At 40.9% G+C, this 72,089-nt stretch overlaps 1 protein-coding gene across 3 annotated transcripts; it reads left to right on the forward strand.

Annotated features, from left to right (window-relative positions):
* Positions 1 to 15,209: 15,209 nt before the first annotated feature.
* C1H11orf24 (chromosome 1 C11orf24 homolog) lies at positions 15,210 to 45,735 on the forward strand. 3 transcript variants are annotated; one of them, XM_034416763.3, is made up of 6 exons: positions 15,210 to 15,323; positions 17,877 to 17,970; positions 36,867 to 37,004; positions 39,218 to 39,454; positions 41,143 to 41,256; positions 43,759 to 45,735. In XM_034416763.3, exons 4-6 carry the CDS (start codon positions 39,298 to 39,300, stop codon positions 44,916 to 44,918), a joined length of 1,431 nt encoding a protein of 476 aa, XP_034272654.2. In that variant the 5' UTR covers positions 15,210 to 15,323; positions 17,877 to 17,970; positions 36,867 to 37,004; positions 39,218 to 39,297; the 3' UTR covers positions 44,919 to 45,735. The 3 variants fall into 3 exon arrangements, with proteins under 3 accessions (XP_034272654.2, XP_060543747.2, XP_087737073.1); XM_060687764.2 differs by lacking the exon at positions 36,867 to 37,004; XM_087880947.1 differs by lacking the exon at positions 17,877 to 17,970 and having other exon boundaries at positions 15,244 to 15,323.
* Positions 45,736 to 72,089: the final 26,354 nt, after the last annotated feature.

A 72,089-nucleotide genomic window follows, 5' to 3' on the forward strand; every position in this document is an offset into this window, starting at 1 on the left:
TTTTGCTTAGGCAACTTAGGTTGTTTTAGGTTCATCAAAAGTTGCAGTTAGCCAGAGTTCTTTCTGAGATCAAGTTGAGGAAATGCTTTCAATGTTTGTGTGTGTGTCTTTTTCTGTGGGTCAGTAGTCTGCATAGCTTCAAAAACTTTTTAGATTTTACTTATACACGAGTACATAAATGTCTATGTTTATTGTCACACTTCCCTATATCTTTTTTTCTTGTGGCTTTCCAAGGTATCTGTGCAACAGATTCTTACGGTGAGTTCCACTGAGCTAGTTTTAGTGTCTCAGCTCAAAACTTTGTCGTTTTTCTTGGTCTTTGAAGGTGTGCAGGAAGTGACACACAAGGTAACTACAATACTCTCCATAAGCAAGAAACAGGAAAAACATGTTTGGAACCAGCTGATGAGATTTGTATTTCACAAGGATTAGGATATGAGCGGGCAACTTGAGGCCTTCCAGAAGTTACAGAATTATATTTCTCAGCATTGCTAAGAAGTGTATCCAAAGTGAGGAGGAAGAAGAAGATAATAAATGCCAAAACAGTACATTTCATGCATTGCCCTGGACATTCAATATAACACACTAGTCTAATTTCTAGATCAGAAAGTGTCATTTGCATAGAATAATGTTGGCATGCTTGGAATAAAATGGGTCTTTGATGGTGCTGTGGCAGAAAGCAGTGTGAGCTAAAAAACACAATAAGGTTATTGTGGCATCTTCAGAACTAACAAAGCATGTCATTTGACATTATTTTTTGTAGCCTTCAGCCATTTCAGCAGAGGCAAGGAATACAATTCTGTGCTACAAGTATATACACTATAGAAAGATGGTGATGGATTATAAATTCTGACATCAGAAGCAAATGAAATGCAGAAAATACAGATCCGGACTAAGGTTTCCTTGCAGAGTTTTGCTGCAACTAAATAGACTACCTATCTGGAAAGAAAAGTAAATGTTCAAATATTTAAACAGAAACTTACAATGCTAGCCCATAAAGTAAGAATTATGAAACAAACACAATGCAATTGAATAGGACATATGCTGAATTTATGTACTGTAACATACTTCTCCACTATGGCTGGGAACGTTTTAGACTCCAACTCCCATACCACCAATCCAATATAATAAATTGTCAACAATGCTGGAAATGGCCACCTAGTTCTTATGAGGGGAAAAAACAATTTAAAACAAAAATCTCAAAGCTAAGTTTGCATCCCTTCACAATCTACACTCACATATCTCGGTGAGTGTCACTGCTATTACAGAATTCAATTATATTTAGTCCAGTCATTTCTTTGACACCAAGGGAAATCTTGTACATAGAAATATATGACTTGGTATCCTCTGGTACCTCTTAACCTATTAAGAGATGTATATAAGTAGTTCCTTCTCTTTTCTACCCTGTTTTCCCCGAAAATAAGACCTCCCCAGATAATAAACCCAATCAGGCTTTTGAGTGCATGCACTAAAATAAGCCCTCCCGAAAATAAGCCCACCCTGAAAATATTTAAGCACATGCGCAGCCAGTCCCCACCATTTCCTCGGGTTAGGGTTAGGGTTAGGGAGACAGAGGTGGAAATCAAGTAAGACAGCAAGAGGAGCCCCGTCTTGCTCCATGCACCCCAAAATAATAAGATCTCCCCCAAAATAAGGCCAAGTGCTTATTTCAGGGTTCAAAAAATAAAAGACGGGGGCTTATTTTCGGGGAAACATGGTACGTATTTTAGGAGTAGGGTTAACCAAAGAAATATTTCATCAGGATACAATACAATTCCATCCCTTAAATATTGTTTCCTTAGACTTCACTGTCACTAACAGTTAAGCTAGCAGAAACTACTGTATGTTTTATATATTTAAATGAAAGAAGCCCCATAGCATTATTATGGGTTCTAACCCAATTTGTTTTTCCAAAGTACTAAATAAGCTGAAAAGATATGAAATGGTTTTCTGCCAAGAAACCAGAGCTTCATCAAAATGCATACCGTGCTTCCCTGAAAATAAGACAGGGTCTTATTTTCTTTTGAACCCCGAATTAAGGGCTTGGCCTTATTATCGGGGGGGGGGGCTCTTATTATTTTGGGGGCGGAGGCAGCATCGGCATGAGCTTCATCATACAGGCACAGCTGGCATCCTGCTGCTTGCGGCTGTGCTGGTATGTTGAACTTCACGGCAGTGCTGCCGTTCGTGCTTGCAACAGCACAAGCCTTGCAGAGTCCTGCTCCATGAGGCGGTGGCAGGATGAGTCTCATAAAGATTCATTTCTGACAGGTGGGGTGGGGGAGAACCAAGACTTCTCCCCCCACCTCGCCGGGCATGGCAGGGCTCCTGCCTCTTGCTTAGCCACCCACACCCTTTAGGGATGCAATTTGGGGGTGGCAAGTGGGGCGGGCAAGAAACGGGACGCGTGTCTTACCTTTCAAACTCTGTCGCATTCCTCGCCATTGTGTCCAGGGAAACACATTGTAAAAAAAAACTTTGCAAGTTCAATCAAACTTCTCGAACTCGCGAGAAGTTTATATTTACAACGTGTTTCCCTGGAAACAATGGCAAGAAACGCCACAGAGCTGGAAAGATAAGATGCGCGTCTCACGGCCCAACCCGTCCAGTCCCACCCCAATGGCAACAGCAGCCTGGCTACTTCCCTTCCCCACCATCTCTTTATTGAGAGGGGTGGCAGGTGGGGTGGGGAAGAAGTGAGACACATGGAGCGAGACATGGCTCCCTTTGCTGTCTCTTCCCCCCCCCCGTCACTGGGCATGGCAGAGCTCCTGCCCCTTCCTTAGCCACCCGCCCCTTTTAGGAATGCAATTTGGGGGTGGCAAGTGGGGCGGGTGTCTTACCTTTCAAGCTCCATTGCTTTCCTTGCCATTGTGTCCAGGGAAACATATTGTAAAAAAAAAACCCTTCTCGTGAGTTCAATAAAGTTTTTTTTTTACAAAGTGTTTCCCTGGACACAACGGCGAGGAACTGCCATGCCTGGAAAAGAGGGGGGGGAGAAGAGACGGCAAGGGGAGCCACCTCTCGCTCCATGTGTCTCACTTCTCCCCCGCCCCACCTGTAAGAAATGAGTCTTTGTGAGACTCATTGTGCCACCACCGCCGCCTCGTGGAGCAGGATTCTGCAAGGCTTGTGCCGTTGCATGCACAAATGGCAGCACTGCTGCAAGGTTTGACATACCGGTGCAGCCGCGAGTGGCAGGATGCCTGTTGTGACCCAGGCTCACTTGTGACCCAGTTGATACTAAATGCAAAACAGTTCCAAAAAACAGATTTTATTAAAACAGCTGAGAATTAACTCATTCTCAGAGTATTCTAAATGAAATGAAAACAAAGTCCTTAAAACACCAGTCTTTAGTTTATCTCTGACCTTGGGATAATTAGGCAAACTGCCAAAGGCTTTTCTTGGCAACAGTTCAGGAACAGAAGAAATAATTACAGCCAAACAAGAAGCAATTCTCTCAATAGTTGTTTTCCGGCAAAGAGGCCAAGAGCCATTGTTGGCCTTTTAAGCCTTATGGGATGGGCCAATCATCTCTTGGCCCAACTCCCGAGTTGTCCTCTCTGCTTTAGCTGCTCCTGCCTTCTGGCAGCTCTTCTCATATGTGCACTAGGAACAGGCTTCTCCTGTTCCTCTGCCTCTCTACTGGCAGCCTCTGGAGGCTCCGAAGTCCGCACATCACTCCCTGATGGCCCTGGCCCCATCTCTGCCTCCGATGCAGAGCCCTCATCCAGGCCTTCCCCAGCCTCCAGGACTGGCCCATGTTCTTCCTCAGCCTCACTGCTGTCCGACTCCACTGCCAACTCCGCAGGCTGCTGGCAGACCACAACAATGCCAGCTGCCGGTATGATGAAGCTTGCAGCGGTACTGCCGTTCGTGTATGCAATGGCACAACAAGCCTTGCAGAGTCCTGCTCCACGAGGCGGCGGCGGCGGCAGGGTATGTCAGGGCAGCGGCGGCCAGCCACTCGGCCAGTGTGAAGAACAGGAAGGGAAGGGCATGTCCCCCCTTCCCCCCTGATCTCGCCTCCTTACCTCGTGTTGTTTGCGTGACAAGCAACCAGAGGAAATGGCGGGACCGGTTGTGCATGCGTATAAGTAGTTGGTGGAGGGCTTATTTTGGTTGGGGGCTTATTTTAACTCATGCGCTGAAAAGCCTGATTGGGCTTATTATCCACAGGGGTCTTAGTTTCAGGAAGACACAGTATATACCACAATTTTAAAGATCTTATTCTTTTCCTTTGATATCAGATATCAATGCATTTTTAACAGCTTAATTAACATACACTGAATTATTGGTTTGTTTGGAAAAAAATAGATTTGGATGAGTTTCACTAACGTTGTGTTAAGGAGAGAATTTATACACAAAATATTATCAGCTCGCTCAGAGCTAAAGATGTCAAGTACTGTAGCCCTAGAATGAGGGAAATGAATGGAAGGGAAGATGAAAATTATCTATTGCTTGCATACCAGCACACTTAAAGAGGGAAGGGAGAAGTGATGGGGAATGATCCTAGAGGAGCAAAGCACATCACTTTCAAAAGCTTTAAAACAGATGAAGTTGACTAACTAGCACATTACAGATTTCAGATTGTTTACTTCAAGTCATTCTTTCTAATTTATTTGTCAATATGTGCTTTGAAAAAACCATACATGTCAAACTGTACACTATGAGCAGTTGCCACAAATGAACTTTCCTTCTTCCAAAGAGAATCTCGCTTGTTCAGAACTCTCCCATCACTTTAAGATGCAAGAATACTGAATGGTGTATAGTGAAAAGCGGTAAAATAAGAATACAGCCAATTTACTAGATAAAGCTATGGTAAAAGTATCAGGAAAGAAACAAATTATCTGGTATAATCAGAGTAGAAGCATAGTAAAGATAAAAAGTTTCTTTGTCCAGTCGTGTCTGACTTCAGGGCACAGTACTCATTTTCTTGCCCGAGGGAGCCAGCATTGTCCGAAGACAATTCCCTGGTCATGTGGCCAGCATGGCTATAGCCAAAGATGCATGGAACACTGTTTCCTTCCCACCAAAGTGGTACCTATTAATCTACTTCAATTTGCCATGCTTTCGAACTGCTAGAGGGGCAGGAGCAGGGGCAAGTAATGGGTGCTCACCCCATTTGTGTGGAGCTCGGGTCTCGAACCTGGGCTGTCAGCTCCAGTTGAGAAGCTGAGCGTCTTTAAGCACTGAGCCATTCCGCCCCTGTAAATAGGCACATCAATAAAATGTACATGGTATAATAAGCTGTGAAGCCATTCAAAAATGTTACAATATTTTATATGCAGACATACAGTGAATTGCTGCTTTTTATCTAGGCATGAACATGTATACATATTTTTTTTTTCCAGAAAATGAAGCCGGAAAGCCTACTGTGTGGATTAACTTCTGAATCCTTATTGAATCATAGTATTTTTTGAACTAGTATATAGCTTTCATTTATTGGTTTGACATAGCCATACAGTACTGTAAATGTTTCAAAATCATCCAGAATTACGTCTGCTAAAACATCTCTTACACTGACTGACTTGTATATTAAAACCTCATGCTGACATTTACAAGCTGGAAGCTTCCCACCCTAACAGAAAACAAAGGCTGAGTCCTAGGAAAACAAAAGTCCTCTGTTGGCTATTTTACAGAGCACCACACGCCTCTGTGTTTGCTTCCCTGCCCCCAAGTGGAGACAGGGAGTGCTGGCAATGCTTTATACAATCATCAAGAGTGGCATGACACTTTCTGAAAGAAAAAAGCTGCTGCTGCTGCCGCCATTGAAAGACCACTCCACCTTGCCTTTTCCCCATGGAGCCTCTTTTGCTCAAGCCATTCCTGTGAACACCTTTGACCAGGTCCCTCCATCACTTTCCTGATGCAACTCTGGAACAGGTGGCATTCAAGGAGAATGGAAGATTGTTCAAAATCTAAAATGGCCACTGTACACACATACACATACAAAGCAGAAAAACTCATACATGTGTTGTCTTGAGCATTATCAATCAGATGGTGTTATCCTCCTATTTATAACAATGTAAACTGGGCATCTACACATTTGGTGTTTTGCATATGCTTTAAGGAAAGGTAAACATCCCAGTTCTGTCTTAAATTAAGCCAAATGCTGAAGGAAAGAAGGGAGGGAGGGAGGGAGATTGGTAGTGTCAATATGCTTAAAACCATACTTATTTTGTATATTTATTTTATTTGTTTTTCCTAAGAGCACTGAAGGAAATACCGGTATGTATTTTTTCATCTATGTCCAGCTTTTAGAAATCTTACTGAAACAATCCTGGTTCCTAAATTTTCATCTTAATAGTTTGTTCAAACTGTTTTTGTGGTAATAAAAACTAGAAATTTTCTAGGAACAAAAATGACCGTTAGGATGCCAAATTGTATTCTCAGTAATGCAAGTTGTTTTGTGTCTTCCCAAAATTGATAACTGTTAGCATTCAACCAAATTGAAATGTCCAATTACCACATAAATAGCATGATCCTTCAGATCACCAATTATCTTGCTGACTACTAGCAAACAACAGCTGTAAAGCTTTTGGAGGGAGGACAATTTCCAGACAGGAAGTGGATTGGAAGAAATTATAACTCTCTTGAGAGGCTGTTTGGCGCAGTGATTAAAAACACAGGGCTAGAAACCAGGACTCTCTGAATATGAGTCCCACTTAGGTGTGAAGTGAGGGGGGGCAGTCCTAGGAAAAAGACAATGGCAAGAAAACTAAAAAGACTTATCTTTTGGGTTGGCACACAAAAGAAAGAAAAACCTCTTAAATTCCACCTTCATGATCCAGACTAATTGGAATTGTCAAATATATAAATTTACATTAGTGGAGGAGGAGAGAATAATGTAAAGTACCTATTCAAAGATGCATTTGACACTGTATCTACTTTGATAATAGCAGCTGGTAAACAAAGCAACTAAAAGAAGGGCCTTTCCTACTTGCAGGGGAACAAACCTCTCTTGTCATTATGTTCTTTTTCCTATGTCTCCCTGGGGTTGCTTTCATCTCACCCCCAATCTATGAGTAAAATATCTTATATTATCCTTAGCTACACAGGTTTAAAGTGACATTTTCGACACCATCCAACAGCAGTCTCAAAGTGTGTCAAGTCTGTTAGGTTTTATCTTCCTTTATCTTGGAAGAGGAGTCTGCAGTAACAAGAAAGACAAGAGAGGTGGAGAAGGAACATCAATGAGAATAGCAAATTTCATGCTAGTATAGGTTTCTGCTGACTCAAGAATGAGCGGAAAACACTTCAACACTTCAACAATGGTGAAAGCCCTATAATAGCTTGGATTATTATTCCATTTAATAAATAGCATACGTCCTCTTGTCTCTAAAATCCTTCTATCTGCTATGTCTAAAGGCATTTAGATCCCAGCTTAATTACTGGCAAATTTAAGGCTTTCCACACTATCATTATTTTCATACACAAATCCCTCAAAAGGCAGTTTGAAGATAACCCATTATAAATGTTCTGGGGAAAGGAGTAGATTGCCTTAATCTACTTAATAGGGAAATAAAATTAATTGCCTTTTAGCCTTCCTTCAAGATTCATATTATTCATTTGTTCCATCATTTACAAGAAGAGAATAAAGCCCAGGAGTTCCTATGAAGAGGATCAAAATGGCCTGAAGCCCTGGAGCTGTGAGGATTGTGAGGAAAAAGTTCCGGCAAATGGAGAAATAGTCCATTTACAAGCTCCACAGTCTCCTGGTCTTTTTTAAGGGCTCATGTTGTTGCAGTTTCAAATACACTGCAGTTAATCCAGAAATAAATCAGTTCAGCTCTCGATCTCAAGCAGAACTGTGGAATCATAGAGAGCTGGAACTGTTTTTGAATTGGCCCCAAATCAATCTTACAACAAATTCTGTTTTTCTTATTCTGGGGGAAAAAAATCTACTCAGTCAAGTATTTCTATACAGCGATTTACCTCAGTCTCTTCATCATTCTAATGCCAAATGTAGAGAATTGAGCAGCTTTTAAAATTGGCAGAAATGCAGCACAGCAGCTATTCAAAAAACAGGAAAACTATATATAATATCCAAGCTCGATAAAGATCACAATCTACACAGGCTTCACATTTTGGGTAAGCAATTAAAAACAATAGAGAAAGGATGCAAGAGTAGAGGTCAATTTAAACCTATTTGGTGAGTGGAGGTGGAGGCACAGTTTTGAAATTCAAGTAAAAGATATACAGACAAGAGGTATTACTAAGTAATTAACCACTGCTGGCCCACTATATGCAGGAAGAGGGGGGAAAAACAGTGTTTTCATGTAACTGTCTTGTCTTTCTTGCTGCTTTTCTCGATCTTGGGGTGAAAAGCTACTTCAGCATGTGCTCTTCTTAACTTTCCAAGTATATGGCAGATAATTCTGAAAAATAAACCTGAATAAAATGGCTCCACCAGAGCTGTTCTAATCTGGAAAATCCAAACCACGGATTCTAAATGCTCCATTGTGAAGTTAACAAGCACACGCTGTGCTTGTTCTTTTGAATTCAGAAGCCCCCTATAATGCTAATTCCTTCAGACAGCCTGTCTCTCCATAAGAGCTTGCAGAAAGTAGTAATAGCTTCTCCACTTGCCTAGAAAGATTCTGAGAAAGCCAATTGAATAGCATGTGACACACCAAATCTACTAGAATATTCATAAGGCAACATAAATCAAATCACAACAGCCTCTACCTTAAGAACTACCTGTCACGTTCTTGCCTTCTTGAAACTGTAGCTGGCACAATGTAGAGCTTACCATAAGTAATACCAGTTACAAGGATTTGCAGCATTTGCCTTATTTTACTGCTGCTGGACACAAGAATCAACTTGGTGGCACCTTATTGCTAAGTAAATTAACTTAACTGAAATTAAGTTAGGAAGTTAAATATGATATTCATTGAAATGCCTTGAGCAAGACTTGATCTCTTCGTTTTGTTTCCCATACAACATAGTTGTAGGGAGAATATGAGATAACCCAACATACAGTTCCCTGGTGGAAGAATGGGATATAAAAGTTACAAATTAATAAAAAAAAAACCTTGGAAGCATTACTATACTAAAGCTTTAACTGAAAACACTTGCGCAGGAGCTCTTGGAACATTCCAGAATTAGCGCTGCATCTCTGGATTCACTTGCTATCATCTGTTTAATAGCTGAGCTCATTTCTTGGTTCAGATACAATGCAAAATGGAGGAAAAAAGCAATTTTTATGTGTAGTTCAGCAAAATTTGTGGGTGGATGTTTTTGCCCTTGGTAGGAACATCATTACTTGTCCCAGCTTCTGCCAACCTAGCAGTTCGAAAGCACGTAAAAAATGCAAGTACAAAAATAGGGACCACCTTTGATGGGAAGGTAACAGCGTTCCGTGCGCCTTTGGCATTTAGTCATGCTGGCCACATGACCACGGAGCTGTCTTTGGACAGTGCTGGCTCTTCAGTTTTGAAACAGAGATGAGCACCGCCCCCTAGAGTCGAGACCGACTAGCATGTATGTGCGAGAGGAACCTTTACCTTTTTAGGAACACTTGGATCACTGTCTTCCAGCTTCCAGGTTTCAGCTGACACTGAATTTGGTTCTAATTCTGAAAGGGAAACGATGCACCGAACCGAGCAAAACAGAACAGAGAAGAGACCTAGGAGGTCTTCTAGTCCAACCCTCTGCTCAAGCAAGAGACCCTGAATCATATCAGACAAATGGTTGTCCAATCTCTTCTTCAAAGCCTCCAGTATTGGAGTGTCCACAACTTCTGAAGGCAAGCCGTTCCACTGGTTAATTGTTCTCACTGTCAGGAATTTCTCTTTAGTTCTAGGTTGCTTCTCTTGCAATATTCCAAGAGTTGTCTTACCAAGGCATTATGAAACAGTATTAACATTTCACGTGATTTGGATAATATCCCTCTATTAATGCAGACTAGGATTGCATTGTGTTTTTTTGGCGGCTGCAGCACATTACTGGCTCATATTTAAATGACCATTCACTAGGACTCCAAGATCCCTCTCGCAGTTACTGCTGTTGAGCTAAATTTCACCTAATCTGTACCTGTACATGTGGTTTTTCTTGCCTTGTTGTAAAACCTTACTTTTCTCTCCACTGAATTTTATTTTGTAAAATAGGGCCCCGTGTTCAATTCTGTCGAGATCCATCTCAATCTTTTGTCTATCTTCTGGCTATTCCTGTCAGCTTGATGTCACTTGCAAATTTTGACCCTTCTATTCCCTCATCTAAATTGTTTATGAAGATATTGAAGAATACAGGGCCTAAAACAGAACCTTGGGATATCTCACTGCTTACTTCCCACCATGTAGATGTAGTTCCATTAAGGACTATACATTGAGTGTGGTTTGTCAGCCAGTTATAAATCCATCTAGAGGTGATACTATCCCACATTTTTCTAGTTTACCAAGAGGTAAGCTAGAAAAGTAAGCTTGTGGTCTACTTTGTCAAATGCCTTACTGAAATCCAAGTATACTACGTCCACAGCATTTTGCTGGTCCACTAATTTAGTCACTTTGTCAAAGAATGAAATAAGATTTGTTTGGCATGATCTGTTTTTGACAAACCCATGTTGTCTTCTGGTTATAACTTTGCTTCCTTCTAGGTCAGTGATGGAGAACCTCTTCAGCACCAAGTGCCCAAACCGGAATGTGTGTGCACGCATGCGCGCACCGGAGTGCCGGAAACCCGAAGACCAGGTGGCTGGTGCGCACATGCGCACTGGCCAGCTGATCTTCGGGTTTCCAGTGCTCTGGCAGTAGCAAAGACCAGCTGGCCGGCCACCTCTAGCATGCGTGCCATAGGTTTGCCATCACAGTTCTAGGTGTTTGCAGTTTTGTTGCTTATCTTTTCCAGGATCTTCCCAGGCATTGATGCCAGGCTGATTGGTCTATAGTTTCCTGAATCTGTTTTTCCCCCCTTTTTGGAAGATGGAAACCACACCATATCTTTTCCACTCCTCTGGTAGTTCCCCGGTGTTCCAAGTTCTTTGAAATACAAGGTTCAATGGTTCCAAGATGACATCTGCCAGCTCCTTCAGAACTCTGGGATGTAATCCATCAGGACCTGGTGATTTGAATTTGTCCAGAGTGGATAGGTTTTCTCTTACTATTTTCTTGCCTATTTTAATTAGCATTCCTAGTCTGTCTTTTACAGTTTTTGGTAGGTTGGGCATTTTTGTTTTGTTTTGTTTCCTACATCTCCTACTTTGTATCTGAGTTTTTCTTTCTTCCCATCACTTTCTACCTCTTTGTTTGATTGATGGTCTTGGCATTTATACTTCGTATTAGGTCCTAAAAATCCTAAAGATTGCTTGTTGATTGCTTGTTACCTTTAGAAATTTCCTCCAGAGCAATTGCTGAGATATTCTTGCATTTACCAGACAAATGCATATTATTATAATACCAAGCAGTTCAGAACTTTTTGAATCATGCTGTCTTACAACTATTATTGCACAATAGCATGTACAAGGAAGCCAGTTTGGTGTAGTGATTAAGGGACCAGGCGAGAAACCAGGAGACTGTGAGTTCAAGTCTCACCTTAGACATGAAAGCTAGCTGGATGACTTTGGGCCAGTCACTCGCTCTCAACCCAACCACGACACAGGGGGAAAAAGAGGAGGCGGAAGCAGTATTATATATGTTCGCTACATTGTGTTACTTATAAATAATAAAGGAGGGATAAAAATCTAATCAATAAATAAAATAAGGAAGCTGAAGTGAAATTGACAAGACTCTGTTGATCTGATCTTCAGCGGTGCGCCAGTCCATGATCAAGGAGCAGAGCTAAGCAATTTCTTCTTGCTCTTACATGTGAAGTGGAGAGGGGTGATAATGGAATTATAGTTACTGAAGCAGGGGCGAAATGCTCCCAGTTCGGACCGGATTGCCTGATCTGGTAGCGATGGCGGCGGGTGGTTCGAAGAACCGGTAGCAAAAATGCCTGGGCGCCCCCTCATGCCCAGCTGAGCCTCGTGATCATCAGAGGCTGTTTTTTTTACTTTTAAAAGCATTTTTTCTACAACCTCTTCGGCCAAAAAAATGCTTTTAAAAGTAAAAAAAAAAAAGCCTCTGATGATCGCGCGGCTCAACTGGGATCGTCAGAGTCTTTTAAAAGCATTTTTTTCTGCAACCTCTTCAGCCGAAGAGGTTGTAGAAAAAAAAATGCCTTTAAAAGCCTCTGGCGATCCCAGCTGAGTTGCCTGATCGTCAGAGGCTTTTAAAAGCAATTTTTTCTGCAACCTCTTAAGGTTGTAGAAAAAATGCTTTTAAAAGTAAAAAAAAAAAAAAGTTGGCCACGCCCACCCAGTCACATTACCCCCCCAAGCCACGCCCACAGAACCGGTAGTAACAAATTTTAAATTAAACTCCTGTACTGAAGTGTTGTCTTTTTTTAGTCTATTTATCTTTTTTATTGCAGTAGCTTACAAATATTGACAAATAAACAAAGAATTAATAAACATTTGCCATCTTGTTTCTAATACATGCCTGGTATCAGACATTGTTTTAAAACTTCTACTCTTGTGACTTTGGAAGATCTGGGGAAAATGTTTGGCTGAAAGATTAATGACACAATATCATGCTGCCTTCACAGTTCTCAATGGAATTTTTGGTATAGAAGAAATGTTAGTTTAATAACCTGTCAAGCTTTAACACACACACACACATCCCATAAATGTGGAGGACCAAAGGATTAATTTACCACAAAGTCTCCATTTAAGAATCCTTAAAAGAAAGGGTTTTTTTTTAAATTGATATTTTTATTGCCAGGTTTCACAAAACCTTCACATTTGTTGGTTGTGGTTTAAGATTAGATGGGATTATTTGATCCTAAAATAAATTGAGGTCTTTATTAACACTTCAAAGAATGGTTGCAGGAATTGGGTAGGTCTAATTTAATGAATTAATTAATGGATGCGGTGGCTCAGTGGCTAAGACACTGAGTTTGTCAATCAAAAGGTCGGCAGTTCAGCAGTTCAAATCCCTTGTGTCGTGTAATGGGGTGAGCTCCTGTTACTTGTCCCAACTTCTGCCAACCTAGCAATTCGAAAGCACGTAAAAAATGCAAGTAGAAAAATAGGGACTACCTTTGGTAGGAAGGTAACAGCGTTCTGTGCACCTTTGACATTTAGTCATGCCGGCCACATGACCACGGAGAAGTCTTTGGATGGCGCTGGCTCTTCGGGTTTGAAACGGAGATGAGCACCGCCCCCTAGAGTCGGGAACGACTAGCACACATGTGCAAGGGAAAACTTTACCTGTTAAGTTGGGTGAATGAGGACGCAGCAAGCTAGAGAAGTTCGTGACAACAGCTCTTTATTGTATAGTGAGACTCCAGCAACTAACCCAGGGAGCCAGCTCCCTTTATATACCTTGCAGCTGTAGTGGTCAGCCAATCAGCTGAAGGTCAGTTAATTCGAACTTCCCGCCAAACAAACCTATTTACATAACAAACCTATTTACATAACATTACCTTTACCTTTAATTTAATGAAAAGGACTAAGGGTGACATGACAGAACTGCAGAAAAAACAATTACTACCAACCTGCCTTTCATTGAGGATCCGTATACTACACGAGTCAAAAAGAGGGCTGTGAAAATATTTACAGACCCCTCGCATCCTGGACATAAACTGTTTCAACTCCTATCCTCAAAACGATGCTATAGAGCACTGCACACCAGAGCAACTAGACACAAGAACAGTTTTTTCTCGAACGCCATCACTCTGCTAAACAAATAATTCTCTCAACACTGTCAAACTAGTTATTAAGTCTGCATTACTATTAATCTTCTTATTGTTCCTATCACCCATCTCCTCCCACTTATGACTGTATGACTGTAACCTTGTTGCTGGTATCCTTACAATTTATATTGATATTGTTTCCTGATTGCTTATTTGTACCCTATGACTATCATTAAGTGTTGTGCCTTATGATTCTTGATGAATGTATCTTTTCTTTTATGTACACTGAGAGTGTATGCACCAAGACAAATTCCTTGTGTGTCCAATCACACTTGGCCAATAAAGAATTCTATTCTATTCTATTCTATTCTATTCTATTCTATTCTATTCTATTCTATTCTATTCTATTCTATTCTATTCTATTCCAATGTTACAATATCTAAGGGGCTGCTACAAAGAAGAGGGGTAAACATATTCTCCTAAGCATCTGAAGCAGGGGTGGGTTCTACTTACCTTTTCTACCGGTTCGCAATGGGAGCACACGTGTGTGCTTGCTTTGCACGCGCTTCTGTGCATAAGCTTCTGCGCATGCGCAGATCGTCAATTATGACGTCTGGGCGGTGGGTGGAGCTTCTTGCCACTTTTACTACTGGTTCTAAAGAACCGGACAGAACCGGGAGCAACCCACCACTGATCTGAAGGCAGAAGCAGCATTGGATGGAAACTAATCAAGGAAAGATCCAACCTAGAACTAAGAAATTTTCTTATAGTTAGAACAATGAATCAGTGGAACGCCTTGCCTCCAAAAGTTATCAGTGCTCCAACACTGGATATTTTTAAAAAGAGACTGGACAACCATTTTTCTGAAATTGTATAGGCCAGGGTTTCCTGCTTGAGCAGAAGCTGGACTAGAACACCTCTATGGTCCCTTCCAACTCTTGTTATTCTGTTATCTCTGTTCATCTGGTGTGCCAGGTCCCATCAATTGCAGAATGTCATCACGTGAGAACCATGAAGCATACCTACTCTGTTGCAATTCCTGCCCTCTGGAATAATCTCCTCCTAAGAGGTTTTTATGGCTCCACCTTGATGTAAGACTAAAACATTTGAAGACCTGGTTGTTCTCCCAGGTATTGGGGACTGGGTGACTGTGCAGCCTCCTTTTGTTCTTTTGCCTGTCTAGTTTTATCTTTAGTCTTGTTTTGAACAATTTTCCTGTCAGTTTTATATTGTTACACTGCACATCTATTTCCAGTCATCCATCCATCATCTATCATATAATTCATATGTAACATTGTGTATGTGTGTGTGTGTGTGTCCTTACGTCACACACTGCGACCGCTGAGACGAGGTTGTTCTTTCCCCCCCATCTGGGAAAGCCAAGGAGAAGCCCTAACTTCCGGGCTCCCATCGATGACGTTTTGTTTGAGAAGCGTGGAACGAGGGGCGGAGAGCCAGAGGGAGAGGCTGCGGAGGAAAGGCGGGTCTTTCTGCCAGATGGCGCCGATGCTGAATGGAATCCTGGGCGGAGCTTAAGAAGTCGAGGGGCGTGGCTTTGTGAAGGCATGTGCTGCGGTGCGGGGCAGCTGTGTTTCTTTCCATTTGCTTTCATAGCGCGCGTTCCTTCCCAGCGGGCCCGTCGGACGGAGGTGGGATGCGGCAGACTAACCTGGGGAGGGTGGACTACTTTGCTCGGTGCTTTCTCAGGCTTCCCTTCGGGGGACGCGGTGGGAGTCCCTGGCCTTGCTACCTGTTGGGACTGCTCTGGAGGTGCAGGAAGCGGGCGGGAGGGGGGGTTCTTGCGGCTCCTCTGACTTGGGAGTGCGATTTGTGCTTCCTTAAGGACAAAACCAATGCTGAGGTTTCTAAACATTTTGCAGGGAGCTTTGCCTGACTCTTGAGTTAGTGCCTTCCTTCTCCGCTGGCGAAATACCGCAGGCGCCGCGCTGGCCAATTTCTTACCACTCCCCGTCGGCGAGGGATGAGTTGTGACTGGAGTTTGCACAGTTTCATCGTGCGCTGGCAAAGGGCGGGATCTTAAGTTTGGCTTGGCAGGGGCTTCGCCGCTGTTTCGCTTTTTCTAGCCCCGATAAATAGACCGGCCGCTTCTACTTTTTCCCTCTCCCATCCTCCCCCTTAAAATCTAAAGACAAAAGTAGATCTTAAGGCGGCTTTCCCCAGCCTGATGTGCCCCAGATGTATTGGACTATATTCCCCATATTCTCCAGGGCACTGAAGGCAGGACGGCGAGGCTGGGAAGATAGCAAGATCCTAACGATTGGAGTGATCGCCTGGAGCTGCTTCGCTGTTCTCACATTCCGCCTCGAGTGTGTCACTGCAATTCTAAAAGTAGCATTTTAAATCGCGGCTCTGCCTGTTCCTGATGGGATGCTGTTTTATCAAACTGCTTTGATACTATTATATACAGTGCCAATAATAGCACATGGGGGAAGTGTTATTAATTGAAATAAGAAATCTGAGAAAAGAAAATCACTTGCATCCAGTGTGATCTAGGATGAAACAGCAGAGCAAGACAGACATAAAGAATGCACCCCTGGATAATCCCAGTGCTCTTGCCCAAATCAGAAGCCTTTCCCCTTACAATTCAGGAGTTGTTTCAGTCGTAATTATGTACTAGAAATCATTCAGAAAATACTGTTGAGAAAACATCCTGACGTTGAGAAATGAATGAGCTATAGTGTGCTGTTTAATAATTTGATACTGGATGCGTTGGCTTCTTTTCCTGGTGCGTTTTGCTTTAAATGTTCTATTTAAAAAAACAGTATACCTAGCAAACCATGCAGAAATGTATTGACATTTATATAACCGTGAGTAATGTATAGATAGGCATGCAGACTTAAAATTTCTATACTAGTTCAGAGCAGATTAACAAAAGCTTAACTTCTCCTGACTCCTGTACATTGTGGTCTGTTTGAATTAAATTCATCCACTTTTTGTCCATGCTTTGTTGCATCATTTCCTTGAAGTTATGGCACTTTTAGCTAAGGTCCATTTAGTTATTTTACATGTAGTTATTTTGCTATCAGGAGCATGAACTCTGAAGAAGATGTTTCTATAGCCTTCTGATGCTGCACTAAAGCCCCTTTGCAATGTATATTAAAGTTCTGAAAAATAAAGGTGTGATACAAATTTAATAAATATTTTTTTGTCTGTATTGGTCATCTAAAAGTAGCATTAAATTCTGCATTGATACTAATGCTTATCCTGGTCATCTAACAGTACAGAGTATCTTCCAGTATTTTTACATGCTGAAGTATAATCTAAATAGACCCTCCTCCCCCAATTTTTTCTTTGATTGTTGCAGTTGGAAAAGGCTGTTGAGACTTGAAATTCCTGCAAGATACTTATATTTGTTTGATGCATTTTTTTATGCATTGTGCTGATAACCAGCTCAGATTGCTTATCTACTTAGAAAATGTTTGAACTGGTAGTAACTGCTGACATAAGCTATCCATTCAGCTATCTAAATTGCAGTACAGATTGAATCTATATAAAGAATGACCCTTGGGCTCATGTCAAATCTGTATGTAGCATAGCAAAGCAAGTGTTCCTGTGTTAACTGGGCACAAAGAGCATACAATTGTATCTTTAAGATGGGCTGTTATGATCTGCCTGTTTTATAATTTGGGCCAGTTCTTAACTAAATCCTGGCTGTTTCAGTTTTACAATCCAAGAACAAGACATTTTGGTTGCCTCTAGAAAAATTTCTGAGTATTAGATCAGCTATGATTTTCTTAAGAGTACATGGGTTTGTCTGAATTATTTAGTCATATATAGTATTTGCTATTCAATTGTGGCATGCTTGAGGCCAGATTCCATGTGTTGGATCAGTAGTATGTAATGTTAATATGTTAAGTCATCCTGCATTTCTAAGATGCCATTTTGTAAGGGACTCTACTGTAGATTCTTAATATTCTAAAGGTGCCCATGAGCTATCAAAGCCATGGATTTCTTTTGTCCTGTCTGAAAGGCACAAAAATCATGGTGTTTTTTTTTCTTGAGATAACTATTCTGTATAGCAATAACATAAAGTCCTTTTCTTAAAAACTGATAAATAGTCTTAATGTTTTCTTTCTACTTTTTATTTCAGGCTTTAAAATATTCAGGAATTCTATCAGGCATCCAAAACATCATGTTGTTGCTTGTGATTAATTCTTTGCTTTTTGCTTCTTTTTATCCAGTCTTGGTCTCACAAGGACTGAGCAGCTGATTGTATAACTTTTGAAGACATGCTGTCCCCATTACCTTCTCTTTGCTGAGAGTATGTGTTACAAGGTAAGGAAGAAGGGAGAGCTTCCCCTTCCTTTAGTATAGTATCTTCCTAATACTGCATTTAAAGTCAAAAACATTGGCTTTGAAGACACATTCAAATATTTAACTACCATATTTTTCGGAGTATAAGACGCACTCCCCCCCCCAAAATGGGTGAAAATTTCGATGCGTCTTATAGACCGAATACGGGCCTATTTTTCGCCTCCTGAACCTTCTGCTTGTTGCGTTTTCGGCCATCCCAGCCCCCAGAAGCACTCTGTAAGCCAAAAATGGGCGCATTTTTTATGAAAACAGGCCTGTTTTTGTTTTTTTAAAAAAATTTGATTTATATGCCGCCCTTCTCCGGAGACTCAGGGCGGCTTACAAAGGGTTAAGCAATAGCCTTCATACTTTTGTATATTTATACAAAGTCAGCTTATTGCTCCCATAATCTGGGTCCTCATTTTGGTGAAAACATGCCAGTTTTTGGCCTGTAGAATGCTTCTGGGGGCTGGGGAGGGCGAAAACGCGACATACAGAAACCAAAAACTATTTCTTTTCTTGTTTTCCTCCTGTAAATCTAGATGTGTCTTATAGTCTGGTGCGTCTTATAGTCCGAAAAATACAGTATTTAAAATATTTAAATTTCAACCCATCAATGAATCCCAGAACAAATGCAATAATAATCTGCAGGTGGAACTTGAATAATGGCCATGACACTTCACTGAATGTGACTATGGAACTATAGAATTTAGTAAAAAGGATTCTTTTTTTCCCCCCTAATTGGAAATTTTTAAGGCTCACTTAAAATTAGGTCAGGGTAAGGGCCATTCAAACTGTTCCAAGAACAAGGTGGTTATGTGTGTAATTCTTTTTATTCACTATCAACGATATTTTAGGGATTCTCTGAGAATTTTTTGAGAATAAATAAAACCCTTTTAATATACAAGTAGTCCTCAACTTACAACCACAATTAAGCCCAAAATTTCCATTGCTAAGCGAGGCAGTTGTTGAGTGAGTTGCATCTCATTTTACAACCTTTTTTGGCAGTTGTTAAGGGAATTGTGCAGTTGTTAAGCAAATCTGGCTTCCCCCATTGACTTTGCTGGTCAGAAGCCGGCTGGAAAAGTTCCAAGGAGTGATCTCATGACCCTGGGACAGTGCAACTGTCAGAAATACATGCCAGTTGCCAAATGCCCGAATTGTGATCATTTAACCATGGGGATGCTGCAACGGTTGTAAGTGCGAAAAACTGTTATAAGTCGCTTTTTTCAGTGCCGTTATAACTATGAACGATCACAAAATGAATGGCTGTAAATCGAGGGTTACCTGCAGGCCCCTTTCTTGCTCTATTGTTATAGTAGTTTAATGGGGGGTATTTGAAAGCTAGTTGAAAAGCCAACAAGCCTTTCTTGCATGAAGAACTACGTTGTGCCTAACTCATGGTTTCATGGTTACTTTTTCTTCATGGAACAGAATCAGAAATAAAGAGAGTACAGTGATAGTGTGACTAACAACAGGCTTTTTATTGTTAATATTATTATCCTAGAGAAATTTGGTTTTTCTCTGTACTTCCATTCAAAACAGTTTCTCTCCTCCCACACACATCTGGTGTTTGTAGCTGTGAGGCCTGTTTTTCAGAAGCCAGTTTATTTTTGTATTGAGATATTTGAGAGAGCCTTGCTGAAAATCAGTGCTAAGAAAGTAGCAATAGCACTTAGATTTATATACCGCTTCACAGTGCTTTATAGCCTTTTCTAAGCGGTTTACAGAGTCAGCATATTGCCCCCCAAAATCTGGGTCCTCATTTTACCAACCTCGGAAGGATGGAAGGCTGAGTCAACCTTTATGATTCTTTATCGGATTATTTAAAGTGGTTTTAAACATAAGGGAGCAGGGAGAAATGTTGAAAGGTGTATTGTATATTTTGGTTGCATAATTTACAGTTCAGTCCAACAGTGAAGTTCAGTTTACAATAGTTTTGCAAAATACAATCTTTTTCTTTATTTTTTTGTATATAAAAATTATGACTAGTCATAATTTAACAGAATACTATGGTGGACTGTGTTAGAGGGAGTAGAAGCTGATAGAAAAATTAAGGTATTTGCAAGAAAAGGTGTGAGAAAATGTGGCTAGAGAGGAGCTGCTTGTTGCAATTTGTAGAGGATACAAGGAATGGTCTTGGAGGACCAAAGAGTGGCTGCCCAGACAACAATCAGACAAGAGTGGCTTAAGTCCATTTTAACAAATTAATTTGAGAAAACACCTCAGCCAGGCCCCTTCCTAATTCACGTGAAGATAAAATGAGGGAGGAAGAAAGCACATTCAAGATTCTTTTACTATCACTGGTCTAATAAAAGTAGTTTTAGATTTTTATGGCATTGATTTCTTAGTCTGGTGTATCCATTAGAACTGACAAGTATTCCATTCCGCTAAGGCACATTAAAGGTTCTTTCAGAGCATTTTTTCCAAAATCATATTAAAACATTTGATGCATTGCCATAAGAATAAGGAAAACGTTGTGGCCTCCAAAAGCTAACACACCCTTTTTTCAAATATATAAACATAAAACATTTTTGTTAGAAAGTTAATGTCTGTAACAATACTTCCTCTAGTTTGTTTGCATTTTGGTGTGCAAGACTAGAGAAATACAGTGGTAGTTCCTCTTCAGAGGGCCAGAAATTATGCTATTCACAAAATAAAGTAATATAAAGTAAAATTATATTATTCACAAAATAAAGTAATATCTTTATTTTCTGATGACTTCAGGTTAGGAATATGCCTTATAAAATACTGTGAGAAATAGTTTTAAAAGGTGAGAGTTTTATCTTTCTTAGGTTCTCTTATTTTAGTGCTTTGAGATTGTTGCTTCAGTGCTTTTTCTTAGCTTTCCTTATACAGAAGCTCCCTGATTGATCTGAGCCCAATTCTTATCCCACCTGTTTAGATTGGATCACTATATCATTTGTCTTAGCAAATTGGGCTTCCATCTGGTACAATAAGGAAGCATCTGGAAGCAATAAGGGATGAAATTCTGAGCAAGACGTTATTTTTCATGAGGCCATATTTGTATGCAAAGCACTTCACTGGAATGAAAAAAAAGTGCAGTGGGTGAATACTCTGAAGTAAACTCCTACTTTGCATTGCATAAGATTATTGGGTCCCTTCCTTTCATTAGTGTAGATTCCTGCATCACCCAGCCATTTATATCTGAACTGTGTGAGACTTCAGAAACTTTGATTAATCAGTGTGAATTGTGCTTCAAGACAACCATTTATCTATGCATGTGTGTTTATTTCTTCTGGAAATGTTCAACCATGTTTAAGAGTACCTTTGGGCTATACCTGAGACAATTCTCGGAGTATCTCAGGACCTTATTTATCATCTCCATCTCCTTTCCAGTTACCAATGGTTTTTGACACATTCCATATTTATAACATTTCCCTGATATGCCACATAACTTTAGAGGATATTGGATCAAACTACTTTATAAGGTGGGAATTGCAGTGATAATAAATCCAGCAGCGGTTGCCGTGTTGGAGTGTCTGGGCCACACAACATAGCAATTCTGTGAGTAAGCATAAGATCCATAGTTAATTAATGATTGCTTCTCCAATACTCCTACCCAGTATTGTTTTGGTAACTGTCTAGTCATTCAGCTGTGATTCACATTAACGATGCAACTCTGATCTTGGTGGAGCTTAAAGTGATTGGATGTCTAGGCATGCCAGCTCTCTTCTCTGCCTGGCTATGGAATGTCACTTCCCATCCCCCACCCCCACATGGTTGTCTTTTTTGTTGATGAAAATTAGCAGGGGGGGGGCGATTTGTATTTCTTGTATGTAAGTTAATGTGGAATTATACATACCCCATTACAAATCTGATATAACTCATTAATGAGGAATCCTTGGTGCTCCCTGAGTTTGCTTGTTTTCTTGCAAATGTTTCATTATCCTAACTAGGTAACATCATCAGTGCTAGTAAGAGGTGTTGTTTACTATCAGTTTATATGCTGGTGTCTATGTACTGAGAGCAAATAGCACTCTTTACTAGCACTGATGATGTTATCTAGTTAGGGTAATAAAACATTTGCAAGAAAGCAAGCAAACTCAGAGAGCACCAAGGACCCTCATTTCAACCCTGAGCTATAAATATTATCCTTTATTGATATCATTATCTATTATAATACAGCTCTGGAATTTATTAGTGTTAGGTTTCCCTCCCATCTCCCCTCCCCTTCTTTTAAAGTAGATTTCCAGAGACTGAAAACCCTCAGTAAAGATAAATTTGCTTGGTTTCTGTTTTTGTTTTTTGTTCTGATACAGGTTCAATAGCTCCACTAGCAACTGGAAATGCATTTGCATTTTGCAAATGCTGCTACAGTAAAAAAAAATTGGTTGTTGTTTCAGTGTGGATTTCTGCAGTAGCGGTTGATTTTGTAAAGAAGGTAGCTCAAATGTTGAAACTTAAATTTAGCAGGGAATTTAAACCTGGAAAAGTTTGAAATCAAGCGCGTGATTTCTAGGAACGTTATTCAGGCTTGCTGGCTGGAATAATTACTTGTTCAGAAAGAAGAAAGATTGTAGTGAAGAAAATAAGTTGTTTCACATCCTGCATATTCAATAGGGCACCACTGACAGCGCTAGTTCTTGGTATGCCACAATGAATTGCATGTGTTCAAATATATGCTGATGTATTGGATTTTACCCACATGTCAATGGAGTCCTTTATTTCTTGAAAGAGACAAGGTTCAGTGGAGGCTTTTCTCTGCAATAAAGGAGCAACGGAGAACATTCTTGCATGGTTTGCAATATTTCTTGGCAACTTCTTCCATACTATTCTGGAAAGCATAGCTCAGTGCACATCTCAGAAGACTGTCTCATTTTCTCCAAGCAGGAGTTTCCTGTGATCTGACTGCTGTTTATAGGAACTCCAGATGTAATGTTATTGGGCCTTACTGTTAGAGTTGAGAGCTTAGATACTTCCCTGTCTAAGTGTAGTGTTGTGTTTTGGACTATAACTTGCATAATTCCCAGCCAGCATGGTCAGCTTGTTACTCTTCTTGTAAGAAGAATTACAAGACATGCTGCCCAATGCATCTCAGAGGCACCAGATAGAGAAGGCTCATAGATGCCTCATGTCTTGAGTAATTATGTTAATGTCACTAGACCAAAAGGAAATTAGTGGGATCTTCATACTGATTCTATCAAGCTGCCAAACACCAGAATTCACAGTGTTTTGAATTGGCTGCTATAAAGGAATGGAAGGATAGGCTATTACTTTTTAGCAAATATAGCCGGGAAAAGTCCACAATAAATACATGACACTTGATCTTGTGTAAACAGCCTACAAGCAAAGAGTTCAAAGTCCTTATCTGGAGGCTGTTCCTCTGAATCTTCGAAGTTTGTGTAAATCTTAATTGCAATGAATAAGATCAACTATCCAATATCTTTTGTCAGAAACCACAAGGTGATGTTTCTGAACCTCTGCTTAATATCAGCATAAATGCAGTCTAGAAAAGTATCTGTTATGTGATATTAATTCACATGTTCTTGATTCCAGTTTGGTTTGATAAGAAATGTTCTTTGTGCTCTCAAGCCAATTCTATTTTTTTCAACTTGCAAATGGCTAAACTTTCAAATATATTTTCTATTCACATGTAAACCTTTAATTGCAAGTAGTTGCCCCATTTGTAGTTCCCTTGAATAGTTAATTAAATGTGTATCTCTTATTTGGATTTTGTGACCTTTTGGTTTTAATATTTTGCTACACTACTTGTTTTTTTGTGACCTCTTACAGTAATTTCAAGCATTATAATATGATGCTTATATGTAACACTGGGGGACTTACCTAGATTCCCGAATGTCAAAAACCCGTGGCCTAGTCACGATTGTGTACTGAATTATCTTCTGTTTAAGCAAAAGTCAACTTGCATCTTTACTCCACTCCAATATTATAACTCAAGTCCATCCTCTGTGTTAACAAGCATTATTTGTAGATGAACACCTCATCCAGTTCCTTCCTGTTTCTGACACACACGAGTTGAGACTATTGGTGTATCACAAAAAGAGATTAAATTAAAAAGAGCATTTTTGGGACTTCCTGCATCATACTCTGTTTATGCATAACCATGAAAAATAAGCATGTATATTCATGTTAGGTTTTGGTTTTGTTTTGTTTTATGAACAATTACAATCAGCTTCGGTGTAAAGTATGTTGGAACGATGCTATATGCATGAGACTAGCACAATAAAGCCGTTTATATTTTATTAGTATATGACGAGGGCTTAACATAACATGTCTTTTTTTTATTGAGAAGCATCCAAATGTAAGTAGCCCTAGTCACCTCATGGCTTGACTATTGCAATACATTCTACATGGGGCTGCCCTTGAAGACTGTCCAGAATGCAGCAGTATGATTGGCATGTTTTATATGCCCATGTGACATCTTTGCTTTGTGAGCTGTGCTAGCTGTCCAGAGTCAACTGGAGTCAGGTGGTGTTCAATCAGAAAAAGAAAATTCTTAACTGTCTTTTCATTGGTAAAACCTCTTGCAGCGGAAATCCTTAATAAAAGGATTTTAAAGATAAAAGAGGTGGGGGGATGACTAGCAAGTACAGGTAGTAACCAACTTAGGGGCTTAGGGCTGGGGTACTTACGGGGCTGCCTTCTGCCACCAATTGCCTCCCACCGGCCAGTTCGCTCCCACAGAGAGGGCCTCCTCAGGGTGCCGTCGGCCAGACAATGTCGGCTGGCGACCCCCAGGGGGAGAGCCTTCTCTGTGGTGGCACCTACCCTCTGGAACAATCTACCCCCAGAGATACGAGTGATCCCAGACCTCCGGACTTTTCGTCGGGCCCTAAAAACCTATTTTTTTCAGTTAGCCGGGCTGTCCTGATTTTATGGTTGGTTTTAAAATTTGATACGGATTTTAATTGAAATGTTTTAAATTACGGGCCAAATTTATTTAATTATTTTAAACCTATTTTAACTTTTGTGTTTAAATGTTTTATCCTGGCTGCTCACCGCCCTGAGTCTGAAAGGAGAAGGGCGGTATAGAAATCTGAAAAATAAATAAATAAATAAATAAATAAATAAATAAATAAATAAATAAATAAATAAATAAATAAATAAACAAACGTGTTTAGCGACCACTCAGTTACAACAGTGATGATAAAGTACAGTAGTGACCAGTCCTCATGTTTGTGAAAAAATGAAATAAAACCATAAGCACAGTCATGGTTTCACTTAGTGACCAAGTTGCCAGGTCCCAATTGCAATTGCTAAATAAGAACTACTGTACCTGTAATAGAAAGGAAACACTAGACTCTCCAAGATGTAGAGGACCCGCTGAAGCTTATTCTTCCTAAACCTTGAGCATTCAGGGACTGGTTGAAAACAGATTCTTTGGAAATTAGCATGTCAAAGTAGTATGGAAGTAAGTAGATCTGGCAGCAAGAATTTGAGATTTCTTGTCCTGCTGTCACACCAACACACCAATAAGTGCTCCAATTTCAGTCTTTGAGCATATAAGCAACTTCTTGAGTAGTCTCTGGCTGCTGCTTTCTGAGTTAAAGCTCTCCAGTATGAGGAACCAGCTCTCTTCTCTGCCTAAGCAATGAGCTGAATCCTGGCTGGGAGTGGGAAATTTGTTTAAAACGTCTTGATAAGGGTAATCCCGCAGATGCTCTTTGTCATCCTCTGACATTTCCTTCAACCTTTTCTAGCCTCCACCTCCCTCTTCTTCTGAGCAGCTTTTATGCTCGGCAGGCATTGAGTCTGCAGGTACTCATGTTTTGCTGCTATGGCTTTTAACACTAGCAGGCTGGTGTTTTCCCTTCACCACAGACAGATACTTCTCCTAGATACTTCCTCCCCCCTCCCCCCCACACACATAAGAGATAAGATGGGCTTAATATCACACTATGCTGTAATCTTTGCTTTTGGCTTAGCAAACCCAACCCACAGATTTGAGGTTTATTTAATAAATCGTGATATGGCTGATCTTGTTCTTGAGAAAACCATATTGACTTGTAGTAGTTATATCACTTTCAATGAACCTACAGACTAAATTATTTATAACATGTTCTAAAATCTCCTAGATACTGATGTTTATCTGGTCTGTAATTCTGTGGATCCTTTCATTTGCCTTATGTCGGTAGTCTTTCAATTCTCTGGCTCCTGTTTCCAGGATTTTCAAATATAACAGGTAGTCAGCAGCTTTAGCACCTGCAATTCTACCACTTCAAGGTGCTCACTGCTTTTCACCTGTTCTCAAAAAAGATTATCCAAATTAGAAATTAAGCAGATCCATTGACCTCATTGTCACCTAGTATTTTCACTAAACAGCTATTTTTATTTTTATTTTGGTTATCTTGCCACCTTAAGCTGATTCTTGGATTTAGAGTTTTGGGGTTTTGTTTGTTTATTTTCATTTGATTTAAACTGTTTGCAGTTGTAAGTTGAGGTGGCCTATAAGTTTGATTAGTAAATAACCATTGAGGAAATTAAAATTCCTAGTAACCATCATGTGAGCCCTGGTGGCACAGTGGTTAGAATGCAGTATTGCAGACTATCTGCCCACAGCCAGGAGTCGATTCTGACCGGCTCATCCTTCCATCCTTCTGGTTTTGGTAAAATGAAGATCCAAATTGTTGGGGGCGATATGTTGACTCTGTATACCACTTAGAGAGGGATGTAAAGCACTGTGGAGCGGTTTATAAGTTTAAGTGCTATTGCTATTACTAATTTCATGGTGTGTCACAATTCACTTGTGGAACACATCCATTTATCTTCTCTGTGCTAAGTGGTCAGTAATACATTCTAGCCACAGTACTGTTTTAAATGTCTTTTTCCATTTCTTTCACCTAAACGTTTTCCAGAAGACTTATATTTTTTTATTTATTTATATACAGGTGTGGGCCCTTTTAGCATACGGTGCAACACCTTTTTATTTTTTGTTTAAACAAATTAAATTTAAATTACCATAATTTAAATTATTATATTCTGTTCATGGATATCATCCTACCAAGTTTGTCTCGAAAATCATGTGAAGTTCTTTAGAAACTTGAGCTCATCCTTTTGATTGCTCTGTACATTTGTATAAAGATGCTGAAAACTGTAAGTTAATGTTCCATTCTTTTCCTGTTATAGGAGACAGTGTTATAATTCTTAACATTGATCATCTCAGTTTCTCACTCCATCAAAATTTAATTTTGAAGCTCTCTTGATTGTGAAGCTTGACATCTTTTGGATATATTTTCCTATCTTTGTGAGCAATGCCCTTCTCAAAAGCATAAACTGGTTCATCAGTTCCTGATCCTTCAGTTCTGATTCAGTCAGCACAACAGAACAATTATGTCTATCTCAGAGTTCTTCTGTATATCTTTTTTCATTAAGTTCTTTGTTTCAAAATTTAGTTTCCTTTGCAAAGTTTTGTAATAGGATACAGTTGCAGCTGTGCTTGGTTGCATCACTTATTCCCATGTGGATAGCAGTAAGACGCTGTTATCAAAGCATATGAGTGTTCTGTCATAACCCTAGTCCATGTTTCTCAGAGATAGTTTCACAGTCCAAAGGATTGGAATGACAAATAATCAGTCCATCATTACCACTTTCTAGTCTTGCTACAGGAAGTTGTCCTTCCTCTATTTTTCAAGGCATCAGTTGTACAATTTCTGCCCAGTGAAGTCTGTTGTAGGTCTTCCATTGACATTTGAAAGTCGGACTCCTCTATTAGGGCCAGGCAATTCTTCATTTTAGTAGTTCAGAGCATTTTTAAGTCTCTTGTCCCTGACAAATATTCCCTTTTTGCTCTTTGATTGGTTGTTCAAAAAACATGTTTCATGTGTGTTATATATTTTAATTTTTTAAATAAGATTTGCTTCCTAATATGCCCAATATACTAATAAGTAAATGCATTCAAAAAAGTGAAGAATAAATAATTAAAAACCAAAAGTTACATCTTGAAAATGTTGATTTGTCCTAACGTGGTTCTTGAAATACATTTGCATTTACCTTTTAGCAGTACAGTGAGAAAGTTGATGCTAAAATAACAGCTTGCTTAAGGTAATATCTTAATAACCCTCATTTTTCAACCATTTGTACCCCTGGAATAAATTAAAGCCACAGGAAAGCCACAAGACTTTTAGAGCATTTCAGCAGAAGCAAGGCAAGCCTGTAAATCATGCCTCAGAAAGAAAGAAAGAAAAATGAGAGGGGGGAGGGGAAACACACCTGTAATTGGGAGATCACTTTCTGCCTGAATGCAGATGTCAACTAGGGGTCCCTCGTGAGCTGAGCTTTGCGTTGTAGCTCTTTCAAGTTCCACAACAGGGTATGAAAAGCAAAGAATTTCTTCCCAGATGGATACTGTGCATTTTAATTTCACTTGTGCTTTTCAGTCTTGTTTAGGCCATGCAAGACAGTAGTCTGGTTTCAAAGTGGATTTTTATTCCTTGTTGGTGTTTATATTGATAGTTTTCCAGAACGCTGCTACTACACTCCAGCATTGGGAAAATCCTCTTATCTGACAGCAACTGAGAGAACTTTTTTTACTTATCTACCCACTCTGTGCTCTCTCCACGCCCCCTTTTGCACCCGAATCCCCAGTCTTTCTCTCAGTTGCTGACACACTGGGAGGATTTTCTCTGTGCTCTGAGTGTTGCGTTAGGCCTTTGGTTATTTTTGATTAGCCCCCTTTTTTTATTTTTCCCTTTTTTCGGTTCAGTTTAGATTTCTATCTTCTTTCTGGTGAGTCCCTCAGCTGCTCGTCGGTTTCGTGCCCAGGGAGCTGGGTCGTACCGGCTTTTGCGCTTCAGCGCCTGCTGCTGCCGGCTTCTGTCCCTGCGGGGCGGATCCGGTAAAACTATACTGTTGCCAGAGAGGTCGGGGCTAAGGAATAGCTCTCCGACTCTCGTGTGGAACAGCGAGCCGGAACGGAGGTGATTTCAGGAGCGGCTACCGGCTCGCTGCGCTGGGAGGCGTGACTCATCCAGCGACCGTCCCGTCAGGCTTCTGCGGGCGGCGCTGTGTCTGGCGGTGTTGATTTTCGGCCTCGAAGCACCGGCCGTAAGTGTGTGGCGTGGCTGTCGGGGCTCGCTACCCTCCCGCCGCTCCAAAACCGCTCTGATCTCCAGCCCTGGTTGGCGTCCGCGTCTGAGTGGCGCCAGGGGGGGGAAGCGCTCCGCCATCCTACGAAGCTCGGGCGGGCCGCCATTTCTAACTACGCCACCAACTTGCGGCCGCCATTTTGAGACATCAGGGCGGCCGCCATTTTGGAATCACCTCGCGGCAGCGCGGACCCTAATTAGAGGGCCGCAGCCTTTACTACGAGGTCTGGCTGGCTGAGTCTCTGTCCCGGTCTGGGCATTGACTCGGAGGCAGAAAGAAGGGGGGGGGAACATCGCCAGTCTATCGCTCACCCCTTTTTTTGCAGCCTTTTTGTACAAGGCTTGTCCTCTCTCCTGGGCAGAAACAGGGGTGCCCTTGGAATCAGCGTGGCAGGAGGGCCAGCACTGCTTGTTGGGGCATAGTACATTGCCCAGAGTGGTAGCCAGTCTATCAATTCAGCAATCAATTATCAATTAAGCAAGATTTCATCTAATCATTCAATTAATTAATCAAGCAAGCTGATAGCTATTAATTTCGTAATCAAAGCAGCCAGTCACCCAATCAATCAATTAATTATTCAAACAAACATCTCTCCAATCAATTAATCAATTAATCAAGCAATCAATCATTGATTCATTATCTATCACTACAAATCTATTTGTCAATTAATTTATAATTACTATTCAACTTGGGCATCCTCACCATGGCGGACTGCTCGTTCTCCTCAGACAGTGATCAGGAGGTTAGCCCTGTCAGATCTAAGTCCTGCAAGAAACAATCGGGCAAACGCTCTGCGTCTGGCGGTCACAAGTCCCGCCACTCTAAGACCTCCTCTGCCGCTGAGAAGGATGCTCTCAGGCGTCATAAGGCTTTGGAAAAAAGATGTGAGAAGGCCAAGCAGGCGTCAGCTTCTTTGGTCCGTGGTGATGCGGGATCCGCCCACCAGGCTGTTCCTGTTCCTGACCTTTCGGAGCGGAGAGCGGTCCAATCCGGTTCCTTGGCTTGGCAGAAGGGCGTGTCCCAGTCGATGCCTGATGTTTCCTCAGCGGGGTTGGAGGCCTTTCCGCCCCCTCGGCGCCAACCTTCGGCCACTTTCACGCCTACAGCAGCGGGACTCCGAGAAGCGGACAATCCTCCGCCTCCGTCTCAGTTCGACTTCCAGACGATGTTGTCAACAGCGTTGGCTTCTATTATGGCGGCCGGAGCACAGACAGCGGCCCAGACATCGGCGGCGGGGACTTCGGGCACGTTGGCCTCTTCAAGCTCTCGCAGGGCTCGTTCCCCCTCGCCTCGTGAGTCTGTTTCGTCTGAGGGCTCGGGCCATGACGAGGAGGGCCCCGACGACCTCGAATTCTCTGAGGATGAAGGTCTGGTACCTGACACTCCAGCCTTCACGGGCTTGTTTCGTCCCTCACTATTTAAGTCCCTCCTTCACAAGGCTCGTTTGACTACTAATCTGGGTTCGGTGGGAGCACAACCCCCGACTACCCCGTCTGAGACCGGTCCTCATGATGCCCTGTTTAAGCAAGTCAAGCAGGAAAAGGACTTTATTCCGTGCCCTCAACTGTTCGCGGATGTTCTGCAAGCGCCTTGGGCCCAACCAGGGTCGTCCACTGCACCAAGCAATTTAGATAAGAAGCTGTTCTGTGCGGCGTCCGAACTTGAAGCCATGTTGGACGTGCCCACTGTGGATGCACCGGTGGCGTCTCTCACTTCGCATTCGATGGTCTCATCCGATCCGCTGGAGGGGCTCAAATCGGAGGACAGGCGCACCGAATTGGCCTTTCGTAGGTCTCATCAAGCCGTGGCCTGGACTGTTAGAACTGCCACAGCTACTTCATTCTTCAATAGGGCCTCTTTGATCTGGTTGCGCCAACTTCAGGAACGACTCCCTCCAGAGGATACCCGCTTGCGCCACGATATTAACAAGATTATTGCAGCCACAGAGTATTCGGCAGATGCTTCGTTGAACTCTGTCAAGTTTGCATCGCGGGCGTTAGCGACTTCTGTCATATCGCGACGCCTTTTCTGGCTACGGCCGTGGAAAGCCGATGTGAAAACCAAGTGGAAGTTGGCGGCAGCCCCGTATAAAGCTCCGAACTTGTTTGGCACGGCATTGGAGCCGATTCTTGTGGAGGACAAAGACAAACGCAAAATTATGCCCTCGTCCTTTCGCAGACAAGACAGGCGTTACACCCCTTACACGCAACGTCAGCCATTTCGTTCCTACTCGGGGCAGGGAGGCCCCTCGACTTACCGGCAGTCGTTCCAGGCTCCAGACCGCTTCTCCGACAGACAACGTTTCAGAGAGCGTGGCAGATCACAGTCCTCCTCCAAGCGCCCCTATCGTGGATCCACTTCTAGGCCCTTCAGAAGGGGCAAATGACTCACCGACTCCGGGACCAGTGGGAGGACGTCTCTGGGCCTTTTGTCATCGGTGGGCCCGGTCCACTCCGGACGAGTGGGTGCGTCGTACTATTTCGGAGGGCCTCGCAATCGAATTCACGGATCGGCCCCCACGACGGTTCATCCGGTGCCCAGTTTCCCTGTCCACAGACTCTCGCAGCCTGATGGTGGAAGAGATAGCACACCTGCTGGAGATCCGTGCGATAGAACCGGTCCCGTTGGACCAGCAGGGGACCGGCTTCTATTCGATTCTATTTTTGGTTCCCAAAAGTTCGGGAGGGGTCAGAGGCATTCTCAACCTCAAAGAGTTGAATCGGGCGGTACGTTACCGTCGTTTCAAGATGCACTCTCTTCGGTCCATTCTGGCTTCTATTCGCCAAGGGGACCTGATGCAGTCGGTGGATTTGCGAGAGGCTTACCTGCATGTTCCAGTGCTTCCTTCGCATCGACAGTTTCTGCGATTCGAGTATGCGGGCAGGCATTACCAGTACTGTGCGATGCCGTTCGGTCTTTCCTCGGCTCCCAGGACTTTCACCAAGCTGGTGGCGGTAGTGGCCGCGTCTCTCAGTACCGTTCCAGTGAGGGTGTTATGTTACCTGGACGACATTCTGATCCTGTCCTCGTCCAGGGCACAAGCGGCGCAAGACAGAGACAGGGTGCTCTCGACGTTCCGAGAGCACGGATTCTCCATCAACTTGGACAAGAGCCAGCTCATCCCCACGACCGCGATCCTACACCTCGGGACCCTGATAGACTCCGAGAAGGGTCAGGTTTTCCTGTCTTCAGAGAGGGCGAAAGACATCAAATCGCTTGTGGGCCAAGTGCTGACCCGGAGGAGGGCTCCTCTGTTGACGCTGTCACGTTTGTTGGGGAAGATGGTCTCGTGCTTCCGCGTTGTTCCGTGGGCACGCAGACATTCTCGTCCACTGCAATGGCTTCTTCTTCCATTCCAGAGAACAGGCAGTTCCAACTCCACAAGGACGGTGTTCGTGCCTCCGCGAGTCAGACTGTCACTGGGTTGGTGGAAGTCGTCGGCCATCCTGCAAGGTTGCAGTTTCCTGGAACTAGACCGGGTCGTGATCACCACCGATGCCAGTCTCCATGGCTGGGGAGCCCACCTGGGTGCCCAGGTGGGCCAAGGACAATGGTCTCCAAAGGAACGTGCACAGAGCATCAACCTATTAGAACTTCGAGCCATTCGTCTCGCCCTTCTGCATTTCCAGTCGCTGGTTTGGGGTCGTCATGTCCTGATTCTCACGGACAATACATCTGCCAAAGCGCACATAAACCGGGAAGGGGGGACGAAGTCACAGACGCTGATGCTCGAGTCGACACGTCTGTTCAACTGGGCGGAGAGGAATCTGGAGTCCATCCTCGCAGACCACATTTCCGGGAAAGCCAACACACGAGCGGATTGGCTCAGCAGGGAAGTGATAGACCAGGCCGAATGGCAGCTGCTTCCCAGTCTATTTCAGGATATTTGTCTTCGCTTCGGACGGCCTCTGGTAGACTTGTTCGCCAGTCCGACCAACGCCCAGCTTTCCCGGTTCATCACTCGTTATCCGACCCCAGCGGCAGAAGACACAAACGCTCTGCGGTGTCGTTGGCCAGCGGGTCTACTGTATGCCTTCCCACCCGTCACACTGATTCAGCAGGTGGTTCGCAAGATGATAGCGGAGAGGGCGGAGATGTTACTGGTGGCTCCACATTGGCCCCGCAGGCCGTGGTTCGTGGATCTTGTGGAGTTTTCGGTGACAGACCCGTGGGTGATTCCTCCACATCGGATCGTGCTGTGTCAGGGGGCCATTCGTCATCCCGAGCCCCAGTGGCTGCAGTTGGCCGTCTGGCATTTGAGCGCGTCCTCTTGAAGAAAGGCCGTTTGCCGGATACGGTGATTGGTACGATTCAGTCGGCCCGTCGACCATCCACGACGAGGATCTACGAAGCCACGTGGAGGGCCTTTTGCCGTTGGTGTGCGACTACTCATGTGGATCCTACGTCTGCAACGGTTCAGGATGTCCTCATCTTTCTACAGGCGGGTTTGGAACGGGGTTTGTCTCCCGCCACTCTAAGGCGCCAGGTGGCGGCCCTGGCCACTGTGTTGTCCTGTCCACCGTACACTTCCTTGGCTCATCATCCGTGGGTGAAGGGGTTCCTTCATGGAGCTACGAACCTGAGACCGCCTACGGTTCATCGTTATCCCTCTTGGGATTTATCTTTAGTTTTGCAGGCTCTCACTTTGTCTCCGTTTGAGCCGCTGGGTTCCACTTCACTTAAGTTTCTGTCGTTCAAAGTTGCATTTCTCCTGGCGATCACGTCGGCTAGACGCATTTCTGAGCTCGCTGCCTTATCCGTCAGGAAAGACTTGTGCATTTTTCATGCTAACACTGTGGTCCTGAGGATGGATCCTGCCTTTTTGCCCAAAGTTAATTCGTGGTTTCACCGGGCGCAGGAATTAGTGCTTCCGGATTTCTGCCCGTCGCCGAGACATCACCGGGAGGTTCTTTGGCACACTCTGGATGTGCGCAGGGCGTTGAGACGTTACATGCGTAGGACGGCCGAGTTTCGGAAGACGGAAGCCCTATTTGTTTCGTTCCATCCTGCATCCATGGGTCAGAAAGTGTGGTCGACCACGATTGGTCGTTGGATTAAGGCCTGTATTGCTGCTGCTTATGAGAATCAGCGTCGTCCTGTTCCTGGGAACATTCTGCCTCATTCTACACGGAGTGCGGCTACTTCGGCAGCCTGGGCTACCCAGGCTTCTGTGTTGGACATCTGTAGGGCGGCTACTTGGACTTCTTTGTCGCCTTTCATAAGACATTACCGGATTGATGCCTATTATTCGGCTGAGGCGTCTTTTGGGCGACGAGTTTTGCAAGCAGTGGTGTCTGGGTCCTCTGAGTTGGATAGTGTTTTGCCCGACCCTGGAAGTTAGGCTTGGGTATGTCCCAATGCTGGAGTGTAGTAGCAGCGTTCTGGAAAATGGACATTGACTTACCTGAATGTCCTTTTTCGGAACGCTGCGTATACACTCCATTTCCCTCCCTTTCTTTGTATGTTGGCTTGTGGTGGTTTTGTGTTAATAAATTTTGTTGTGGTTTACATGTGGTGTCTTCGTTCAAGACTGGGGATTCGGGTGCAAAAGGGGGCGTGGAGAGAGCACAGAGTGGGTAGATAAGTAAAAAAAGTTCTCTCAGTTGCTGTCAGATAAGAGGATTTTCCCAATGCTGGAGTGTATACGCAGCGTTCTGAAAAAGGACATTCAGGTAAGTCAATGTCCATTTTATTGTCTAATTCTGCTTATTAGTGTCATTGTGCTTAGCGGTTCATTTTTCTTTATATTAAACTGAATTATTTCAGATATTCCAGACCAAGTCACATCACAAACTGAACTGTACCCCAGGATTTTTTGCTGGAAATTATCAAAGAGCAATGGAGCCTAGAAGCTTCTAGAATGTTTTGGTGAACAAAACAGTTTTGAAATGTGGAGGGTAAATAAAATCTCTCTACTAAGAGGAATGATCCAGTAGACCACGGGTGTCAAACTTGCGACGTCACGTCATCACTTGACGTATCATGACTTTTTTCCACTTTGCTAAACGGGGGGTGGGCATGGCCAGTGTGTGACGCATCTGGCCTGTGGGCCGCGAGTTTGACACCCCTGCAATAGACCACAGCTTTTGTACACAGATAGTATGCTTGATTTTGAGCTTGATTTGTGCTCTGGCCTAATAGATATCAGTCATCTAACATTCTGCTACAAGTGTGTTTATTACACTTTTTTCTGAGATAATCTTCCTTAGGGAAAGATGAGTTTTTCTCAGATGTTTTGTCTCCTGAACTTGGTTTCATAAAAAATAGATAATTTCTCAGATGTGCTTAATCAACTGGAATCGTTTTGATTCCTAGCCATTTTAGCTAGTGATTAGAAATTCTGGAAGTTGTGGCTTTAAAGTACTTCTTAAGGGCAACTGTTAGGGGAAAGCAATTTTAAGATGCAAACTTCGTGAGCTCTTTTTGTTGGCATGCATAAACTACATTTTATGAGGTTGGTTTATGAGTTTCTGTCACTAAATACATACAGTTTTGGTTTAACTATGCTAATTGAGAGTGGAAACTCAGTATTTAAGCAATGCAATCATAAGCCAAGCAATCATATTAACCTGTCCACATAGCAACAACACTTCCGGAAGTCCCAGTTGTCATCATTAAAAGAGGCCTGTGCAGGTTGGTAAGTGAGGATGTCATGTGACCATGACTTCTGACTTCCTACTGGCCTCTCCATTGACTTTGCTTGTGGGAAGCCTGCAGGAAAGGTCAGAAATCACAATAATCATTGCAGGGAAGCCGTGATATGTACGTATGAGGTCCAGTTACAACTACCACGTGTTTGGCAGCATTGCAGGTTCAAATGGTTGCTGAATGAGTGGTTGTTGCTGTGAATTAGAAGATTGCTGCTAAGGTTGAAACATTTTGGAAAGATATTCAGAAATATAGTTCTTAAGAATGAATTTCCACATTAATATACTGCATACTAGGCTCATCTCTATCACAATTTTTTATACTCCACATTCAAGCTTGAAATATTTTGTATTGCAATGAGATTTTAAACAAGGAGCCAAATTCTTACAGACCTGGCTGGTTTCCTTTTCAGTAGCGTATTTCCCCAAAAATAAGACCCTGTCTTATATTTTTTTGAACCCTGAAATAAGCGCTTGCCTTATTGCCATGCCCTGAAAAGCCTGATTGGGCTTATTATCAGAGGATGTCCTATTTTGGGGGAAACAGGGTACTACTTGGCATCCCAAAGGATCCTTTATCTTCCTTGTAGAGAAAAATTCTGCCTGTTCCTCAGCTCGAAGGTAAAATTATTTACCTGTTCTATGAGAGTATTTCTGTCATTGAAAATGCATAATGAATTCTATTGTGATTGCTGTTTTAAAAACTTCGGCCTAATGGGTTCTATAGTAGCAGATCTACTGGTAGACCTAAAGTAGTCTCTTTCATGATGTATTGTCTCAATTCTTTTTTAAAAGCCTCATTCTGGTGTAAGAGGCAGATGAAAATGCACACATATCCTAAAGCTTCGTGCATTTGAAGTCACTGGAATTTTACTGCATTTGCCACCTATAGATACAAATGCCAATTGTTGCTATTTCAAGCATCTTTTTTCTTCCAGGCATATTGCGCTATGCCAGTCCGCCAGATGTCAAGTACCAGAATAAAACATTTAGAAAGATTACCTTCCTTTTTTTATATTTTAAAAAAGAATGAAGCCTGTCAACGCTATAAATAGCTTGCTTTTGCCTTGTATAAAGTTTTTCAAATGGACTACGTCAAAGAGAGTTATTAAAGTTTCAGAGAGTATATTATTGCTTCTTGGTTCTGCTTATATTGTCTAGGTGCTAAGGAGGTGACTTTGGAGCTGCTTTTACGTTGTGAGATCATTCTGTCCTGCATGGCTAGCATCAAAATTCTTCTTGCAATAGTTCAGCCAACATAATTGAGTAGTGATTCAAATGCCTCCTAGCCCTGTGCTGGTAAGTATGAATTTCCAAAACAGTGGAATGAAAATTCTGAAAACATTTTGAATTTTATGTTTTCTTGCTGACTTAGCCAGGTGATTACATATTGCAATTGAAGAATTCAAGCCAACCAATTAAATTAGGATAATACCCTGTTTTCCCGAAAATAAGACATGCCCTGATCATAAGCCCAGTTGGGCTTTTGAGCACATGCGCTAAAATAAGCCCTCCCTGAAAATAAGCCCTCCCTGAAAATATTTAACCGCATGCGCAGCCGTTCCCCGCATTTCCGCTGGTTAGGGTTAGGGAGACAGAGCTGGAAATCAGGTAAGATGGCAAGAGGAGTCCTGTCTTGCTCCATTCGCCCCAAAATAATAAGACCTCCCCGAAAATAAGGCCAAGCGCTTATTTCGAGGTTCAAAAAAATATAAGACAGGGTCTTATTTTCAGAGAAACACAGTAGGCAATCTGAAAAGCATTACAAAGTGTTCTCTGTGACTATTGCTGTCAGTATAGGTAGTCCATGCCTTAAAACAGCTCATTTAATGACCATTCGAAGTTACAACAGCACTGAAAAAAGTGATTTATAACTGTTTTTCACACTTATGACGATGATCAGAATTCAGATGCTTCACAACTGACTCATATTTCTGACCATTGCATTGTCCCAGGGTCGTGTGATCTCCTTTTGTGACCTTCCAACAAGCAAAGTTAATGGAGAAACCAGATTCACTTAACAACTCTGTTACTAACTTAACAACTGTAGCAAGGAAGGTCGTAAAGTGGAGCAAAACTCACTTAACAAATTTCTCACTTAGCAACAGAGGTTTTGGGCTCATTTGTGGTTGTAAGTTGAGGACTACCTGTACATCAGAATAGTTATAATATTATTATCTATTTTCCAAAACATAATTTTAGCATGCAAAATCCAAACTGGGTAGGTCAATAGCATAAGATGCTTTGAGACATTGCTGGTTGCTTTATCTGAATGGAAACAATTTACACTTAAAATCATCTTAGATTTGTTGAGAATATTTTTGTTTATTTGTGTGTCATATTTATGAACTGCCCATTTCTCTCACGGAGGGACTCTGGATGCTGTACAGTAAAAATGATAAAGAAATGACTGGTAGGCTAAGTGGGCTTCTTAAATATAGGATTGTATTTTGGATAAGTAAAATGCTTGAAACAAGAGCAAATCATTACCTCTCAAGATAGCCTAATGTACAATTGTAAGGATTCTCTGCTGGTGGCAGGAATGCAGGTTCCCCACCCTTCTCCAAAAAACCCCCCCAAAAAACAAAAACTAAAATGCTGTTCAATATAACCAGTGGCTGTGGGTCATGAACTGCGTCCCATGGTATGAGATGGGATCTCTCCCTTGCAATTTCAGAATTGCTATAGTTCTTAGTTTTCCAACTAATTAATCAGTGTTCCTAACTATCTAGATATGCAACTTAATGAGAGAGAGAACAGGAAAGTGCCTAAGGATTTTCCACTGACTTTATTTCCTCCACACAAGTAATTTGTTCTTCCCCATACAATCTTCCTCACTCCCAGCTTTTATACAGCAGAGTTGAACAGCAGAGAGGGAGGAAGGGAGGAATTCAGAGCCACGGGCAAGCTGCAGACTTTGCAGTGTCATTGGTTGGAAACATAAAGAATGCAGGTAGTCCTCAATTTACAACTATAATGGAGCCTGGAATTCCTATCATATGTTATGATAGTTGTAAGTCGAGGTACCCGCATGATTGATTCAATTTTCTGAATTCAATTTTTTTTTTTTTTGGCAGCAGTTGTTAAGCGAACACTGCAGTTGTTAAATGAACCCATTGTCCACAAGTATTGGCAAGCAATATCATAAATTGTGACTGTGAGACACTGCATACAGCCATAAAATGTGGGCTGGTTGTTGAGTAATCACGTGACCATGGAGTGTTGGAACTTTGAATCTGGGTTGTAATATCTTTTGGGGGGGTCTGTTGGAACTTCAAACGGTTGCTAAATGACTGGTCGTAAGACAAGGACTACCTGCACTCTATAAATTTGAGCTGCCCGCTGCTGTTGAATCGGTTGCATCATTTGACTTACAGCATTTGCAGATATTTAACAGTTGTAAAAACCTTTTAAAAAAAAAACTAGAAAGGAAAGAAGCAAAACTGTTAAAGAAGCCTAAATATGCCACATTAAGTGTTTGAAAAATGCAATGTGTCTTTTTCATTTGGCAGATTGCGTCAGTCAATGTCCAAGAGTGGCTGGTAAATCTGGAAAACGATTTCCAAGTTCCCTTCCAAGTCCAGCCTTGAAGATGAGGACCGGGGTTGTATTTTCCCTGTTGCTTTCTTTATGTTTGTCTGATCATGGGAATTCCATTTTAAAAGAGAGTGGTGCTGAAATAGCACACATATACCCGCTCAGTAATGAAAAGCATTGTGAACAAGCTTGTAAAGGCTCAACAGATGCAGGTCAGTCTACCAATATTCATCTTAAATGTTTTTCTTGGGAGATGTCATGTCCTCGCCACTTTCCATTGTTGTAATTATGATTTCTATAAATGATAGCTAAATTATTTTACTGCATTAGTTAGATCGGAAGCAAGCCATTATTTTCCCAGGGAATGATGATTCTACAAGGGCTCAAATCTAGAACAGCTTGTGTGCATTCCATTAGTTTAAACAGTTGTTTTACATTGCTTAACCTGCTCTCTAACCAGATGTTTCAAACTTTGATAAAAGCTCATATCTTTCTGTCTCCCTTTCACCATATTTACCGTGTTTTGGGACCTGCAAAGCCCTTAAAATCAAAATTGACCTTAGGTTCAGAAATCATTCCATCCAATACTATGTAAAAGTAAGGACTTGAAGAGTTAAATCAAGCCTGACAAAGATCTAGCTTCTTTTTCCTCTTTCTACAAAGTCTTTGGGAAGAAGATGTTGACCCATTGTTAATTCCATGTCCCATATATTTCAGCCCAGTAGCCCACAGATAGACAATTGTCTTCTCACAATCTTATAGCAATTTTTAAAGTCACTCTTCATACCTTTAATTCTCCTTCTGTTCAAGTTCAGTTGCCCATAACCATTTGTTTTTTCTATGCCAAGATGTGTTCTTCTGCAGACAACTGTTCAGTCTAGTTAGTCCAGTGGTGAAATCCAAATTTGTTTACTACTGGTTCTGTGGACATGGCTTGGTGGGTGTGGCTTGGTGGGCGTGGCAAGGGAAGGGCATTGCAAAATCTCCATTCCCACCCTATTCCAGGGGAAGGATAATGCAAAATCCCCATTCCCTCCCCACTCCTGGGGGAAGGATATTGTAAGATCTCCATTCCCACCCCACTCTGGGGCCAGCCAGGGGTGGTATTTGCTGGTTCTCCGAGCTGCTCAAAATTTCCACTACCGGTTCTGCAGAACCTGTCAGAACCTGCTGAATTTCATCCCTGAGTTAGTCCAATGTTACCTGTTTCCACCAAGTTTTTCAAGTTTGTGGGTAAAAGATACTAGGAACATTTGCACAAAATAATATTTTGATTATTTTATCCCTGGCTGAAGTACAGAACAGACATGTCCTTTTGGCTATATTTTCTGTCTATTTTCCTCTCTTTAGTTAGATACCGGTAATCAGGGGGAAAATTAAATAGCTGTTCAGTGCCAGATCCCTTGCACTGTTTAACATGGAAAGCTTACTGAAATGTTTTAACTAATACTGCAGTGGACATTTTCCTGAATAGCATTTGCTTATAAATAAGTACAGTATATAGAATCTTAATCGTAAGGAAGATGTTTAGTGGATAAATACAGTGTGATATAAAATATTTCTGGGAGCTCCATTTTAATTCCAGTTCCAAGTGATTGCTGAAACAAAATGGTCACAAAAGATTTGTGGGGAGAAACAGATGAAAAACTGAAACAGAAATGGATGGTGGTCATTTAACTTTGCTAAAGTATAAATAAATCCTTGTTTCAGGAATTCAGCCCTCCTTACACTGGCCTTACTTTTGGCCTTATACATTTTGTGTCATGCCTGATCCTTTTCAGGCTGGCTGAGTAATTGGAACTGTATCTCAAAGCATCCGGGAGGAGCTAAGTTGTCTATTTGTTTTTCTATACATTGTTTGACTTACTCCAAATGATGTTATTTCTTTACGATTCACCAGATAATCCTTACTGCTGGTCGGTGCTGTATCAGAGCCACTGTGTCCTTCTCCGCTGTCCTCAACTAAGTGCATGTCAGAATACCAGCAGACAAGATATTAAAGAGCTAATGGGAGGTAATGTGGATTTAGCAGAATGTTTTTGGTTTTAAAAATAATTTATAACAAGCAAATGACAATTTCACAAGACTTATATATATACCATTTTATATATACTTTTATATATACCGTATTTTCCGGTGTATAAGATGACTTTTTAACACATGAAAATCTTCTCAAAAGTCGGGGGTCGTCTTATACGCCGGGTGTCGTTCTCCTGTAACCAGGCAGACAAGCCTGAAAGGCTCTGATGAGCCTTAAATGGCTCTGACGATCCAAGCTCTGACGATCTGCTAATCAGGCAACTCAGCTGGGATCGCCAGAGCCATGGAGAACGAAAAAACTTTTCCCCCTCCAGCTTGCTTACCTTAGCTGCTTGCCTTGCTTCGCTTGCCTGAATCCATTCCATCAGCAAGCCACTCCCTGCCTGCAATCAAGCAGGCAGGGAGTTGTGGACTTCAACTCCCAGAATTCCTCAGCCAGCAAAACAAAGCTGGCTGAGGAATTCTGGGAGTTGAAGTCTACAAGTCTTAAAGTTGCCAAGGTTGGAGACCCCTGTTCTATTGGGTAAGTTTTTTTCCCCTTTGGGATCTTTAAAAAAAATAGTTAATTGGGGTTTTTTTTAGTTGTTCTTTTTTAGACCTAGCCATTTAAAGTTTTAAATTTAGCTTTCAAATAAAAATAAAATAAAATAAAATAATGTTTGTGCAGCTTTCTGAGATTTAGTGTGTTTTTGTAGTATTTCACTCTAACTACACAAACACACAAAATCTCACAAAGCTGTATGTGGAATTTTGTGTGTGTAAAGTGTGAAAGTTGGGTTTTTGGGCTTTTTGTGGCTGTGTGAGGTTCCTGCTTGATGCAGGGGCCATTTTGGGTCTAGCACAGCTGCTTTTACATTGTGGGTGAGCCTGTTGTGTTGTGTTGTGTGTGTGTAAAGTGTGAAAGTTGTTTTTTGGGGGGGCTTTTTGTGGCTGTGTGAGGTTCCTGCTTGTTTCAGGGGCCATTTTGGGTCTAGCACAGCTGCTTTTACATTGTGGGTGAGCCAGTTGATGTTTTTTAATTTTTATTTGGTGTGCGTTGGAAGAGGGGTAGTCTTATACGACGAGTATAGCCCAAACCCTATATTTTAACAGAAAAATTTGGGGGTCGTCTTATACGCCCAGTCGTCTTATACGCCGGAAAATACGGTACCATTCATATATTTTTGGAGTTTAAAAGTAGCTCCAGCAGAGCCTGCCACTCACATACATACCCCAGGCCGGGCCACCAAGATTGAAAGGTTGGGGACCACCGCTCTACACCACGCTCTCTGTTCTAAGTGTGAGACCATTGAGCTAGGGAAATAACCTTGTAACTGCCCATGTGTTTCTAATGGTGAGTACTGCATAGGTTTTTTTGATCCTCAAAAGATTTCCTGCGTTTTAGCAACTCCATTAGATGGAATGGATTCCTGAAGACAATAGTGGTATAGATCTTTTTCCCCCCTTCTGTTTAAGCACATTCCTCCCCAGTCTGTTCTTTTAAAATGTCTTTCTCTCAAATATTTAAATGAACTGAATTATGATTTTCACATTTATATGCTTAAAGCATGAAGAGCCGAAAGAAAAGCAACTGGTATCCCCAGAATTAGTCCCCATGAAGTATCTAAGATATCCCTTTGTTCCAAACCCTCAGTAAAGGTATTTGAAAAAATACACTAGGAACTACACAGGCATTGGCTCCAAAGGGACATCTGGTGTGTTTCAGAAGTGTTTTGCAAACAGGGAGGGCACAACCATATTTGTGGGGCGAACTCCCAAAATACTATTATTATTAAACTTGTATGCCATCCAACTCTCAAACAAGTCAACATGAGGACTTTTAAAGTTCTATTGCCCTGTGCTGTGCCTAGGGCAAGAATCAGCTGATTGTTCCTGTTCATTGTTTGCCTTCAAATTAATGACCTTTTGAATGTTCTGCCAGCTAGATGTGGATGAAAACAACAAATTTTAGAGTAGCAGCTGCTTGCATACACCTGACTTTTTTATCAAAGCTATCTGCTTTTGTAGATGCAGAATAGCCCTTGCTACCTGTTTAGGTAAAAAAGATGATTTACATGGCCAATTATTAAAAATATCTCCGGAATTTATCTCCTTAATAAATAGTATTATATGTAATATATATATTAAAATATATACTTCTTTCTTATTTACAATAATTGCTCCTGAGCAGATTCTAACATTAAAATTTCTAAAATATATTTAAAAAAAACAAAAATGATATAAGAAATAATACAAAAAAATAGAAAGCTACCTGAACCTATAGGCATAGAATGCAATCAATTCAAAAGTGCTGTGCACAAATTCATACATCCAGACAGATAAGTAGGTGTGTGGTGGCTGGGATTTTCATTCACAGTAAGCAAATTGGGGACGAGTCAGTTATCTTTTATGTACCATTCTTGAATCTTGTCTGTTGAAACTTGTCCATGAACATTTTTGTTGGTTCTGATTATGGGTCTGGTTTTTGCTTTTTAAGAATTTGTGACTCGTAAAAGAAGAGAACATGATGCACCCCATGAGATAAATGATACAGGAAATGTGAATAAAGAGTTAGAGGTGCTGAAGAGTTCCAAATCAGTTCAGAAACCCACAGAAGTGCCTCTTTTAATAATATCAAGGACTATAATGGGAGTTCCTGCAGTAAACTCCACAAACAATGCCAGTTTGGCAAAACAAAATACTTCCAGTTTGAGAACAACCACTGCCAGCCTTGTGAACACTAATGTCTCCCAAGACGTTGCAGGATCAACAGCCATAATCAATATTAGTAATAGCACAACTAAAATCCAGAATACTTATACCGGTAGCATCCTAAATAACACTCTAAGTATTCCAAGCAACCGTCCTTGGGTAACTCCCACGAAAGGAGTAGACAGTACTACTGACATTGCAAGTACTACAAAAGCAAAAGGGACACTAGAGAGTAAATTAATATCAGGCGTACCGGAGAAAACAATATCAACAGAACTGCTTACCAGGACTATGACAACCACTGCTTTGACTACAATAGCAACTTATCCATTGCTTCCCACAACTCTCCAAAAGCTGCATAGAAGTAGCATTCCTGCACCAGTTAACATTGGAAATGGTTCTCAGTTAGCGCTAAACTCATCTACAGTTGCATCCACCCTCGCGGCGTCAGCATCAACAGCCAAAAGCATGTTTCATACAGTTGCAAGTACAACCATGGCAGCAACTTCTACAGTAACAATAAAGTCAGCTGAATTCACAACAGTTACAACAGACAGGATAAAGCCTACTTCAGATAAGGTAATCCCCCCTCTGTTGACTAAAGCTGCTGACATTACCACTTCACAGCAAATATTGTCTGCTAGTCAACCAGTGAAGGGGACAACCTCTGTACAACCCTTGTCAGTGGTCCCAAGTACAAATCCAAAAATGTTATCCAAACCAACAAGTACAATACAAAGCAAAACCCAGAAAGATCTAGATAGAGAAAATAGCTTTCGACAAGTAGACGTCAGTTTGCTTTTAGCAGTGCTTCTCTTTGGTGTTCTCTTTTTTGTAACAATTGTCATCTTATTTGCCATACAAGCCTATGACAGCTACAAAAAGAAAGACTACACTCAAGTGGACTACCTGATCAATGGGATGTATGCAGATTCAGAGATGTGATGAAATATATGTAGAATCTGATGTGAAAGCAATAGAAATGAAAAGAAATATCGTATCCATGCGCACAAATAGAAATCCGAATCTATATCTGAATGAACATGACTTGATTGGGACAAGTAGAAAGGTAACGGTGGCTTGTCGTTCAGTCCCCTGTTTTGCCTATAAGACCACCTGAAAGTGCTTCCAAATTACTTTCTGTGCAATGAAGGAGAAATGCCATGTATCATGCTTTTAAAGTACTTTTTTTAAAAAAACCCTCATAGTTAAAGGGTGCCATTAATGTATTATTTCTCAAGCCACAGTATTGCTTCTGTACTGCTAGTTTTGTCTGCTAATGCCAAGTGGAGTTGATGTGGCGAGTCTTCCCAGGTGGTGTCTTCCAGATTCCTAAGGTTGTTTTTCATCCCCTGTTTACAACAAATGGAGAAAAGGTGTTTTGTTTTTTTACATGCCAATTTTCCAGAAAATTCTAGCTGGCATGAAGGATATTAGCTGTTAATGCAAACAAACGGCCAAGGATTAGCAGCATTAGCATAATGGAACAGCACAAAAGAGTGCCAAAATCTTTTGGGACCCTTTCCTTAGGTATGATACGCTTCATTTAGGTACATTTAAAAACCTTCCTAGAACTGCTAAGCACTCTCATTGCTTTGTCCTGGGGAGCAGCATTTGTTGTAAGGTTAGAAAATCTAATGGTTAAAAATGTATTTACCATAGTCTGTTTAATGCTATGCTATTTCCAGTCATGTTGATTCTGCACCTTTTATATGATTTTATTTTTGTATCCATTCACTTAAAAATTGAGGCCTGAAGTCAATGTCAAGCTTTGTTGGCTTTGTTTCTTCCCTCCTAGATGTCTATTTCTCACAAGCATTTTTATAACATGAATTCACATGGCAATTCTATTATTTTTCTCCAAAGCTCTCAATATCTTTTTCAGCTTGATCAAAGCATTCGCAGTCATTTCCTTTCGGTAATTTTTCCAAACTCAAAATCTCTTGGTTCCGGTGTTTTATATATGACTTCTTATATGACAGTATATTAGTTTGTATTTTAATAATACTTGTAAAGATGGACCCGTGAGGAGGCTTAGAACTCCTTTAAAACCTCCATCCATCTCTTGATCCATTCAGAAAGAAAACATTGCCCCTCTTTTGATGATCTTTTATATTTTGCTGTACACATTTACATCTTCAATTGCCAAAGATAATGGAATAATCAAGCCTTAAAAAGCTACTTTAGTGAGGAAATTAGCTAGACAGAATTTGCTTAAAACATCTACCAGGAATCTCTAAAGAAGCACGCAACAATTATCTAGGTTGCATAAATCCAATAGCAATTGTTCAGATGTTTGCTGTCTATTTAGGGGAGCTTAGCATTTCCTGATTAGCTTGAAATCAGTTCACACATGATTTGAATTTTCCAAAATCCTAAAATTTGTCTGTAAAATTCCAGAGGTGTAGAGTGACCTGTTAAAGCATAAGAGTTTTGAAAACATTAAAGTTACACTTAAATCCACAAGAAAGGAGAGGCGGCTGAAAACCTTGTAGTGTACATTGGTTATCCCCAACAGGACAGAAAGAAGGGTGGCGGATACTACATTCTCAATAAGCTTAAGAAAAAGGCAGGAAGAGGAAAGATGAAAGAGCCACTGCCATCTTTTTAAGTTTCTTTGCGGGTGACCCCCTCTGTGCACCAAATTTAGGGGAAACCTCCCATCTCTGTGCTTAATTTGTATTTTCAAATGTTTCTTGCATCTCTAGAAATGAGCCAATAGGGTATGCTGTTGAGCCGTTCATGAAACACAATTCCATCTTTGGACTGTGTCAGAGGACTTCCAAATCTGAGCTCCCACCCCCACCCCTTGCCCATTTCTCTTGTGCTGCTGCTCTTATTTACCAGTATTTAGCCAAGACTTCTCTTCTACCACCATAAATCTTTATAAATTATGTTTGAATTAGACATACCCTACCGTTGCAGTGAGAGGATCCAACATCCTGCTGACCCCAATTAAAGTGAAGTAAACTATTTAGATAGGAATGTACAGCTATTTTAAAAAGACATAAATGGCAAGTGTTTACATACATGCTTTGCTCAGTATCAAAAACAGATCTACAAAGCTGGGACAGGCAGAATTATAAAAATATAATTATATGTTCCCACCTTCCCAAGCCAAGAGAGAGTGCTTAAGGATCAGGGAGACTCTGGTTCAACTTGACCTTCAGCCACAGAAACTCACAGAGTGACTTTGAGATGGTCATTCTCTTTCAGTCCAGGCTATTATCTGTTAAAATGAAGCCAGATCACAATATGAGACACCTTTGAGCTTCTGGAGGAAAGGTGCCATATAAATTAACAACTAAGTTGACATTTTAAATTTGTGTTAACAATTCACGGTCTGTAGAAGGATAACCCTGGGTTCCAAGAAACTTGCAATCTGAACTTCAACATGCAGAAAAACTGGAGGCAGGAATAAACATGAGAAGAATATGCAGCTGTTTGGCTCACATGTTCCAAAGCTTGTTCAGAGACAGAGTTATTTATACATAGGCCAGCCAATAACAAAATTCTGATAAAATGAAGTAGGTTAAATGTTTCACAATAAAATTAAAATGCAAATTAAAATACAAGAACAAAAGAGGACAGCAGGCACCACGGGGAACCAAGGAAAGAGAGAAATCCCAAGTGCCAAGAAAGAGGAGAAGAATTTCAGGCGCCAATTCATTTAAGCCCAGCATATTTTAGAAATGTTGTTTTTCAGGGTCACTTTTGGAAAATAATAAACTAATTGACTAGCTCTTGGAATTCCTCAGCCCTCCCTTATTAAAACAAAAGGGAAAAAAAGAAAGATTAAATCAATAAAGCTAAAACAGAGTTTACATATTGGAACAGGTATCAAAAAAAAAAAAAGAAAATATTTTGCCCTGTATCAGAAAACATGGGTGCCTGGCAACCTTCTCTAAGGGAAGGGTCTTTCCCCACTTGGATTAAAATGCAAGACAAATCTTTTCCTGCGTGCCCCTGTGATGTTGCCTTCATCCTGCCACTAACCTTAACTGTCCTGGTATTACAGAGATGATTCTTCTCTTAAACCGATAACAACCTGTGTCAGTCTCAAAGCCTGCACATAATGCCTGCCAGATGTCAGCAATGAAATCAACCTGGCATTTCAGGCTGGTGTGGGCAGAGGCTGTCCTGGCAATCTCTGGCCTTTCCCTTTTAGTGGCAATCTTCTTTGTAAAGCTGAAAGTCCAACTCTTTCAGATCAGGCTCTTCTAGCAAAAGCCAAACTATTGAACCAATGCATTGGTTTAGTGCATACTGCACAGCTCAAATCAGGACGGCATCATGTCATGGCAAGCCAGAACAGAGGCTGTAGAAGCCAGATAGGGATCGGGCAATGCATAGAGTGAATTTAATGCCAGCATAATTGTCTCCAGAACAGGAAGATAGCACTTTGAGCCACGAGGAAAAGTCAAAACAAGGGTTTCTGGTTCAGAAGATATGCCTTTGGGGCTATATGATCATTCAGAGATAGTCATAGGCATAGTCCAAGGGCAGAAACTGATCAAGCTCAGACTGGAAGCTAGAAGCGACAAGAAAACAGTATTGTGTTCATGTTTTACTTAGCCACACAAGGCCTATTTTGTTCATGTTTCCTTCAGAATCTTCTTGGAAAGTACTGTAAAATAGCTGTCTTTTTCTAGAAAGAGAGATAGGCAAGGCTGAAAATGAAGTCTGTTCACAGCTACAGCTATGAAATTAAAGAGAAATATACCTTCTGTCCACTACATCCTCAACAAAATATGTGATTTTTATTTTTTGTATTCAAAAAAGATAAAAACATTTGGGTCAAATTGATGGTCCTGCCCTTTACAGGGACATGTCAGATTGTTTTCTTGGCAAGGTATACTCCTTTCCAGGATGAGTTTTTGACTTCCAGTTCTACCTCACATTCTTAGAATTTCCTGGTGATCTCCTATCCTAATCTGACCCTACTTAGCTTTTTCAAGATACTCAAGGTCAGGTATGTGCTGCTGTCTATATTTGCAGGCCATTTATACATCAAAATTATTCTCAGTGGTGCTTATAAGAGAGGGACTCCCTAAATTTTAAACAGAAATTTTAACTTTTTCTTGTAAATAAATTCATCCATTGCCTGACAGAACTTATTCTTTGGAAACATGGCCATGATTGCAGTCTTCTAGTCCCACCTTAGCCTGAAAACTGTCTGGGTGTGACTTTGGGCCAGTCACTCTCAGCTCAACTCATCTCACAAGGTGGTGGTTATGGAAAAAAATAAGACAAGGACAGAGTATTAGGTATGTCCGATACCTTGAGTTAGTTATAAAAATAATAAAGGCAGGACACACATACACACAAACACATAAATATTCTGAGTGGAAGTTAAACAATAAATTGGTAGAAGGTAATCTCAAATCATATTTCTCTTGTTTCCAGAAAACAGTATGGATGTGGATGTGTAATCACTGGGAACCAAATGGAAATTTTACACTTTAAAAAAGGACTGCAGACTATTTAGATAAAAGATATAGACTTTCCACCTATAGAGCTTTCTCTCGGGTTTCATCTCTCAATATACTTGTTAAATAAAGCCCTCTTGCCCTGTGGAGTCACAGTCTTGTGGTTTACTGCTGGGAAAGGAAGAACTACCCATCTTGCTTGCTTTACTTCTTCCCCATCCCCTGCAAGAAATAGGATTAATAAAATATCCATTAGTTCCAGTAGAGGATTTGTGAGGTTTAATTATCACGGGAGGAGGGGAGTTCACAGTTAAGGAGAGAAGAATTAATCCTCCTACAAATGTACTGTAGTCTGCGAAAGATTCCGGGGGACTAAGGTAGGGTAAGGCACTTCAAACTGGGTTTAGCAAAAATAAAATATCTGAGAAATAAAACTTGTTTGCAGTTTTTTAAACCAGTTCTACTTTGGAATGCTTTTCAAAGAAGCCCAATTCAGATGTCTATGCAAGGGAAACAGCACCTGACTGACCTTGATGGAATAAAGGTGGGCCTGCTTGGTACTTTGATGGGAGGCTTCAGGGCTGTGGATAGGAATGAGAAGTAAAATAGGCAATACACACACACACACACACACACACACACACACACACACACACACACACACGGGCAATGGCAAAATATTTCCACACTGCTGTGAAGGAAACTATGCGAATGTGTTCCTGATATTACTAAGTTGACCTTTATAAGATGCTTAACAGTGTACAAATGATCATATCAGACTTGTGTACTATATAGCTAGATTTTTCCTACAGGTGGGATGTTGTATTTGATGTGTCAGCACTCAAGAGTACTATCAAGGAAAATCTGATCTCAACCAGAATTCCACTATCATTTAGCCCATCTGATTCCAGACACCTGCCCAAAACATCTGGGCCACACCTGAACCCAAGGAAGAAAACAAAATAGAGCTGAGTATTATCATCATACCTATAGCATGGCAGTTCAAGTCCTTAAGTGACTTTACCAGTGTTTTCATGTAGATTGAAAACACCATGGGAAGCAAGACTAAACATCAGCTAACGCAAGGACCTGGGAGTAGCTCTCCTTCAGATGCAGCAATTCAACTATCTGCCAAGAAAGCCAAGAAGTGTAAAACAAAGCTTTTGCTCTCAAAGAAGACGCTTATCACAACCTACATTTATTGCCTCCTCCAACCCAACAGCTCTTCACCCATTTTATGTCCAAAAACTACTTTTAAAATATTTTTTAAACAAAAAATAATCATAGGAATAGCAGGAGCACTGTCTTTAACATGAGTTTCACTCAAACTGGATTTGAGAACTTGTGATTCTCATCAAAAGCTTTGACTGAACACTTACTTTAACCCATATCCTTATGCAGTTAATCAGTCTCTCCCTACTTAGAATTGCTTTAAGAGATGGCTATCCAGATACCCTTAAAACCATAGAAAAGTACATTTCCTTTGCTTCCACCACCCACAAAAAGAACTTAAAGTGTTCTCTAGCCTACTGGATAGCTTGCATCCTCAGCCTTCCCCCACCCACTCAGATTCTAGCTGTCCTTGCATTCATGTTTTATTGCACCAGGCAGCCAAGTATGCTTTTGATAGGCTGAGATAGCTGATGTGGACCTTGTATCAAGCCCTTGATAGTTCTCTGTTTCAGAGATCTGAGTTTTGATAGGGCACCATAGAAACCCTGCAAAAAGGACAGTCTGCATCTCTTAGTTTGCATAAACTTGGGCAATCTGATCCAGACTATCAAAATATAGATCACTAGAAGGCAGCAAAAAGAGGAGTTTGTTTTTCCTGTTTTTGCTGCCATCTAGTGATTGTCTAGATTTTTTTTATCTAGTAGCCTTAGTGTAGCCCTCTGGTCGTTCTCTAACAATCGAAGCAAGTTGTAAATCAAAACAACACCTCTGTTGAATCATTTGCCAGACGTATAAACTGAGATAAATCTTGAATGAGGCTGGTGATTAATCAAGAGAACCATGACATTCTGCAGACAAAGAGAAGGCAGGTAGGTGCAGGGAAACACACAGCATGGATAAAACACCTCAGCAAAAGTAGGATAGTGGAACCTTTTCCACCGAGTACTCTTCTATCTGAAGAATCTTGTGCTAAATGAACTACTAAACATTAGGGGGAAACAGGTTACCGAGAAGGAATGCAGAATGCACATTTCGAAATAGCTCCCAAGCAAGAGATTGATTGATTGATTATTGCTATCAAGTCAGTGTCTACTCTAAACAACAGACGGTTAGATTTTCTCCATGAAGATCTGTCTCTCATCCAGTCCTTCAGCTCTTCCAATGATACACTTATCAATGCTGTAATTGAGTCCATCCATCCTGCTGCAGCTCATCCTCTTTTTCCTTCCCTCTTTCCCGGCAGTATTAACTTTCTACAGAGAGCTAGGTCTTCACGTGATGTGTCCAAAGTAGGATGCAGTAGTCCTCAACCTACGACCACAATTGAGCCCAAAATTTCTGTTGCTAAGTAAGACAGTTGTTAAGTGAATTTTGCCCCATTTTATGACCTTCCTTGCCACAGCTGTTACGTGAATCACTGCAGTGGTTAAGTTAGTAACATAGTTGTTAAGTGAATCTGGCTTCCCCATTGACTTTGCTTGTCAGAAGGTCGTAAAGGGTGATCAAATGATCCCCAGGACACTGCAGGTGTCATAAATATGAACCAGTTGCCAAGCATCTAAGTTTTGATCAAGCGTCCATGGGGATGCTGCAATGGTCGTAAGTGTGAAAAAAGGTCATAAACCACTTTTTTCAGTGCCATTGTAACTTTGGTCACTAAACGAATTGTTGTAAATCGAAGACTACTGGTGCCTGTAATGTGAGTCTGTTCATTTGTGCCTCAGGTGAGAAAGGAAGAAGTAATCCAGCTAAAATGTAGGTTTCATTCAAATCTTCCACACCTTTCAGATTAAGGGAGGCGGCAAGAAAACACAGTGGCTCCATCCTCCCACCCCCACCCCAAGCCCATGCAAGGCTTGAATGAAGCCTTCCATTCTCCATCCAGTTCTTAAATCCTGAGTGGCAGCTTCTCCCTTTACCCACCTTGCATTTACAAACATCATTTTAAGGCAGATCAGAAACCCTTGGTGGCAAGCAGCTCTTTTAATGAATCCCCCTGCCCATCCAGAAAGACAGTTTCCATGGTGAATGGCTATAAGTCAAAATATAAAAGTATTGGGAAAGAACAGTGAATACAAGATTTATATAGATTAATTTTAATTTTGTGGGTTTAATTTCAACTGTATTTTTATTTCTTTGACACCCCTCTGCTTCCCAAAACAAATCCTAGAACCTATTCCAGGCATCTCTTGGTAAAAAGAAAAAAGAAAAAGAAGAATAACTTAATTACAAAGGACAATAATTAACCTGTCTGTGTAGTTTCATAGGCTCATTAATTTCCGAGACATGGTGACCATCCGGATTAAGAAAAAAGTACTTGAGAAAACATGTTGTTCTAATTAAGTGGAGGCTCACAGGGGGAAAATGCTGGGAGTGGGAGCTTTTTTATTATTATTTTTAATGAGAAGGGGCAATGATGTCATTAACTCCCCTTCCCCAGGTTTCCCTTCTCCCTCTAAATATACAGTGGTGGGAGGGAGAGTGACTGGCTTTTCTCAGTAACAATAGATTGTTGCTATCCACCTCTTGTAATGCAAAGTATTTTGGGTGGGTTGGTCTTGAATAGGCAATTAAGACCCATTAGCTTCACAAAGAGCCTGTCCCTAGCGGAGATGAAAACTGCTGGAACTGGACAGTCTGTCTTTTATCATGCAATCTCCCCCCCCCCTTCAACAGCAGCGGGTTTTTGTCTGCATCCAGGGTTTGTGTCTCTTGTTGCAGAAGTGTTAAAGAAGAACTTTAGTTCTCTGCCACTGATTTTAGAATATGCCTTCATCCCTCTAGCAAAAGACTTTTCTTGCACGTTCCTTTAAGATATGGGGATGCTTGTTCTTTTACATGAAAGGCATTACAGCATTATTTAAGTTACACAAATTTTATATTAACAATTAAAAAAATCTATTCCACTAGTATAAAGAGCAGATTGTACAGCAGTTATGTAGGTGTGGGTTTTCAGTTAATATAGACCTCTATTATCTACAGTAATCTTTTCCTGGATCTGTCAGAGAGGTATTCAGTTAGAAAAGAACATAGAATAATAGAGTTGGAAGGGACCTTGGAGGTCTTTTAGTCCAATTAGATCAGAGGTGTCAAACTCCAGGCCCAAGGGCTGGATCCGACCCATAGGGTGGTTAGATCTGGCCTGCGGGACTGCCCTGGAAACAGCGAAGGACTGGCCCGCAGTGCCTCTGCCAGCGAAAACAGAACTTGGGAGGGCTGCATGCAGGAGGCCATCACAGCCGAAAATGGAGCTTGCAAGGGCCACGGGCTGTACTCCCAAGCTCCATTTTCATTGGCAGAGGGTTGCAGGAGGCCGTCGCAGCTGAAAAACAGAGCTTGGGAGCCCGTTTTCGCTGGCAGAGTGCTCAGGCCACCACCGAAACCCCCAACATGAGTGACGTCAAGCTGGCCACGCCCACCCTGGCCGCACCACCCCGGCCCCCAAGGTCAAACAACCCTGATGTGGCCCTCAATGAAATTGAGTTTGACAGGATTGCACTAGATACACAGATAAATGATCATCCAGTCTCCTTTTGAAGCCTCCAGTGAGAGCATCCACAACTTCTGAAGACAAGTTGTTCCATTGGTTGATTGCTCTCACCGTTAGGATAAGTTCTCCTTAGTTCTAGGTTGCTTCTCTCCTTGGTTAGTTTCCATCCATTGTTTCTCATCTTGCCTTTTGGTACTTTGGAAAATAGTTTGACCCCTTGTCTTTGTAGGAGCCCCTTAAATAGTGGAACTCTGCTATCATGTCACCCCTAATCCTTCTTTTCATTAGAGCAGACATAACCAATTATGCCCCACACTCCGATTGTAAGGCTTCTAAGAACCCTGTGCAATTGGCTAGGCAGTAATTGTCCAGTGGTGATGAGGGCACCACTGGAAGACCTGAAAGGCCAACTTAGAGATAGATCATCCTGGAGAATGTAGTCTATCTATATACTGTAGTTGCTAGGAATTGAAAGCGACTTGATGGTACATAATCATTCAGTAAAGGTAATGATGAATCAAGAGTAAGAATCCAGATCTGTCTGGCCACTATCCAGCAATCTAATACTGTTCTGCCTGTTAACAATTTCCATTTTTTTGATTGTCAGCTGATCATGATAAATTGAATATTATGTTCTGTACTGCCATTCTTTGCAGTGTGTGTGTGTGTGTGTAATCTCTCAGTGTGTATTTATAGTTATAGATACAGACAGCTGGTTCTTGAGTACATGCCTCGGGGGGCTGTGATCACGCATGCCTACTTTCCCAATTTTCCCACATCACCACTGCTGGAGGAACCTGACTTCAGCAGAAGAAGCCAAGCCATGAAGCAAAATGCTGCAGTGTAGGTTGTTCAGCTCAATTACGTTTATGTTTATGTTAGCAGTTGCCTGATTTGCTTGTATGTTCATTGGTTGACCAAAGTAAATACAGCACCAATGCAGAATGTATTGAAGTGATATCAACATATGCAATTGCTATGATTAAATTTCACCCTTTGAAAAGGACAAATTATACACACACACATTAATTGCATCATCATTGTTTCCATATGCCTATCTTCCATATGTCTTTTCGCATATTATTTTATCTGCTTGCCTTGTTCCTCCTACATTGATGCTATAATAATGAAAAACCGCACAAGCCACTTAGGTATACTTGCTTTTTGTGTAATCACAGACATTTTAATGATCTTTGCATAATGGTGCATTTCTTTCTGACATTTTAAAAATAATCATCACCCACTCTCAACCAAGGAACTGTAATAGCTATTCATACACTAATAGCCAAAGAGCAGCAATTTTGGCATGAATCTATAGCTCTGCCTCCATTAACAGTCCATGAACCAATGTATAATTCACTAGCAGTTTCAAAATTCAGTTACAAAGTTGAATCAATACAGTGTAAATTCATGCAACTGAAAAGAATATGAGCTATTAGAAACTCGGCATTTTGTTTGATGTTGGATGAAATTGATTTAGTAGGTCATGTTGCTGAAAGCTACTCCTAGTGAGGTGTTGTTGGGTTGTTGTGCTTCTTTTTTAGGGGGTGGGGGATGGGGACAATATTCAACTCCAAAATTAGAAACACTACATTTGAGCATCTTGTAGAATTTTTTTTCTCCTATAAACTTTAAAAGTGATGGCATATTTTATTTACACAATTCTTAGGTAATACATACACACATTCTGGGGCCCACTTATGGGTTTGCGGCAGGGGTGAAATGCTCCCAGTTCGGACCAGATCACCTGATCAGGTACTGATGGTGGCGGGTGGTTCGGAGAACCGGTAACAAAAATCCCTGCGCCCCCCCCCCATGCCCAGCTGAGCCACGCAATCATCAGAGGCTGTTTTTTTTACTTTTAAAAGCATTTTTTCTACAACCTCTTCGGCCGAAAAAATGCTTTTAAAAGTAAAAAAAAAAAGCCTCTGATGATCGCGCGACTCAGCTGGGATCGTCAGAGGCTTTTCAAAGCATTTTTTTCTGCAACCTCTTAAGGTTGTAGAAAAAATGCTTTTAAAAGTAAAAAAAAAAAAAAAGTTGGCCATGCCCACCCAGTTACATTACCCCATCACCACCAAGCCACGCCCACAGAACCGGTAGTAACAAATTTTAGATTTCACCTCTGGTTTGCAGATTGGAGGAGAATGGACTGATGCCAAGATAAAACGATTAAGGTAAATTCTTCATGATACATTTATGGTTCAGCAAATCTGAACCAAAGATTTCTAACTCATAACCTTCAGATTCTATTTATTAAGATAATTTTGGTTTCAGATTGCAATCCATAGGTATGTGGCATTCCCAATTTTATTTTGTTTCCAGATTTCAAAAAGACTTTATTGTTATAAAATGTGTTTGCCCCAATTGTTCTGATCTTTTCTCTTGGGCTCTAAGCAAGCATGGTTGATGAATGCACAGATGCCACCTCACCATTTTAGAATTGGAATAAATTGAATCCAGTGTTAGCAAAGGAATGATGTAAATTCCCCTATATGGGGAGAAGCGGGGTAAAAGCAGATAATCTCTGTGGGGTCTCTGAAAATCCTGAAAGTACTGAATAAATGGAATTCAGTCTGTGTTTCCCCAAAACGTGTCTGCCAGTCCTGTCCAAAATAATGAAAACTACACTGTGCTTTTATTATTCCACCAAAGGTTTTAGAAATAGGGCCGTAACTATTTTTCATTACTGACTTGCTAACTAGACCTACCGATAGATGGGCGCTGATTTCTCCAATTTGGCAGATTTCAGGTATTTTCCATGGTCTATAAAACTGAGGGTAATACTTCAAAACAAAAATAAAGAGATAAAGAATAAAACATTGGTATTGATTGCCATTTTAACTAACGTTTGATTGTAAACTACTCTGACACTTTGTGGGATGGGTGGTCTTTAACAAATTATTGTAAATAATTATTATAAAGGTAAAGGTTCTCCTCGCACATATGTGCTAGTCGTTCCCGACTCTAGGGGGCAGTGCTCATCTCCGTTTCAAAGCCAAAGAGCCAGCGCTGTCTGAAGACATCTCCGTGGTCATGTGGTCGGCATGACTAAATGCCAAAGGCGCATGGAATGCTGTTACCTTCCCACTAAAGGTGGTCCCTATTTTTCTATTTGCATTTTTTAAGTGCTTTCGAACTGCTAGGCTGGCAGAATCTGGGACAAGTAACAGGAGCTCACCCTGTTACATGACACAAGGGATTTGAACCGCTGAACTGCCGACCTTTTGATTGACAAGCTCAGCATCTTAGCCACTGAGCCAATGCATCCCATAAATAATTATTATACATAGAAATACAGATGGCTTCCTGTCAGCATCCAAGCAGGAAGTCCAAATCTCTCTCTAGCCTTCATTGCTGAAATTAAAGTAATAAACCAGACTCTGATAGTACCTTTTCCAACAATCAAATTTTATTCAAAGGCATAAACTTTCCATACTCTTAAAGTTGCTAAAATAGAGATACACTGGATTAGAGTAACTAGGGGTAACCTTCTCGTTCGTATGCAGTATTTTTCCTACTATAATAAGGAATTCTTGGAAGAAGAGCTCTGCAATGGATGTTTTAAATTATCACCCCATCCAGTGTGTAACATCAGCTCTGCCTGTTTTATGCCCAAGCTGTCTACTACTTCTATATGTCATATCTGGGCTGTCAGCAGAATTCTGAGGAGATTTTGCAGAACCAGAAGCAGTCAAGACCAAAGTCAAGCACAGAATTAAAGAGGTCAAACCAGGAGGCAGGCACAAAAGAAGGCTGGAACCAAGGACTAAAGTTTGACTCAGGAAACTCGAGAAAGCTTTGATACTTAAGCAAGCTTTAACTGAGATCATCCCCATTTAGTCCCTGGCTGGCTGGCTCTGATAACAGCTTAGAAGAAAAGTTTAATACTTCCCTAATGAGTTTGAAGTAGTGACACTGAAGTTTTAGGAACAGAAAGATGGGTCCCTTGCTACAGCTATCACTGACCCTTTTGCCTGGCAAGTCCCTCTAAGAAAGGGAACTGTTAGCTTCTCTGATGTAATCTGTGTTCAGGATGCCTATAAACCTAGAGTTAGTCTGATTTTCTATCAGGAGTTCTTAGGTGGGTGGGATCAGTTAAGGCTTGAGGATACAAAACAGTAAAGGCTGCAACATTACTGTTACGCTCTGTTTGGAAAGCACCAAGACCCCTTCAGCAAGGGCAGAAATAGTAATAGAACAACTAAAGAACATGAAAGAAGAAGGGAGAAAGAACATGAAAGAGTAAAAACCATTTCCAGACCTAAGCAAAGCATCAAGGGGTCTACAAAAAAAAGAGAGAGAGGAGAGTTGGAAAAAGGCTTCTGTCCCCTGGCTGTCCCTTTCACACTTCTTCAGAGTGCAGAGCAATTACCTTCAGTGAAAAAAGGCTTCTCTAGCCATGAAGGCTCTTCCATTAATTAGTATCCTGGGGAAATTAGGAGCCTCAATCTTAGCAAGGATCTCTGTAGGTAGATGATGCTCCTGCTGCATGACAAGATCTCCTTGGGGAGAACAATGCAGTAGGTAGAGGCAGTGGGCTTCTTCCTGCTCCTCCTTTTAATCAGGGGACTTACACGGGTTCCAAGGAAGCCAAAGAAAGGATACTGGTTACTATTTTGTATCAACTAGTGACATCCATGGCAAATAAGAACCTGCCTACAATGACAAATGCTGCCCTTGGTTATTTGTCACCTCTTGCCTGACATAAGTAACTTAGTTGTGGCCTCTGCATGAAGACATCATCATGCACACATCTTAATTTGCCTTCCTTTTGCTGCCCCCCACCTCCCCAGACACCCGTGATAGACAGACAGACAGGCAGAATTCTTTATTGGCCAAGTGTGATTGGACACACAAGGAATTTGTCTTGGTGCAAACACTCTCGGAGTATATAAAAGAAAAGATACATTTGTCAAGAATCATAAGGTACAACACTTAATGATAGTCATAGGGAAACAGTCAATATAAACCGTAAGGATACCAGCAACAAGGTTAGAGTCATAGAGTCATAAATTGGAGGAGATGGGTGATAGGAACGATGAGAAGATTAATAGCAATGCAGACTTAGTAACTAGTTTGACAGTGTTGAGGGAATTATTTGTTTAGCAGAGTTTTTGATTTGGGTCTTCTATATAACACTCATAAATTGTAAGCCACCCAGAGTCATCTTGTGTTGAGATGGGCAGCAAACAAATTAACTAAATAAACAAACAAATAAATACACACACACATACATACATATGTAAAAATATCACTTTGATATGTGGAACAGAAAGATCTTCTTGTTTTGTGACACAATAAAGCGAACTCTGTTTACTGTAAGCAAGGTCAATTTATATTTGATTCACGTTTACTTCCAAACACAGTTAGCCAGAATCTCTTTTTGTAGCTCAGCCTAAAATGACATGCATAAGCTAAAAAAAAAAAAGGGAGGGGGAGTACCTGGGAAACATGGCAACCACATGGGAAAGTGGATGTCTCCCATGAGACATTAGCCAGACCCCTCTTTTGACTTGGGAGGGATCGAGTGGAGAGAAGGGCTGCTCAGAGGCTTATCACTGAGAGAAAACTAGGCCTAGTGGGAGCTTCTGAAGAGCATCAGGAACTGCTGACTCTCAGAGTAGGTGGGCCAACTTTCCGTGTCTCTGAAAACAAATAAAATATGACAGCTGCAAAGAACATTTTGTGCAGGCAGGAGAATATACTTAGTGACCCGATTGATTGAGTTCACTACCTTTAATGCCAGCGAACATAAAATATGGTCCAAATGACTCAGAAGGTCAGTTAGGGGATTGTTCACAAACGGGGGAAATGTGGGGTGTAGTTTTGTAAATAAACGAACAGTAATATCTTAATCAAACATAATCATGCTTATTCAAATATGAATAGGCCACTCTCCATCTTAGTTAACTTACCTGCAGTCAAACCTTGTGGAATGTAATAATGAGTATAACCTAGCATGTGTGAGCGAAAAAAAAGCACATTTCTCTGCAATAAAAATAAAGCATTGTCCCACCCACCCATTTTTATATGCAACTCCTCCATGGAACCTTTGTATTTTGGCATACTTGTTGGAGGCAACTGAAACATAGTGCATGGCTATAATACACCATGTCTATTGGCCATGTCTCCTGTTTGGCACAAGGCAGTCCTCCACCTGAAGGGCTTTTAGAGGCTAATTTGTCATATGAAGGCCTCTTTTTGTTTGTTTGTTTTTTTATTGAAAAGTTTTATAAGAAATACAAACATTTCCCCCCCACACCCTTTCCCCCTCCCCCCTTCCCCCCTTCCCCCCACCCCCTCCCTAGACTTCCCAGAACAGGCACAGGGTATAGCATTCACAAACATAAAGCTAAAATATGCTAACAAATTATTGCATTCATTTTCTCCCTAAGTCTTTAACTCCTTATAGCTCAAAAACTATAAACATAAACTACTTAAAAATATTTCATTCATAAGGTATATGAATCTTCTTGTTCGGATACATTTTTTGCATATAGTCAATCCATCTTCTCCATTCTGATATGTATCTTTCATTTGAATGATCTTTAAGATATGATGTAATTTTTGCCATCTCAGCCAGATGCACAACTTTTAATGTCCATTTCTCAATGGTAGGTGGATCTTCCTTCTTCCAGTACTGTGCCACCAGTAACCTGGCAGCTGTTATTAAATTCAAAACCAACGTAGTCTCTATTACAGTATAATCCGTGACTATTCCCAACAAAAAAAACTGTGGTGTAAATTTAATTTTTTTCCTTAAAATATTTTGAATAATCCACCATATTTTAATCCAAAAAGCCTTAATTTTTTTACATGTCCACCATATATGAAAATATGTAGCATCTTCATACTCACATCGCCAACACTTGGGTTGTAAATTTGGATACATGCAGGCTAGTTTTTTTGGGTCTAAATGCCATCTATAAAACATTTTGTAAAAGTTCTCTCTTAAGTTTTGAGCTTGTGTGAATCTTACATTTCTAACCCATATCTTTTCCCATGTATCCAACATTATTGGTTCACCTATATTTTGTGCCCATTTTATCATACAATCCTTGACTAGCTCTGTTTCCGAATCTATTTCCACTAATACATTATACAGCCTTTTAATATGCATTTGACCTTTATCTCTTATTTGCTTTATCAAATTCTCATCCTGCTGCAAAATACCAGTTTTTTGATCCTCTCTCCATCTGGCCTGCAGCTGACCATACTGAAACCAAGTCTTAATAATTCCTTCTTCTTTTAATTGCTCCATAGATTTTAATTGTAATCTAACTCCTTCCTTATAAAGGAGTTCCTTATATGTAAACTTATCTTGCTTTTGCTCCAAATTTATATTCTCTATCGCGTGTCTGGGTACTGTCCATATTGGTAACTTATCCTTTAGTTTATATTTATACTTTTTCCAGAAGGCCTCTTTTTGTGAAGGGATGGAGTCAAATCCAGATTAAAGCTCAAAAGGCCAGAGAATGGGAGGATATGAAGCTGCTCACTAGTAGTTCCCTGGATAGTAACTAGGCAGCCCCACAATTCATTTGCTCAGTTTTCCCTACTAGGATAGGATTCTTGAACTTCTCCTTTCATTCTAGAATGTGTTTCTAATTTCACACTCATAAATATTAAAATGAGGTTGGGATTAACAAATTTGTGGAGGTTACTACTAACCAGGAGGGTACGATTGTTATAAGAAGTTCTGATTAAAAGTTCCTTATTCTCCCAGGAATCCCTAGTCTTTTTGATTAGGGAATATATTGAAAATTTGAGAATACAGGTAGTCCAGTGATGAGTTGCTACTGGTTCTCCCCGGTTCTTGTGAACCCGTAGTGGAAATTTTGAGTAGTTCGGAGAACCGGTAAATACCACCTCTGCCTGGCCCCACCCCCAATCTATTCGCTGCCTCCCGAGTCCCAGCTGATGGGCTAGAAGGAAAAAAATCAGGGCTCACTTGACAAAGAAGAGGAAAAAAAACCCAAGACATCTTAGCTTTAAATTGAGAAGCCAAGAAGCCTCCCAACTGATTGGCTAGAACTGATCCGCTCCTTGTAAACCACTCAGTGGTGGTAGATTGGCCATTGAGGCCAAGCTGCCTGAAAGTGGTTTCTGACGCTCTCGGTGGGGGCAGAGCGGCAAAAAACTTGTTTAAACTCTTGTCGCGGCGCTTCAAAGGGCCGCCCTACAGCTGATCAGCGCTAAAAGGCAGTGTGGTGGTAGACCAGTGCACTCCAAAAACAAATGGGTAGACCGGTACGGCTCTGCAAGCAGTTAAAAGCCTGGTAGACCAATACCTCTGCTAAATCCTAAAGAATTGTTTGTCACATGACTATCAAGCCACGCCCACAAAACAAGCCATGTCCACAGAACCAGTAGTAAAAAAATTTAGACCCCACCCCTGAGGTAGTCCTCGGCTTATGACCACAACTGAGCCCAAAATTTCTGTTGCTAAGTGAAACATTTGTTAAGTGAATTTTGCCCCGTTTTACAATTTTTCCTGCCACAGTTGTTAAGTGAATCACCGCAGTTATTAAGCTAGCAACACGGTTGTTAAGTGTATCTGGCTTCCCATTGGCTTTGCTTGTAAGGTCGCAAAAGGGATCACATAATAATAGTAATAATAATAATAATAATAATAATAATAATAATAATAATAATAATAATAATAATAATAATAATTTTATTTCTATACCGCCCTTCTCCCGAAGGACTCAGGGCGGTGTACAGCCTATTTAAAAACACAAACAAAACAACAATATAAAATTTAAAATAATTAAATAAAGTGGCTCAGATTTAAAACCCCAATAAATTTAAATACCCCAATTTAAAACTATTGTGTTGATGGTCTGGCCTGGCGGAACAACAGGGTCTTCATGACCCAGGGGCACTGCAACCATCATAAATACTGTATGAGTCAGTTGCTAAGCATCTGGATTTTGATTAGGTGACCATGGGGATACTGCAAGGTTGTAAGTGTGAAAAATGGTCATGTCACTTTTGTTGCCTTATCCTTATCCTGTCTTTTTTAAGGCAAAAGTGGATGTCCCAACAAAATATTGGATTGTAGCCAGACATCTTTTTCATTTTTCAATAACTTTTGTGAGTCTCCATTAGAGCTATTGCCTTGCTCTACGGCATACAAATAGTCCTGGACTTCCAACAGTGCATTTAGTGACCGTTCAAAATGGCCACGGCACTGAAAAAAGTGACTTGTGACAGTTTTTTGCCTTTAACTACCGTTGCCGCTTTCCCATGATTATGTGATCAAAATTTGGACGCTTGGCAACTCACTCATATTTATTATGATGGTTGCCATATCCTGTGGCCATGGGACCAATTTGTTGCTACCAGTTCTGTGGGCGTGTCTTGATGGGTGGGGTGATGTGACTGGGTGGGCGTGGCCAATTTTTTTTTTAACTTTTAAAACCATTTTTTCTACACCCTCTTCAGTGAAGAGGTTGTAAAAAAATGCTTTCAAAAGGCTCTGACGATCCCAGCTGAGTTGCCTGATCGGCAGAGGCTTTTTTTTTCTTTTAAATGCCTCTGCCGGTCAGGCAACTCATCTTGGATCGTCAGAGGCATTTAAAAGAAAAAAAGCCTCTGATGATCACGCTGCTCAGCTGGGCTTGGGGCGGGGGGGGGCAGGGATTTTTGCTACCAGTTCTCCGAACCACCCGCCTCCATTGCTACCAGATCGGGTGATCTGGTCCGAACCAGGAGCATTTAACCCCTGCCATGGGATCACCTTTTGCAACCTTATGACAAGCAAAGTCAGTGGGGAAGTGAGATTTGCTTAGCAAGCCTGTTACTATCTTAAAAACTGCAGAGATTCACTTAACAACTCTGGCAACAAAGGTGGTAAAATGGGGGCAAAAAAAAATATCTCACTTAGCAACAGAAATTTTGGTCTCAGTTGTGGTCATATGTCTTACATGTATGCTGGTTTCTGACAGTTTTATATAAATATATTACTGAAATATTTTGGACTCCTAAGGGCCATTTGAGAACCTCAGAAGCATAGGTGCTCATTTCTAGCCATGATGACACAGAAAGGAGAAAACACGGATTGTGAAATCACAATGCAAGTTCACAAGCAAGAACTGAACCTAAAGGGTAGAATTTGCCTCACAATGTCATATGTCATTCCTCCTGCTGCAAATATCTATGCTCAGGAAGAACTCTTGTTTGAGCAAAATTCTAGAAGTGTTTTCCATACAAGGAATTAAACCAGTTTTCTGACCAAAATTATGCCCTAGTTTATAAATGCAATCCTTTCCAGATAATTATTTTATTTATTTATTTGTTTCCATTTCTATACCGCCCTTCTCCAAACAGGACTCAGGGCAGTGAACAGCCAAAGTAAAAAACAGAACATACAAAATTTAAAAACAGTTTAAAATAATTAAATATTTTGGCCGTAAATTAAAACAACCCAATTTAAAATCAATTTAAAATTTAACTCAAGCCAGCCCAGCTAGTTGAAATAAATAGGTTTTCAGGGCCCGACAAAAAATCCGGAGGTCTGTTATTGTACGTATCTCTGGGGACAACGTCTGTGTCATTCTTTTGAAAAAAGGCTAATGGCATCTGTTTTTGTCACACATTCATACGTATACATAAACACTCATCAATTCCAACTGTTGTTCTTTATTAGATTGATTGATTGATTTATCCATCCATCCATCTAGTCATTCATTCATTTGACTTATATGTCACCCATCTCACCAGACTATCTATTAGTATCTGTTCTGGTCTTCCACCCATCCTATTGCACCCTACAGCCTGTCTTGAGCCTCAAAGATAAATTGAATGCCATAATTTGAGGACACTTTGCTTCCATTTCTTAACCCAAGTGTGTCACCACATCATGCCTGGTTGTCTGAAGCATTCATGATCAGAACACAGAGAGAGGAAGCTGTTTACATCTGCAAGCCAGAGGCCCTGATGGAAGGAAAGCAGGTGGAGGAAGACCCATAATTTTCCAATAGCAATCCCAGCCATTACTGTAATTGAGTCATGCCTGCACCATAAAGAAGGCCGTGGAATACCAAGGAAGGAAGGAAGGAAGGAAGGAAGGAAGGAAGGAAGGAAGGAAGGGAGGGAGGGAGGGAGGGAGGGAGGGAAGGAAAGGAAGGAAGGAAGGAAGGAAGGAAGGAAGGAAGGAAGGAAGGAAGGAAGGAAGGAAGGGACTATCTTCCTGTATTTCCCTATATATGTTACATGCAGAAATGGCTCAATGGATGCAGCCTACTTAATAAGACTTTCCAGGGGAAGTAGGCTAGTAGCACACAGTCACATGGCACCTTAAAAATGAACAAAGTTACTGGATGGGGCATATTTTTTTGTCCCATAAGAAAGGTAGTTTTCAAGGTACCACATAATTCCTGGCCCTACTTTATTTTTTGTATGAAACGTCTTAACTAAAGAAAGGAGAAAAAGATTATATCAAGCAAATTGCAAAACTGAAATGGTAAAGGGTCATTTGGCTATCTTTGTCATATATAATTGTAGTCAATCAGAGTCATTTTTTTTTTTACTGGAGTCCCTTAGAAATGGCCCGGATTCTCTAATTCCATTAGTTTTTTTCCATGCTAGATCAGATTACATCCATATGTAGTTTTAGCTCTGTCTTCATTCTACTTCCAACTCCACGTCTTCTAATATAACACCTGCTCTTCTTGGAATGTCTTCTCTTTGTTTGCATTCTAATTTCTGTTTCTCTTTTAAGAGATTGAATGAATTGAGGGGGTATACTGTACATCTAAAGGGCAATTCTCCAAGCGCCCAAACTTACCTCCCAAAAATCTTGTCTCCAGAGTGAGGACATATTCCCAAGTTTTCCAGATACCTGCCTTCCTGCAAACCATTTTCACTTCGTCACACAACAGGAAAATGCATTTCAGAGGGGGGTGCAAAAAAAAATCAGAACTTGTCTCAGCTCTGGAATAAGGAAGCAATTATGGCTTGACCAGACCATTGTTAATTCTCTAATCAAGCAATTGCCTGTTTCCAGTCTGACACAGTGTGTTCTTTTCTTTGGCTGTCACCAGCTCCCTGTCTCATCACTCATCTCAGTACAGGACCTAGTATCTAATTTATGAAGAGTGTGCCACATAGCACAGAGTGCTACATAGTTTAAATCAAACAGTAAGAAAGTCAGACTCCCTTATAGTTCAACAATTTTCTAACAGAGATCAATGGATGCCAATGGTTTAACATTTGGCACCTGCTGTTCCTCTTTCCTCGTTCTTCTTTTGAATACTTGTGTTTCTATTTTAGCAGCAAACTATAGCTTGTTAATTTTGTGTCTCTTCAACACACAAACCAGGATCAAATGGATTTGTGACCTGAGTTTACAAGCACAATAGGCTGTGAAGCTGAACTGATAGTTTTTTTCTTAGAAACTAACCATGGGATGTTGAAAAACACCATTCAACCTTTGAAGCTTTCTTTGCATTTTATGTAGGCAAACTAATGACAAGAAAAGCAACAGCTTACAGTTGCATTATTTATGAAACATGTCTTATGTGTTCTGTATCCATTCAAGAAATCTGTGCCTTGTCAAAACCACTTTAGCTCTTCTCATGTCCAGAGACAGGGCTCAGCTGCTTCTCAAGACATCTTCCTTCAATATGGAAAGCATTAGATGGCTAGTAATGCAAATTCAAAATGTATACTGGCCAAAAGTTCATTCCTGTTACAAACGGTTCTTTTCTGTGGTTCTCCACCCTGTTAACCAAACCAATTGCTTAGAAAAAGAACAAAGGAAGAAAATTCAGCATTGCTCCAAGCTTAGAAAATTTTCTACAAACCGTAAGATTCCTTTAAAATTTAAGAGCACAAAATAAAAACTGGACAGGCACATTTTTTTTTTACTGTGTAGCAGCCAGTATTGACTATTATACACTATTGAATAAGCCACCTGAATTTTGGTAAGCATATCTTTCTATGTATGCAGAGGTGCCCCTACCAATTATGGTCAAAAAAGTCAAGATGGCAGCCATATCAGCACCATCAAAGCTCTGCCTCTTTTTTCCGGCATTGTAACTCCCATCTTGATTAATTTTAATCATACCTTGGGAATATCCCCAAGTGGCAGAAAGGGCAATTGTATCAAGGTTGTGTCTATATTACTTCTCTGAGGTGCTGGGACCGCAGCTAGCAGCCAAAGGGTTAACATCTGTAACCTATCCAAATTCAAGCTGCTGCCAACAGCTGTTATTATGTTAACCAAGGTGTTAAGTTAAGCCACTGGAGCAATACTGTGCTAAGCTCTGATGAAAGACCTGACACAAGAATAAAAGTAAGACTTTACGGAATAAAAATCTATGAAAGTTAAAACAACTGTAAGGAGATTACACAAAATACCAGATTGAAGCAAGATGTGAATTTGAATAGGTTGACAAAAAGTTCTGAATATATTCAACTCCAACTGGTATCTTTACACCAGAAAGTCCTATTAGTAGTAATGATGCATTGTCTTCTGCAATCAGCTGGAGTCTCAATTATGATTGTATAGATCTAAAAAAGAGAGGACTATTGTCGATCTCTGGTCACAATGTTGGTCTGAAAAAGAAGTGGACAGATCTAGCTTTCAGCTCTTTAGACCATTTTTCTAACAAGTGCGTAGAAAGAACCCATCATCCTCTCTTACCTATCTGGATGCATAATTGAGGCCATCTATTTCTCCCAGTTATGAATGTTGGAATTCTACACTTTTTAAAAATAATGATTTACAGCTCTAACACATTAATATGTAAATTGGTCCTTTCTAGGTCCACCCTTCTGTCAACATATTCAAAGTTGTCCAAAAACTGCCTTAAATTATTTTGTTTTGTTTTACATGCTCTTGTTAATGTTGGTAGCTTACTACGTTCATGACAAGGTACAAACAGGACCACTCAAAGGAGTGTTTGCAGGGAGATTTTCAAATGACACCTGTTGCTTTGCAAAATCATGTGTCCAGACAGGATAATTTGAGCCTGGTCATTTGTACTTTGAGTGAAAATTCTGATTTCTTCAATGATCTAATTGAATGTTTTCTTGGTTTTCCATGCCCGTATACTGGTTGCACTTCCAGACTTTTGGTGTTGCCTCTCTGGTTCTCTCTCTCTTAAACTGCCAATAGTATATTTGGAATGGAACTAACCTCAGTCACAGAAACACAGAAATGATTTGGAGCCAATTCCTTTCTTCCTTTCTCAACCTAACCTATCTCACAGGGTTATTGTGGAAAATTGGGAAGAGACCATATATCACACACACCAGGAGGAGCATTGGTTTATAAAGCTAATAAATAAGAAACAAAGCAAAACCATACTATTTCAGAGAGTAGAAATGTGTGACAAGTGATCTGATGAATCATATTAAAATGTGCTCCCCAGGACTGAATGCCAAGTACAGCCTAAGCTTCTCTAATGTGAAATTGGAACAGGAACAGATTTTTTCAACTTCTTCCAATGTCCATTTCATTTCAGCCACTACAAAATTGGTTTAGTAGAGGGCTTCATGTATAATCTCCAGATTCAGTGCTACTAGTTACTGAATAACGTTAGAAAAAAATATATAAAATACATTTTTACTACATCACAGTAATCATAGTTTCCATGTTCACTGCACTAGTCATAGAGAGAAAATAGGAGCCATTAACATTTATTCATTATTAAATTCTGTTGCTTTCATTGTCCGCCAAATCCTGGATAAATCTATAACAATTTATTTCAGTCCCTACTTTTGTTTGACTAAAGTTGAATGGGTAAAGTTCTGTGCATCAGATGATGCTTTGCAAAGTCTCCAGATGCCGAGGACCTCCATGATCATAATTAGAACTTTCTGAGGAAAGGGACGTATTTTGGATGTTATACAAATGGTATTGATAGCTGTGCAGTGAATCAGTGAGGTTTTCTATGTAGGAACGATGACTAGAATGGAATAGAGTAAAATATACAGTACTTTGCTCTGTAAACATTTGCATTTTTCTCCTGCAGAAAAGGCAGCCAACAGTAAGGTGAGACTGTTGGAAAGGACTTGATTGCATTCCCACCTACAGTGCCTTCTTTTTTTTGTTATATACCTCCTTCTTTGATTCTTTCCCACTGTTTCAATGCCTGATTGACACAACCTGTTTCTTATTATTTCTGTCCGTTATACGTTGTTATTGCTGGTGTGGTGCAACTTTGCCTGGGGCAAGTACTGTAATATTACATGGTCAGCTCCTGGTGGAAACCTGGCAGTTATTATGCTGTCTGGTGCAAAAACATAAGTTGTATCATTTACATTATGACACATATATCGTTTCCAACCCCTCCTTCCCATCCTTTCCTAGGGATACCTGTAGCTAGGCAAATGGAAATGGACTCTCTGTGGAGTCTCCCCCTTGTGGACATGGGAGGTAATGTCAATAAATGTGCTCTTCTGGAGCATATTTCCTCCTATTGTTCAGAAGAGAGTTGGTAAAAGTTGCCTCCCACCCCGTTGGTGAGAAAGTTGTATCAGAACTGTCTTGCATATCAGTTCCGCTGGCTTTCACCAACATCAAAGCTCTAGAAAGGAAGTTTTTCCTACTTGGTGTAGTATCTGTGTTCATATACTACTGTCAGCCTATGAGAAGGCTTAAGGTTCAATAGAGTCAGAATACTGGATTACTTTTATAACTAAGCAACCATAGATACGGCTTTCATACAAACCTAAGCAAATGCAAATAGGTTCTTCTATGCTATGGTAGATGGACCTGTAAGACACAATCTCATTGTATGAACCACCCAAAGTTCAGAACTTTTCCTCAGCAAACACCCATACCTGTCTTTGTTTTTTGAAAACTAGGAAAAAACATCTTGAATTCACAGTATTTAGAAAAATTAACATCTGATTCTTGGCTATCTCATTGACTCGGTGATCCATTTTTGTGCTTGCTCAGCATTTTCCTGTATTCATAACTCATTTTAAATATGCTTATTTTATACTTATGGACTATTGTGGCGGGCAGGATACAGTTTTAAAAATATCCTGGGAGTTTTGAATGCTCCTAAATTCGCTTCTGCTAGTAGCCAGGCCTAAGGCTATTAGGCCTGGATTGCAAAACTCTGCATAACTGCTGAATCAAAAAAAATTGCATCTTTTTGCTGCTCATCATCCGGAAGTCCAGATTTTACACCATAAGTCAGTCAGGTGAAGTATGGTATATTGAACTACAAACTAATTCCATGGACTCAATTTTCATAACATGCTTGGCTAACATATAATTAGCTTATTTCTAGTTCAATGTGTTGTATGAATCCAGTTCCCTATTCGAGATATTTATGAATTCCATCCACAGAAGAATAATGCCAATATTATTGGCAAAGCAAAAGTCTGGAAAAGGTTACACAACTTTAACACGTTGCTGACACGCAGGACTTTTTACTGGATTCCAGGTATTTGAGACATGATTTGAGTGCCAGGTTCTGAAGTATAAACAGACCTTGGCTTTGTGTTGCCCAATAACATTGGGAAGGAGAGAATGCTAACCAAATCCAGATGGAATGCAAACAGAATGTTAATTTGGCAACAAGACCTGGAGTTGGTTACAATGGAATTTGGCCTTGCCCGCCGACGTCAACCCTTAACTCCTGTGAGAAGTGCCACAAGTGGTAGAGATCTCAGTTTCCATCTCGTCCTCCCCAGTTGGCTCTTGCTCTTGCCAAGCAGAGCCTAGCACCCTGCAAGGCCATTTCACAGCATTATTTAAATAAGCACAACTGGGCAGCTTGCCACCAATTGAGCCTCCTCTTGAAGCATTAATGCCTTTCTTCAGTGGCTTTGATTCAAATCGTGGCTCTGCCTGTTGTTGCCGTTTCTGAAACTTGAAATCTGACAGGACTGCAGCTGGAGTGAGAGGATGGCTGCAGGCCCTCAGCCAGATCGAGTGGTAATTAAGTTGCTCATATTAAATTCCTAATTAAAAACCCAATAGCAGCAATAGCAATATATTAGCGTCTGCCAGTGCTTGATTCCCAGAATCTCACTAAGAGGATAGGATATTTGAACCAGATCACAAATGCATCCCAGAGAGAATAGCTAAGTTTCCTTCAAGCTACCATCTTTCTCCTAAAATGATGGTGTTATAGATACAGGCAGAATATTTTTTTGCACTGCTGAAGTCTAGAGGTTCAGTTCCACTGAGATGCATTAGCAGAGCTATTAAATGCAAATTCACATTGTATAAGACAGCACAGTAAAATAACACATATGACTTTTCTATGGCAGTCTCAGACATATTATCAAACAATCCCATCCCTAAAATCTCTGTAGCTGAACCAATATCAAGAAATTGTTACAAGAAACCAAAACAAAGGGTAAGTTAAAAACACGACAAACCCAAATAAAGAAAGAAAAAGGTAAATATATGATGACTTCAAGTTCTTCTATACCAGCAAGTCAAAACAGCCTTTGAAACTATGGTGTCTTTATTGCCAACCATGATTGATTTAATAATGACTTACTGAACTGAGTCAATTACATGGGTTTATTCCATACTCTGAAACATCAGTTGTACGGACAAGATTCATGCCACACTTATCACTGGTTTACAGTGGTTTCTCGCATAACTCCATGTTTTTTCATACCACACTATGAAAACAAACTAGGTTAAAATATGGTGGATTAGATTGTGATTCAGGTAAGACTAGATCCTAGATCTGGAATGCAAAAATCAGGATGACCCCTATAGCTTAGAGGCTCTGGTATCTCTGTGCTGTCATCTCCAGTATCTATGTGCTGTCATCTAGCTGCTGCCCAGCAAATAGGGATAGTAAAATACAGATTATCTTTGATTTACAACAGTTCATTTAGTGACTATTCAAAGTTACAATGGCATTGAATAAAGTGAGTTATGACCAGTGGTGGGATTCAAAAAATTTTACTACTGGTTCTGTGGGCATTGCTTGATGGGCGTGGCATGGCTTCGTGGGAGTGGCAGAGGAAGGATACTGCAAAATCCCCATTCCCTCTCCATTCCAGGAGAAGGATACTGCAAAATCCCCATTC

The sequence above is a fragment of the Pantherophis guttatus genome, chromosome 1 (genome assembly GCF_059756535.1).
Source record: "Pantherophis guttatus breed Tessera chromosome 1, ASM5975653v1, whole genome shotgun sequence".
In the NCBI taxonomy this organism is placed as follows: Eukaryota; Metazoa; Chordata; class Lepidosauria; order Squamata; family Colubridae; genus Pantherophis; species Pantherophis guttatus.

What these genes read in the sequence shown, in the direction of transcription:
- C1H11orf24 (XM_034416763.3), top strand. Translation starts at nt 39,298, where the DNA reads ATGAGGACCGGGGTTGTATTTTCCCTGTTGCTTTCTTTATGTTTGTCT. An exon ending in TAAAGGCTCAACAGATGCAG is followed by an intron (nt 39,455 to 41,142) that starts GTCAGTCTACCA and finishes ACGATTCACCAG; the next exon opens with ATAATCCTTACTGCTGGTCG. An exon ending in TATTAAAGAGCTAATGGGAG is followed by an intron (nt 41,257 to 43,758) that starts GTAATGTGGATT and finishes TTGCTTTTTAAG; the next exon opens with AATTTGTGACTCGTAAAAGA.